This window comes from Odocoileus virginianus, unplaced genomic scaffold (assembly GCF_023699985.2).
Source record: "Odocoileus virginianus isolate 20LAN1187 ecotype Illinois unplaced genomic scaffold, Ovbor_1.2 Unplaced_Contig_40, whole genome shotgun sequence".
In the NCBI taxonomy this organism is placed as follows: Eukaryota; Metazoa; Chordata; class Mammalia; order Artiodactyla; family Cervidae; genus Odocoileus; species Odocoileus virginianus.
The window spans coordinates 339,491-411,579 of NW_027224357.1; the positions used below are offsets into that span (position 1 = coordinate 339,491).

The 72,089-nt window shown below is 40.1% G+C and overlaps 1 protein-coding gene and 1 pseudogene across 1 annotated transcript; both read right to left on the minus strand.

Moving 5' to 3' along the window:
• Positions 1 to 11,693: 11,693 nt before the first annotated feature.
• On the minus strand, positions 11,694 to 26,153 carry LOC110136530 (testis-specific Y-encoded protein 8-like; annotated as a pseudogene).
• A 1,226-nt stretch (positions 26,154 to 27,379) lies between these two features.
• Positions 27,380 to 50,481, minus strand: LOC110136526 (uncharacterized). Its single transcript, XM_020892299.2, has 13 exons — positions 50,346 to 50,481; positions 49,863 to 50,025; positions 49,276 to 49,523; positions 48,715 to 48,851; positions 34,876 to 46,390; positions 34,203 to 34,371; positions 33,403 to 33,662; positions 33,108 to 33,241; positions 32,698 to 32,998; positions 31,041 to 31,176; positions 30,418 to 30,665; positions 28,246 to 28,379; positions 27,380 to 27,742 (listed from the first exon to the last, which is right to left on the minus strand). Exons 1-13 carry the CDS (start codon positions 50,401 to 50,403, stop codon positions 27,470 to 27,472), a joined length of 13,776 nt encoding a protein of 4,591 aa, XP_020747958.2. The 5' UTR covers positions 50,404 to 50,481; the 3' UTR covers positions 27,380 to 27,469.
• Between the last annotated feature and the right edge of the window lie 21,608 nt (positions 50,482 to 72,089).

The window sequence follows — 72,089 nt, forward strand, 5'->3', positions numbered from 1 at the left end:
TCAGGAAAAAAGTTTTAACTTCATGCCTATCTGATGAAGCCACAAACCTATACTTAGCTTATCAGAAATTCATCCTGATTTACATTCCTCTGAAGATGAATGTTTACAAGGTGTCCTAAGTAGTCTCTGGCTCACATAGGCAACTGAAGTTGGGTTGCGACTGAATGAAGAGCCTATGTGCATTACCTGGAAGAAAAATAAGTCATTTACATCAGTAGCTGAGTCAATATACACTCGCTGGAGATGCAGAGTGATGAATTAACCTTATGATAGAACTCTCACAGCTGGCGTACTAGAGTGTACTTCCTCCCTTTGTAGCACTTCTAGCTTGCTAATAAAAAAAGAAGAAAAACTTGACTGATACAGAAATTGATCTATGAAACTGTGCAAGATAATAGAGCACAAACTGTTTTGTGAACCCTCTTCACTCTTTAGACCTTAACCCAGAAATATTATGAGTCTCCTTCAACATTTTCCCCAAGTTCTCGAGGCCACCATCCACTGTATGGTCTTCCACCTTGGCTCCATACTTACCTAGTGGATTTAGGCCCCTTTTCTTGCAACTGAACTAAGCAGGGAGCACTTATAGCCTACCTCATTCTCTTGAGAATACATGTATGAGGCCATGAACCCCCCAGATCTAAACTTCAAGATCTAAACAACTGTCACTTGCTTGAGATAGGACATGTCAAAGAATGTTCAAAGGGTCACCCAAACCATGCTGATCCATTGTATCCCTCCCCTCTGTCCAAAATTAAAGCAGACACAGACAGTTGTGTAAGGGCAGATGGAAGCTTCCACCAAAGTGTTCTACATTTGGAACCCATTGGTATACATCTCTTTGGACTCATCAATAGCATTGTCCCCACTCTCCATTTGCTGACCTTCCTCTGATGCCTACAAGTCCTCTCCACTCCTCCTAATCTTGATCTACCTCATTTTGTCAACCCCTTCACCATACTGCCAGGTTGAAAATGACTGAAGCAGATTGCCTGGAGAAGCCCTTTGACTTTTATATGTACCCTTGGTCCTATTTCTCATGTCAGGTAGACCCTCTGTCATCAGGAATTCACCCCTGCTTACACACCACAGCTTCCGTCTTTCTTGACAAAGTCATCTGACTAACTTAAACTCCACCATTTCTCAGTGTGTTTCTCATACTATATCTGCTATCTTACACATCCATAGACTGTGGTACCTCTCCACATGTTGAAAGGAGAGGCCATTTAAAACAGGCCATTTTAAACAAACCTTCTATTACCTTATATTGCTGTTATATTTCAAATCCAGCTTCTTCTTTATACCCTCCATAAGATGGAGGCCCCACTTCATTCCATACAATTGCCTTGCAACCAAGAAAATGGTCTCAGTCTCACAAGAGGATATCTCCAACATCCCTTTAGGCAACCCAGACTTACTTTTATTTTGTAAGGGCTCCTACAAACCAAGTTTCCAGGGAAACCTCATAACTGGCTATGCCATAGCTTTTCCACATAAGCATTCAACTTTCATTCATCACCCATTGTGAAATCAACCCTAGTTGCTATAATCATAACGCTTGCTAGAACTTGTACATTGGCAAGAGGGAAAATTGCCACTCTGACAGACTCCAGATATGGAATCTGCCATGATATAGCACAACTTGGAAATCCCAGGGGCTCTTAACATCTACTGCTAGTGGGCATACAGTTGCTGCCCTATGACACAGGAGTCACTTCCCTTCTAAGATTGTTATTACTCATTGTTCACCCTGTACTAATCAGACTTTAGGAAGTGGTAAGGCTGAAAATCTGTTAAACATGAAGCACAGTCGGAAATGTTCTTCCATCAAATTCTCACATCTTTTCTTATCCCTGACCAGTATTATTGACTATCAGGCAAACATACCACAATCTAAATAGACAAATGGATGCAAAAAAAATGTGAGTTACCATATGAATTAATGGAATTCAGCTGTGAATACTTATTAGAAGAACTGATCCTAAAGCTGAAGCTCCAATATTTTGGGCATTTGATGCAAAGAGCCAACTTATTGGAAAAAACCCTGAGGTTGGGATAGATGGAGAGTAGGAGGAGAAGAGGGCACCAGAGGATGAGATGGCTGATCTTGGGGAAAATTTGTCATCACCTAGGCAATGGACATGAACTTGGGTAAATTCCTAGAGATGGTGAGAAACAGGGAGGCCTGGATTGCTGCAACCCTTGTGGTGGCAAATAATCAGACACTACTGAGAGACTGAACAACAATCATGTGAAAATTATACCTATGACCAAATGGAAGTCCTGCTACTCCTCTTCTTTTGACTTTTTGCACTTGTCTCACATCTAGGGGAAAGAATGTGCAGTTTGGAGATAGTTGAGAAACTGAAAGATCGCTGGTTTTGGCCTAGCAACCACAAAGTTTCTGACCAAATCGCATCCCAGTGTGCTACTTGTAAGTCTCGTTAAATTTTCAGAAGAAATCAGTTTGCTACAGGAAATGCCCCCAAGCTCACACTGCCCTTAACAGAAATGAAAGTGGATTTTATACATTTTTTAGACAGCGATGGCAATCCATTCCAGTATTCTTGCCTAGAAAATGCCATGGACAGAGAAGCCTGGTAGGCTACAGTCCCTGGGACATAGAGAGTCGGTCATGACTGAGTGACTTCACTTTCACTTTATACATTTGTCATAGCTTTAGGTTGTTCTATTTAAATATTATTTCCACATTTAATGGATGGACTGAATGCTGTATGACTAGAGTGTCTATGTCATAAGAGTGGTGAAAAATTATCACTTATGAGTGGAATCTAAACAAAAAAGTAAAAGAAACAAATGCACATAACAAAACAGGAATAGATACACAAATAAAGAGCACAAACTGGGGGTTACTAGTGGGGAAAGACAGGGAAACAGGGTGACAATAGGGGTATGGGTTTCAAAGAAAGAAAACAAGACATCTTGTACAATGCAAAAAATTATAGCCAATGTTTGTAATAACTTTAAATTGAGTATAATCTATAAAGTTTTTGAATCAGTGTGTTGTACACCTGAAACAAATATTATATGTCAACAATTCATCAATTCAATTTTTTTAATATTTAATATTTTTTAATATTACTCTATCAAAAAGAGGAATTAGTTACCAAATTTACTCCTCATTTTGCCATTCCTTAAGGATTGAATCAGAACAAGAAACTGACATACAGCAGAGACAAAACTCCCACTTGCAAAAACCCTCAGGTATCCATTATAACTTCCTCTTCCATACAATGTTTAGTCACTATTTCAACTGGAATATTAAAATACAGACTTCAAAAGGGCTTCAGGGAATATCTGTCAAGAAACTGAACTTAATAAAGATCTTCTATACTCCAAATAGGAAACTGTCAGTGAACATATTTTGAAATACTATAGTGTTTGGATACCTAGTGTTTGGATACTGGCTTTGTAAATCTTCCATTCCTGAATTAACTTAACACAAACGGGAACTCAGTGGGCAATTTGGTGGTATAATTTGCTACATACAAGGGCTGACTACACACATAAAGTGTATCACTCCCAGATAAAATGACCATGGCCTCCACCAAAGGACAAGCTTGCCATTCATTTGGACTGAAGACCAACTATACATAAAGGTTGGTAGAAGAAAATGCTGTCACCTCACTAGGAAGGAATTCACTTCCACCCACCTACACACCCATAAAAAAAGCTGAGTCCTGAAGAATTAATGTGTTTGAACTGTGGTATTGGAGAAGTCTCTTGAGTTCCTTGGACTACAAAGAGATCCAATTAGTCCATCCTAAAGGAGATATGTCCTGGGTGTTTATACGAAGGACTGATGTTGAAGCTGAAACTCCAATCCTTTGGCCTCCTGATGTGAAGAGCCAACTCATTGGAAAAGACCCTGATGCTGGAAAAGATTGAGGGCAGGAGGAGGAGGGGGCGACAGAGGATGAGATGGTTTGATGGCATCACTAACTCAAAGGACATGAGTTTGGGTAAACTCCACGAGTTGGTGATGGACTGGGAGACCTGGAATGCTGCATAGTTCAAGGGGTCACAAAGAGCCAGACACAACTGAGAAACTACACTGACCTACGGAAAACCAAAGTTAAAGAAAAAAAGAGAGAAAAATGATGCTTAATGCATGCAAGCCACTCCAAATTAGGCTTATGCTTGTATTCTTAAAATAATCAAGAGACAATTCTTTCTGGTGATCTTAAAGATTTTCAGGGACATTTCCCTGGACCCCAGAAGCAGCCTGTCTACACAATAAGCAGCTTCTCCCAAGTCCACACATCAAGAAGCATCACTTCCATCTCTTCCCTTCCCAGTTTCCTTCACTGCAGGGAGATTCTTCACTGTCTGAGCCACCAGGAAATCCTTTGAAAAATTAGTGATCTCTCTATATATACACAGGTTGAAGCACAAGCTTAGCCATGGGCACCCACACATACACTTTCACAAGCTTTTCTCTTTTTAATGAATACTTTCCCCACATTTGTTAATCACCCACTACAAGTCTGATGAGAGAGTTAGCTGGTATCTATCTGTCATACTTCCCCTACTCAAATACTCACTAATGACCTTTTTATAACCTATTGTTACTCTGATCAACCTTGACTTTTTCAATACAAACAGTAACAACAAAACCATTACTTATGCCAGTTTACCACCCCTCCCCGGCCGAATTGATCTTACTGCTTGCCATACTAGCATCTAGATACTACTAAAGAACCTGAACTGTTCTTTGCTTCTACACATGAACATTTGATGGACTAAGTATGGAAGGTGGATATAGAAATTACAGCACCCAAAGCTAAGAAAATATTCCTATGTCCCTTCTTCTACTGAGTTAATGGATCTTGGATAACCTTTGTGGAAGATCAACAACAGTCCCTTGAAAATTGTCTCTTTTCCTTGAAAACATACTTGATACTTTGCCTATCCCTGGTGACACATCAGGACTGTAGTACACTTAAGAGTCTATGGTTTGAATCCGCAAGTTGCACTTCAAATCTTTGAAATGGATTGTCAGTGACTTCAGTGTTACACTTTGGGTGCAAACACCTATCAGATCAACAAATACTTTGGATGACTCATAAACCACCTTTCTACAATTTGGGGTATTATACCTGCTCCCCTGATTCAACTGCCAAATACCATAAACTGTATATGGATGAAAACATGTAAAAATCTATACTCATTTGGCCACAGAACCAAAATTTAGAGCTGACAAAGTCAGTGTACAGGCCTCCTGTACTCTTTTGAAACCTATTCTGCTCTCACACATTGACAGAAGCACATGGGAAATGGAGGCATAAGGATAATAGCATTACTAATGGCAAAGATTATGGAATATTCCAGACCCTGCAGATTACTGGTTCCTTTCTAACCTTGTCAACCAATCACCCTGGTTGTTTTAAGTTGGGTGGCAATGATGTATATAAACAGTGTGGATCTGAATGGTAAGGACAATGGGTACTTGGGTACCTGACTCCTTCTGCCACCCTAAAGGGCAGTCAAATGGAAAACCTGGTTCCTTTGTTCATTAATCTCTGCACCATAAACGTCTTAGTGCAAAAATGATAGACAATCTGCTGTATATCACAACTGTTAACTTTTTTTCAGTTTCCAGAAACTAATTGCCAGATTTTGGAGGTTGTAAATTAGAAGGACCATTTTATGTCTGTCCATGTTAGTGGAAAAAGAGTTCAGTTTTTCCCCCTATGCAAACTTTGAAAAAGCTGCAGTCACAAGTTGCAGCCTAGCCTCAGTTGTGCTCTAAAATTGACTTGTTTGAGCATTCTGACTACTCAATCAGAAAAAGCTTGTGCAATCATTTTCACAAAAAATGCTGCTTCTATATAAATCAAACAGGAAAAATTAATGTAAAACTTATGGAAAGTGAAGTTAACACTTTAGTCAGGTAAATGAAGCAAAGCTGTTTTATTGGACAAATCTATTCCCCGGAATGTGGAACTGTTTCAATAGAGTTTGGGGAAATGTACTTTCATTTGATTTGTTCTTTTCAGTTCCATCATCTTCATTGTAACCTACATTATTTTCTCTTCTTGCAGCTCTCTTAACACTTATCTACTGGCCCAATTTTGCTGTCCACAGCCACCAGCTTAGCTCTGAGTTCACAAAACTTCCAGGGAAGTTGCAGAGGCAGAAAATCTAGGGGATCAGAGTAGGTTTCTCAACACATAGCTTACTAACATGTTGACTCTTGAATTAAGTTGGCCTGGGAAGTGGTCAGTGTGGGGAAATGATCAAAAACAAAAGCACCACAGTCCTCTCCCATCCCCTTGAAAATGGGAAATAAGCTCATGTGACAGGTAGACAGCCCTGTGACAGGAGGCTAGAAAAGGTTCTTGTCCCTAGAGTTTGGGAATTCAAGGGTAAGAAAGGTACACAAACTAACAGTGACAGTTCTTCCTTAACATAATTTTCTAAGCTCAAACCTCTTTGTTGTGTTAAATCTGTTCAAAAGTCAAATATATTCAGCCTGCTTTGGTAATTTCAGGCATCCCATTTCTATGAGACTTCCTTATGCATGAATTAAATTACCTTATTTTTCCTGTCAATCTGTCTTAGGTGCACATAATTATTAGGTTAGCCAAAGGGACCTCAAACAGGGTAGGGAGGAACTTGCCCATCTACTTGTAGCTAGACAAGACCACTCATATTTACAGACTCAGAAAAGAGGTGAGAAGTGTCTAACTTTTCACCACAGGCTAATTTTCAGTCTCCAAGTGAACTGGATGGGAAAATGAAAATAACATACACAGTGAGGAAGGTATATATCCAAACCCCAGTGTATAATCTGCAAAGACTAGGACAGTTGTCTTCTTAAACTCATCTTTTATTGCTCTTCTCTATTCCCTAACCCTCCACTCCGAAGATTAAAAGAGAAGCATCTTGTGGCCACCCACATATCAGAACAGAGGCATCAGTGACTACATACTACATGAAAAAGAAAAATCTATACAAAAATAGTTCAGCAAAATAACCAAAAGAACTCAGTACAAACAGCACTCACAATTAAATATGAGGAGGAAAAACATCCTCTCCATTTACTGAATTCCAAAATTCAACCCCCAATTTTCAACAAAAAATTACAGGGCATGAAATGAATCAATTGTTTATCTGTCATTCACAGGTTAGATTAGCAAAATCAATAGAAACTGTGCATGAGAAAACCAAGTAGTTTAACTTCGCAGGCAAATGTTAAATCAAGGGTCACCCATATGCTCACATGACAAAGGAAATCATAGGCCAAGAATTAAAAGAACCAACATAGAAAGGTTTAACCAAACAGAGGCTCTCAAGAAAGAGACACAGATCTTTTAAATATAAACAAATACGATTTTTGGGACTGAAAAACTGGAGAATGCAGATTTAATACATCAACAGAGATATCAAAGGCACACAGAAGTACAGAGAAAAGTACATAGAAGAATCAGAAAATTTAAGTTAGTTTACTTGAAATCAGGGGTTTCCTCAATGATTCAGTGGGTAAAGAATCCACTCGGAATCAGGAGACACAGAAGATGCTGTTTCAACTTTTGGGTGAGGAAGATTCCTTGGAGGAGGAAATGACAGCTCACTCAAGTATTCCAGTCTGAGAAATCCCAAGGGCAGAGGAATCTGGCAGGCTACATTCCATGGGATAGCAAATAGTTGGATACAGCAGAGCAGCTAAGCACTAATTGAAATCATCCTTGGTAAGGAGCAAGAAGCAAACAACAACAATAATAATAATAAATGTAATGCAGACTACAAGATTAGCCAGACCTTGCTGAGCAGTCCAAGGCATACACAATGGCAGTCCCAAATGGAGAGGAGAGAGAGAATGGAGCAGAACAAGTGTTTCTAGAAAGCATGTCCCTCAGACTCTTCAAATATAGGAAAACATGTGAATCTACACATCAGTTTCTCCTTCAGTCACAATTCTCCCTTTCTGAAGTTCTCATGTTCTTTCAACAACACCTAATCTTCCCTGATGGCTTGGACAGTGAAGAATCTGCCTTTAATCAAGAAACTTGAGTTTGATCTCTAGTTCAGGAAGATCCCCTAGAGGAGAAAATGGCAACACATTCCAATATTATTACCTGGGAAATCCCATAGACTGAAGAACCTGGCAGGCTACAGTTGATGTGGTCACAAAGAGTCAAGCTAAAGCAGAATGACTAAAACTTAAACCTCTGGGTAAGATGTCTGACCCATAATTTGATATTCAATTCAGTTTGGTTCAGTTCACTCAGTCGTGTGACCCCATGAACCACAGCACGCCAGACCTCCCTGTCCATCACCAACTCCTGGAGTCCACCAAAATCCATGTTCGTTGAGTTGGTAATGCCACCCAAACATCTTATCCTCTGTTGCCCCCTTCTCCTCCTGCCCTCAATATTTCCCAACACCAGGGTCTTTTCCAATGAGTCAGCTCGTCGTATCAGGTGGCCGGAGTATTGGAGTTTCAACTTCAACATCAATCCTTCCAATGAACGAATTTGGTGTTCAGTATGATCTTAATGCTCAAAATTCTGCAAGCCAGATTCCAACAATACGTGAACCATGAAAATCCAGATGTTCAAGCTGGTTTTAGAAAAGGCAGAGGAATGTAAGATCAAATTGCCAACATTCACTGGATCATTAAAAAAGCATGAGAGTTCCAGACAAACTCTGCTTTATTTCTGCTTTATTTGACTATGCCATAACTTTGACTGTGTGGATCACAATAAACTGTGGAAAATCCTGAACGAGACCACCTGACCTGCCTCTTAAGAAATCTGTATGCAGGTCAAGAAGCAACAGTTAGAACTGGACATGAACAACAGACTGGTTCCAAATAGGGAAAAGAGTACATCAAGGCTATATATTGTTACCCTGCTTATTTAACTTATATTCAGAGTACATCATGAGAAATGTTGGGCTGGATGAAGCACTAACTGGAATCAAAATTACTGGGAGAAATATCAATAACCTCTGATATGCAGATAACACCCCCCTTATGGCAGAAAGTGAAGAAGAACTAAAGAGCCTCTTGATGAAAGTGAAAGAGGAAAGTGAAAATTTTGAGCTTAAAGCTCAACATTAAGAAATCTAAGATCATGGCATATGGTCCATCACTACATGGCAAATAGATGGGGAAACAGTGGAAACTGTGGCAGACTTTATTTTGGGGGCTCCAAAATCACTGCAGATGGTGACTGCAGCCATGAAATTAAAAGACACTTACTCCTTGGAAGAAAAGTTATGCTAGACTGCCGGAGCCTGCCGGCAAACGAACCGGTCACAGACGCAATCGCCGAAATACCTAAGAAATAAAGACTCGGAAAGATGGGGTTGAGAGGGACGGAGTCAGCTCTCGACTGAAACCGACAACTTTATTGAGGGGTAACATACATATATATGCTAACAGGACTCACTAAATTTAGATCAAGGACATGTATACGTGCAGAATCGCAGGCATTAGTCTTTGCTCAGGAATTTTATCTCAACTCTTTAAGACTAGCAGAGCAAGGGACTGGTGTCTTAGTATGATTACAATCAGTTAAAGATTACCTAAAGATTACCTAGACATAAACCATACACAGGAGCCTGACAATCTCATCAGGAAAATGGGTAAAAGGTCGCTACAGCAATTTCCTTGAGGGAGGTAAGAAAGGCCAACCTGAACTTTAACAAATCAGGGGTGGCGGGACAGAGAAGGACCTCTTGATCTCTCTCAGGGCCAAGAAGGAGCCTGAGCAGTCAGGCCCGCTCCCCGCACTAGACACCATATTAAAAATCAGAGACATTACTTTGCCAACAAAGGTCTGTCTAGTCAAGGCTGTGCTGGAAAACCAGTAGTCATGTATGGATGTGAGAGTTGGACTATAAAACTTTATAAGAATTGATGCTTTAAAAAAAAAAAAAGAATTGATGCTTTTGAACTGTGGTGTTGGAGAAGACTCTTGAGAATCTCTTGGACTGCAAGGAGATCCAACCAGTCCATCCTAAAGGAAATCAGTCCTGAATGTTCATTGGAAGGACTGATGTTGAAGCTGAAACTCCAATACTTTGGCCACCTGATGCGAAGAGCTGACTCATTTGAAAAGACCCTGATGCTGGGAAAGATTGAAGGTGGGAGGAGAAGGGGATGACAGAGGATGAGATGGTTGGATGGCATCACTGACTCAATGGACATGAGTTTGAGTAAACTCCAGGAGTTGGTAATGGACAGGGAGGTCTGGCATGCTGCGTTCCATGGGGTTGTAAAGAGTTGTTCATGACTGAACGACTGAACAGAACTGAACTTACTAATTGATCATACACCCCCTCTCACTGGACTACAGAAGGTCATTGACAAGAAACATTGTTTAACAAATTTCTCTTCATAGAAACACAAGCTCAAGTTCCTATCTGCTTGGCTGCTGCTTTATCTAAACTCATGAAGAATTGCTGCATGCATAATATCAGTTTAATAACCAATGCAAGAGTTAGGAAAGGGATAAGAATCAATTCCCTTCATTCCTGTACTAATATATATAGAACACTAAAAGTCAACCCCAAATTTTTCCTGACAGATGGAAAATTTCCTGATAGATACATTCTCCCAATTTGTTTGCCCTCTGTAGTCATAATTAATATTCTCATCTTAACCAGTGATATTATTCCTCCTTGGAGATTTCTGTAATGCATGAGTATTCTTGTTTCCAAATGTGTGTCACTGTTAACTATACCTGAAATAAAGCATTTCTTGTTGTTCACAAAGACAACGGAACTCATTAAAAAAAGGTCACAACTCCAGATTGGTAGAAGCATTCAATCCAAGAATGAAAAAGTGTCAAATTCACATGCAAATCAAAAAAGACACAAAAACTTAAAAAAATAATTAAGTGAATAAGACCAACAAAATTCATGCATATTGAACAGGTACATGAAAAGAATGAGATAGCTACAACAACAGAGCTGTGCATATAGGCACAGGCATGGATGCAACATCAAAGAGAGGAAGGCATAGACAGATCCACAGGAAGATAATCAATTCCTTTCAGAGAATGATAGTTTATGGGCAAACACAACATAGGCATGAAATCTTCATTATAAACAGGGGGAAGTATGAACATGCCCACAGACAAGGAAACAAATGAGGCTCAGAGTGATTGAGCCAGGATGTTTGTGAATCTAAGCAATCTGCCAAATCTCACATGCATTGATATCCAGTGGAAGAAAACCATTACCGAAGTCCAAATGTGCAGTCAAATCTACTAGCACCTACACTTTAGGGCCCAAGTAAAAGTTCTAATGATACTGGGATACAAATCATGCCAAATTTCCAGAGAATGGCAACCAAGTCAACCACCCACAATTACATTTTACTACCTGATCCATGAATATCTCTGCACGCTTCACTCTAGGACTGTTTAGAACTAAACCTACACTTTGTAGTGAAGCACTGGCAGGAGATATTAGGTGCTGGGGGATGCCATCTCAAACTTTTGTCTTTAAGTTCTTTGCAAGACCTTACTAAAAATTCTGAATGTACATAAATACTTTGGTGTGTCTAAAATGATCTCAATCTAACATCCCCAAAACCATGCACCGATATGCCATTTCACTCCCACTGCAGAGTTATTAGAGAATAGCTTGTGTTGTTGCTTTATATATATATTTTTATCACCCTGAGGGAGCCCCAAGGATTCTTTGAAGTTTACAGATTAAGAAACTGAGAAGACATGTTTCCATAGTGTTTCTGGGCTGGTTGTGAGGACAGTACCCAGAGACAGCCAAGTCTTGACTTCTGGAACTTCAGATGCTCCTCTGTAGAAGGGACAAAGGGGTGTAGACATTCAAATGCAAATGCTCACACTGAGCAGCAGATCTAATTCAGTGCACCTTGAATGCGACACCCATAAACCCATAAACTTTGGCATTCAACCCTTTGTCCTGGAAGAGGTACTGCTTTTGGGAGAAGCCTATTCCATGAAAGTAGGCTCCCAAAATAGGAGAGTGAGAACCCCATGTGGGACAGAAATATCACCCTCATGCATGCCCAGGTTGAAACCATTGTATCTGGGATGAGAGTAGAACACCATGGGACAAATGTTGAACTCTCCTGGTTTCATTTGTGATAGTCTGTCCATTTCCTGGTCCAGAGGTGGATGTGTTTCTGGGAAGTACTCATCTACTTGGCAAGGACCACTCTAGGCACTCACCAGTTCCTGAGAGAGCTCTGCACGTTCCTGGGAAGGCTCCAGATGTTCCCCTTGGCCCTTGGATCACAGAGTACTGACAAACCCCCAGTTAAATGACACTGCCCTTGAGGCTGAAAACAGTCTGTACCTAGCCATTGAGCAAGGAAGAGGGGCCCTCACGAGAGGGTTCATGAGAAAAATGTTGATAATTCTGGAACTGGGCCTGATAGAGGGTCATGGGGAAAGAGTTTAGGCCTTCCTGGAAATGGGGATATTAATCACTGAGCCATCGTGGGACCCAGAGCACATGGTTGGGTAGGCTGGCCCTTACCTGTTTAACATCCCCAATCTCCTCACTTCTGCCCCTGCACACTGTACCTTAGCTGAATTTCTGGAAAAAAAAAAAAAAAAAAGAGTTCACATAAGCTCAGACATATATAATGGGACCTCCTTTTGTTTGCTTGTTTGTTTTCTGACAATTTACTTTTTCCCCTGGTCACTTTTGCCAGAAACTAACGTTCTCACTTCCTTCCCACCCATCTCTCTCTCCATAGCCACAGCCCCTCCACATATATTATACCTCCATATCCTAAGCTAAGATGTTGCCTGGAATCCTAGCTCTGGGAAGCTAACTGTCTCAGCAAAAGACCACGTAATCATATATACAAGGAGGCTATCTGGTTCATAGGAAACTGAATGTTAAGGCTTTTTCTTTGTTCTATACTATTCAACTGTCTGATGACATCCAACAGAGAGGATACTTGGAGTACCACCATCCAACAAAGCTGAGCTCCATTTCCATTGCTGTTCCTTGTTCACCAGGTACTTTCCATGAACTTCCACATGGAAATGAACTTACACATGCCCTTGTAAAATTAATAGACCCACTGCAATGGTCCCTTTTCTTATTTCTTATTTCTCCTTCATCTCCAACCCCCACCCCACAGAAAGAACTGTGTCCTCTGTCACAATCCCAAAGTACGATTTAACCCCCCCTGTACAACTCTCCACGGACTGGTAATTGCCACACAGTAACCTGAGAAGCCAACATGGAGCTGAACAGGGACCTGAGTCCCTGCCCGAACAATACACAGATACACAATTGATGCTGTTTATTTATCTTTTGTTATTATTCCAGGTTTACTGGAGTCTCCCTTTCTATATGTCTCACCTCCAGACCACTCTTTGTTACTTTCCAGTGCATGAGAACTATGCTGACCATTGATTTTCATGTGGAACAACTTAGGTTTTCTTTTTTGTTTTTTGTGTGTTTTTGTTTGTTTGTTTGTTTTGTTTTTCCATTGATTTTTATTAGCTGGAGACTAATTACTTTACAATATTGTAGTGGGTTTTGCCATACATTGACATGAATCAGCCATGGATTTACATGTATTCCTCATCCCCATCCCCCCTCCTGCCTCCCTCCCCACTGCATCCCTCTGGGTCTTCCCAGTGCACCAGCCCGAAGCACTTATCTCATGCATCCAACCTGGGCTGGTGATCTGTTTCACCCTTGATAATATACATGTTTCAATATTGTTCTCTCAAAACATCCCACCCTCGCCTTCTCCCATAGAGTCCAAAAGTCTGTTCTATACATCTGTGTCTCTTTTCATTAGTATACTGTATTGGTCTTTATCTTTCTGGCTTATCTCACTCTGTATAATGGGCTCCAGTTTCATCCATCTCATTAGTATTGATTCAAATGAATTCTTTAAGGAAGCTGTGGTAGATATACACCATGGAATATTACTCAGCCATTAGGTTTTCTATTTTAAGTAAAGAGGGATATTTCTCAAAATCATGTTTCTCAAAATCAGGTGATTCCTTTGAACACAGAAACAGACATAAAAACCTATCCTCTCTGAACAACACTAAAAACTGCTTTAATTTTTCAAGTCAGTTACAGGGAGAGAGAGTCTGTGATCTCTTAAATTTCCTCTAAGCACATACTTAAGAAAAAACATTCACTGTAGCATAATTTACAATAGATGGGACACGGAAGCAACCTAGATGTCCATCAGCAGACAAATGGATACAGAAGTTGTGGTATATACACACAATGGTATCTTACTCAGCTATAAAAAGAAATGCATTTGAGTCAGTTCTAATGAGATGGATGAATATATAGGCTATTATACTGAGTGAGGTAAGTCAGAAAGAGAAAGAGAAACACTATATGCTAATGTATATATATGGAATTTAGAAAGATGGTACTGATGATCCTACATGCAGGGCAGTAGATAGAATATAGACGTGAAGAATAGACTTTTGGAATCAATGGGGGAAGGCAAGAGTGGGATGATTTGAGAGAATAGCACTGAAGCATATACATTACCATATGTAAAACAGATAACCAGTGTGAATTCAATGCATGAGGCAAGGCACCGAAAGTCAGTGCTCTGAGACAACCTAGGTGGGGAGGGAGGTGGGAGCAGGATTCAGGATGCAGGGGGACACTTTTATACCTATGGCTCACTCATGTTTGACAACATATGGCAGAAACCAACCACTATTATAAAGTACTTATCTTCCTACTAAAATCAATTAATTCACAAAACTACTATCTTACCATATGTAAAATAGATGCAAAATACCATATGTAAAATAGATCTTACCATATGTAAAATAGATGACCAGTGTAAGTTGGATGCTTGAGTTGAGGCATCAAAAGTTAGTATTTGTAACAACCTACATCTAGAGGAGGTGGGAGTGGGGTTCAGGATGGCAAGGGGTGGGGGACATGTGTATACCTATGGCTGATTCATACTGATGTATGGTAAAAACATCACAAGATTGTAAAGTAATTATCCTCCAATTAAAATAAATAAATTAACAGAAAGGATCTTCTTCATAATACCTCACAATGGCCCGTATTCTCAAAATTACTGTTATAGGTGAAAGAGATGCAAAATAGAAAAGCTAAGTGTGATAATAAAAAACGAAGCAGATGATGGACAGTGGGTTACAGTCTTGCACAAAGGAGACTTACAGACCTTTGTCATGAGAATAGCATACTATTTGGTATGATATGACTAAATATAAATTAGCATAACTAAATGCAACATAACTAAATATAAGCAACAGAGTTGGTGAGTCTTAAGAGTGTACAAACAAAAATACGTGCAACATTCTCTGCGTGCCTTAATATATTAGAAACCACCATCACCACATTTCATCAACATCACTTGCATGCCTTTCAATGAAAAACAAATCTTAGCTGTTTACCACTCTTTTCTTAGCTCAGAATAGGAAACATCTCACATAATTCACCTGATTCACTTGTTTAAGGAATACACTAGATATATATCTGAAAAGAAGCAGCTTTCCCCCAAATAAAGCAGTTCTATTCTGTGTGAGTCCCTCCCCCCCCTTTCCTGATTTCAATTAATAGAAACAAGTCTGATTTTTTTTTTAATAGTTTCTTTTTTCATTTATTTTTATTAGTTGGAGGCTAATTACTTTACAATATTGTAGTGGGTTTTGTCATACATTGACAAGAATCAGCCATGGAGGTACATGTGTTCCCCATCCCAATACCCACTCCGACCTCCCTCTCCATCTGATTCCTCTGGGTCTTACCAGTGCACCAGGCCCGATCACTTGTCTCATGCACCCAACCTGGGCTGGTGAACTGTTTCATCATAGATAATATACAAGTTTCGAGGCTGTTCTCTTGAAACATCCCCTCCTTAACCTTCTCCCACAGAGTCCAAAAGTCTGTTCTGTACATCTGTGTCTCTTTTTCTGTTTTGCATATAGGGTTATCATTACCATCTTTCCATATAAATATAAACACATATAAATTCATATAAATTCCATATAAACACATATAAATTCCATATATATGTGTTAGTATGCTGTAATGATATTTATCTTTCTGGCTTACTTCACTCTGTATAATGGGCTCCAACTTCATCCATCTCATGAGAACTGATTCAAATGAATTCTTTTAAAGTCTGAGTAATAATCCATGGTGTATATGTACCACAGCTTCCTTATCCATTCGTCTGCTGAAGGGCATCTAGATTGCTTCCATGTCCTGGTTATTATAAACAGTGCTGAGATGAATATTGGGGTGTACGTGTCCCTTTCAGATCTAGTTTCCTCGGTGTGTATGCCCAGAAGTGGGGTTGCTAGGTCATATGACAGTTCTATTTCCAGTTTTTTAAAGAAAACTCCACACTGTTCTCCATAGTGGCTGTACTAGTTTGCATTCCCACCAACAGTGGGAACTGATTGCTTGTAGACTTTTGGATAGCAGCCACCCTGACTGGCGTGTAATGGTACCTCATTGTGGGTTTAATTTGCATTTCTCTGATAATGAGTGATGTTGAGCATCTTTTCATGTGCTTTTTACCCATCTGTGTGACTTCTTTGGGGAAATGTCTGTTTAGTTCTTTGACCCATTTTCTGATTGGGTCATTTGTTTTTCAGGAATTGAGCTTCAGGAGTTGCTTATATATTTTTGAGATTAATCCTTTGTCTGTTGCTTTCTTTGCTATTATTTTCTCTGAATCTGAGGGCTGTATTTTCACCTTGCTTATAGTTTCCTTTGTTGTGCAAAAGCTTTTAAGTTTCATTAGGTCCCATTTGTTTATTTTTGCTTTTATTTCCAATATACTGGAAGGTCGGTCATAGAGGATCCTGCTGTGATACATGTTGCAGAGTGTTTTGCCTATGTTCTCCTCTAGGAGTTTTATAGTTTCTGGTCTTACATTTAGATCTTTAATCCATTTTGATTTTATTTGTGTGTATGGTGTTAGAAAGTGCTCTAGTTTCATTCTTTTACAAGTGGTTGACCAGTTTTCCCAGCACCATTTGTTAAAGAGGTTGTCTTTTTTTCATTGTATATCCTTGCCTCCATTGTTGAAGATAAGGTGACCATAGGTTCGTGGATTTATCTCTGGGCTTTCTATTCTGTTCCATTGATCTATATGTCTGTCTTTGTGCCAGTACCATACTGTCTTGATGACTGTGGCTTTGTAGTAGAGTCTGATGTCAGGCAGGTTGATTTCTCCAGTTCCATTCTTCTTTCTTAAGATTACATTGGCTATTTGAGGTTTTTTGTATTTCCATACAAATTGTGAAATTATTTGTTCTAGTTCTGTGGAAAACACCGTTGGTAGCTTGATGGGAATTACATTGAATCTATAGATTGTTTTGGGTAGTATAGCCATTTTGACAATATTGATTCTCCCTATCCATGAACACGGAATGTTTCTCCATCTGTTTGTGTCCTCTTTGATTTATTTCATCAGTGTTTTATAGTTTTATATGTATAGGTCTTTTGTTTCTTTAGGTAGATATACTCCTAAGTATTTTATTCTTTTTGTTGCAGTGGTGAATGGTATTGTTTCCTTAATTTCTCTTTCTGTTTTCTCATTGTTAGTGTATAGGAATGCGAGGGATTTCTGTGTGTTAATCTTATATCCTGCAACTTTACTATATTCGTTGATTAGCTCTAGTAATTTTCTGGTAGAGTCTTTAGGGTTTTCTGTGTAGAGGATCATGTCACTTGCAAACAGTGAGAGTTTCACTTCTTCTTTTACTATCTGGAATCCTTTTCCTTCTTTTTCTGCTCTGATTGCTGTGGAAAAAACTTCCAAAACTATGTTGAATGGTAGTGGTGAGAGTGGGCATCCTTGTATTGTTCCTGATTTCAGGGGAAATGTTTTCAAATTTTCACTATTGATGGTAATGCTTGCTGTGGGTTTGTCATATATAGCTTTTATTATGTTGAGGTATGTTCCTTCTATTCCTGCTTTCTGGAGAGTTTTAATCATAAATGGGTGTTGAATTTTGTCAAAGGCTTTCTCTGCATCTATTGAGATAATCATATGGTTTTTACCTTTCAATTTGTTAATGTAGTGTATTTACATTGATTGATTTGCAGATATTAAAGAATCCTTGCATTCCTGGGATAAAACCTATTTGGTCATGGTCTATGATTTTCTTAATATGTTGTGGGATTCTGTTTGATAGAATTTTGTGAAGGAGCTTTGCATCTATGTTGATCAGTGATATTGGCCTGTATTTTTCTTTATTTGTGCCATATTTGTATGGTTTTGGAATTAGGGTGATGGTGGCCTCATAGAATGAGTTTGGAAGTTTACCTTCTGCAATTTTCTGGAAGAGTTTGAGTAGATAGGTGTTAGCTTTTCTCTAAATTTTTGGTAGAATTCAGCTGTGAAGACGTCTTGTCCTGGGCTTTTGTTTGCTGTAAGATTTCTGATTACAGTTTTGATTTCCTTGCTTGTGATGGGTCTGCTAAAATCTCTTTCTTCCTGGTTCAGTTTTGGAAAGTTATACTTTTCTAAGAATTTGTCCATTTCTTCCAAGTTGTCCATTTGGTTGGCATAGAGCTGCTGGTAGTAGTCTCTTACGATCCTTTGTATTTCTGAGTTGTCAGTTGTGATCTCTCCATTTCCATTTCTAATTTTATTGATTTGGTTCTTCTCTGTTTGTTTCTTTATGAGTCTTGCTAATGGTTTGTCATTTTCTTTTTTATTTTTTCAAAAAACCAGCTTTTAGCTTTGTTTGTTTTAACTATGATCTCTTTAGTTTCTTTTGCATTTATTTGTGCCCTAATTTTTAAGATTTCTTTCCTTCTACTAACCATGTAGTTCTTCATTTCTTCCTTCTCTTGTGGCTTTAGGTGTAGAGTTCCGTTATTTATTTGATTTTATTCTTGTTTCTGAGGTAAGCCTGTAATGCTATGAACTTTCTCCTTAGCACTGCTTTTACAGTGTCCCACATGTTTTGGGTTGTTTTGTTTTCATTTTCATTCATTTCTATGCATATTTTGATTTATTTTTTTATTTCTTCTATGACTTGTTGGTTATTCAGGAGCGTGTAATTTAGCCTCCATATGTTTGAATATTTAACTTTTTTTTTTCTTGTAATTGAGATCAAGTCTTACCACACTGTGGTCAGAAAAGATGACTGGAATGATTTCAAATTTTTTGAATTTTCCAAGACTAGATTTATGGCCCAGGATGTGATCTATTCTGGAGAAGGTTCCGTGTGCACTTGAGAAAAAGGTGAAGTTGATTGTTTTGGGGTGAAATGTCCTATAGATGTTAATTAGATCTATCTAGTCCATTGTGTCATTTAAAGTTTGTGTTTCCTTGTTAGTTTTATGTTTAGTTGATCTATCCATAGTTGTGAGTGGGGTATTAAAGTCTCTCACTATTATTGTGTTACTATTGATTTCCTCTTTCATACTCATTAGTGTTTGCTTTACATATTGCAGTGCTCCTATGTTGGGTGCATATATATTTATAATTGTTATATTTTCTTCTTGGATTGATTCTTTGATCATTATGTAGTGTCCTTCTTTGTCTCTTTTCACATCCTTTATTTGAAAGCCTATTTTATCTGATATGAGTATTGTGATTCCTGCTTTCTTTTGTTCTCTGTTTGTGTGAAATATTTTTTTCCAGTCCTTCACTTTTAGTCTGTATGTATCTCTTGTTTTTAGGTGGGTATCTTGTAGACAGCATATATAAGGGTCTTGTTTTTGTATCCATTCAGCCAGTCTTTGTCTTTTGGTTGGGGCATTCAACCCATTTACATTTAAGGTTATTATTGATAGGTGTGGTCCCATTGCCATTTACTTTGTTGTTTTGGGTTCACGTTTCTAAAACCTTTCTGTGTTTCCTGTCTAGAGAAGATCCTTTAGCATTTGCTAAAGAGCTGGTTTAGTGGTGCTGAATTCTCTCAGCTTTTGCTTGTCTGTAAAGCTTTTGAATTCTCTTTCGTATCTGAATGAGATCCTTGCTGGGTACAGTAATGTAGGTTGTAGATTATTCTCTTTCATACTTTAAGTATGTCCTGTCATTCCCTTCTGGCCTGGAGGGTTTCTATTGATAGATCAGCTGTTACCCTTATGGGAATCCCTTTGTGTGTTATTTGTTGTTTCTCTCTTGCTGCTTTTAATATTTGTTCTTTGTGTTTAATCTTTATTAATTTGTCTAATATGTGTCTTGAGGTGTTTTGCCTTGGGTTTATCCTGTTTGGGACTCTCTGGGTTTCTTGGACTTGGTTGGCTATTTCTTTCCCCATTTTAGGGAAGTTTTCAGCTATTATCTCTTCGAGTATTTTCTCATTACCTTTCTTTTTGTCTTCTTCTTCTGGGACTCCTATGATTCGAATGTTGGGGTGTTTCACATTGTCCCAGAGGTCCCTGAGGTTGTCCTCATTTCTTTTGATTTTTTTTTTCTTTTTACCTCTCTGCTTCATTTATTTCCATCATTTTATCTTCTACCTCACTTATCCTATCTTCTGTCTCCATTATTTTACTCTTAATTCCCTCCAGAGTGTTTTTTACCTCATTTATTGCATTACTCATTTTTAATTGACTCTTTTTTATTTCTTCTAGGTCTTTATTAAACATATTCTCGCATCTTCTCAATCTTTATCTCCAGGCTATTTGTCTGTAACTCCATTTTGTTTTCAAGATTTTGTATCATTTTTATTATCATTATTCTCAATTCTTTTTCAGGTAGATTCCCTATCTCCTCTTCTTTTGTTTGGCTTGGTGGGCATTTCTCATGTTCCTTTACCTGTTGGGTATTTCTCTGCCTTGCATCTTGTTTAGATTGCTGTGTCTGGAGTGGGCTTTCTGTATTCTGGAGGTATACTAGTTCCTTTCTATTGTGGAGGTTTTACCCAGTGAGTACGGTTGGACGATTGGTTTGTAAAGATTTCCTAGTTAAGGAAGCTTCCGTTGGTGTTCTGGTGCATGGAACTGGATTTCTTCTCTCTGGAGTGCAGTGGAGTGCCCAGTAATGAGTTTTGAGATGGATCTCTGTGTTAGGTGTGACTTTGGGCAGCCTGTATGTTGACGTTCAGGGCTATGTTCCTGTGTTGCTGGAGAATTTGTGTGGTATGTCTTGCTTTGGAACTTACTGGCTCTTGGGTGGTGGTTGGTTTCAGTGTAGGTATGGAGGCTTTTGTATGATCTCTTATTACTTAATGTTCGGTGTAGTCAGGAGTTTTCTGGTGCTCTCAGATTTTGGGCTTAAGTCTCCTGCCTCTTTATTTCAGTTTTATTCTTCCAGTAGTCTCAAGACTTCTCCAACTATACACCACTGATAATAAAACTTCTAGATTAATGGTGAAAATATTATCCTCCATGAGGGACACCCAGAGAGGTTCACAGAGTTACATGAAGAAGAGAAGAGGGAGGAGGGAGATAGAGATGAGCAGGAGGAGAAAAAGTGTGACTCAAGAGGAGAGAGATCGATCTACACAGTTGTCTGTTCCCAGAGTGTTCTCCATAGCCCAGACACCCACAAAGATTCACAGAATTGTATTGGGAATAGAAGGGGAAAGGTGGAAATAGACGTGTTCTGAGGTAGAAAATGGAGAGTCAAAAGTGGGAGAGAGTAATCGACACATTCCCGAGTAAAAATGGGAACTTAATATTGGCTTCTTAAATGTCCAAAATTTATATCACATACTGAAAAACAAAGATTAGAAATCTAGAGTAGAGGTTAGGCTCTTAAAAATACAATATTAAAAACAGAAACATAAGCACAATAAATTTAGAAATATATACGAAATTCGGTTTAAAAATAGGGCTTCTTTTTTTTTTGCAAGGTTATTGTGAAATGAAAATGCAAATTAAGGAGTAGTAGAGGCATAATAGAGGACTTTAAAAGGAAACAAGAGAAAAAGAAAAATGAAAAAAAAAGAAAAAAATTCCTAATTAAAAAAAAATCATAAAAATCTATGAAAATGAACGTTAAGGAGTAATGAGGGAGTAATAGGGAATTTTCAAAGAAAATAAAGAAAAAATTGAAAAGAAAAAAATATTTTTTAATTTAAAAAAAAGTAAAAATATATCTAGGAATTTCTCTGGAGCTGTTGCGGTCAGTGTGGGTTCAGTTCAGTTTCAGATAGCTCCTCATTCCAGCTTACACTTCTCGATATCTATAGGCCCCTTCCGGTGTAGTCAGTGTTCTCTACAGGGATTTTAATCTGTTGCACCGGTCCCTTCTGAAGCAGTTCCCTTTGTTTATTTGGCTTCTGTTTGCCGGTCTCTTCAGTGCCTAATTTCTGCCCTGACACAGGCGGGCGGAGGTGGTCTCTTGTTCAGGTTGCTAGTTCTGTCACGCTGCGGGGAGGGAGGAGCACTGCTTTCCCCGTCTACACTGCTCAGGCTCCCGGCTGCTCTATATGGAGCGTGCCCTGTGCTGCGCGCGGTTCCAGCCCTCGGGTGTTCCACAAAAGCATGGACTCGACTGCACCTGTGTTTTATGCCTTCCCCGGCCCAAGCAGCTCAGGCAGCCAGGACCTTGACGGGTGCACTCTCCCTGGGTGTGGCACGCCTTCTCCCCTCCGCATCCCCAACCCCAGTCCCCGCCTGTGCTGGTCAGGTGTGTGCACCTGTGTCTAGCTGCGACCCTCCCAGCCGATGTCAGCCATCCAGAATCTCAGGAAGTCTTTGGTTAGAAACTGGAGGCCTGCTTGCAGTGTGGTAGGGGATGCTTGGGGCAGAGCCTGCCCCTTCCCCTTCCCCCCCTGCCTCTGCTGTGGCTGGGCCAGTCCGCAGCCATCTAGCTCCTCTGGACTTGCTCAGTCCCTTTGTTCTGCAAACGGCTGGAACTGTGTTTGGGCTGGTTAATTTTCTCTCTCTCTTTTGCTGTCCCACAGTTTAAGTTGGTAACTCACAAAAGCCTCCCTCTGATTGCCCTCAGGGCACTCAGGCCCGGTCCTTACCCTAAGCAATGCCGCCCGCTCCTCTCCGTTCCGCCCCCACTTGCTGGTGGCGGATGCAGGCGTCTGGGGTACTTTTCTTCTGGGAGTTGCTTTTGGGCTCATAATCTGTGGGCTTTATTTATTTTCCCCTCCCAGTTAGGTTGCCCTCCAAGATTCAAAAACTTCCCTCAGACCTGCCAGTGTGAGGTTTTCCTGGTGTTTGGAAACTTCCTCTATTAAGACTCCCTTCCCAGGATGTATCTCCGACCCTAGCTCTTTTCTCTCTTTTTATCTTTTATATTTTGTCCTACCTCCTTTTGAAGACAATGGGCTGCTTTTTTTTGGCACCTGATGTCCTCAGTTAACGATCAGAAGTTGTTTTGTGAAGTTTGCTCTCCATTAAATTGCTCTTTCGATGAATTTGTGGGGGAGAAAGTGGTCTCCCTGTCCTATTCTTCCACCATCTTGGCTCCTCCCCCTGTTTTTTTTTTTTTTTAACCTTCCTCACTTTACATAATTAAAATGATGGGAAACAGCCCAAGCAAGTCAACATCTGCCCAATGACATCTACTGCTTATAAGAAAGCAAGCATAGTGGCCAACAGCCATAAGCCCCCAAACGCTCAAAACAGAAACTTTTCCCCTGAAATGTGAATGATGGCTCTCAGACCACTCTGCAGAAGCACCACGTGTAAGACAGACACCACAGACACACAGAGTTCTGCCCTAGGAAGAACTCTCAAGGAGGGGAGGGAGAGATGAGGGGAGGGGGGAGGGAGGGAGGGAGGGGAGAAGGGGTGAGATGGGAGGGAGAGGGAGAGAAGAGGAGGGGAGGGGAATATGGGGAGGGGAGAAGGCGGAGAGGGAAGGGGAGAGGGAGGGAAACATCTCCAGTAAGACAGATATCCCCCTGAACTCACAGAGTTTCTGTCCCAGGAAGAGCTCTCCAGGTGGGGAAGAGGGTGGTAAGAGGGAAGAGAGGGAGAGAAGGGGGAAGGAGAGAGGGGGGAAGACGAGAAGTGAGGGAGAGAAGGGGGAGAGGGAGAAGGGAGGGAAGGGGGAGAAAGGAGAGAAATGGGAGAACTAATGGGAGGGGGAGAAGGGAGACGGGAAGGAGAGAGTGGGAGAAGGGAGAGGAATTTAAGAAGAGACTGAAGGTGGGGTTTTTGGCTTGGAATAACAATTCAGAGATGTGCAACTGAGACAGCTTTAAATCTGAGTGGCCTTGGAAACAGGCTGCTTCATCTACCTCAAGATTTCCTAGTTCAAATCTCTTTTTCAGTACAGTTTTCCATGGCAATGCTCTCATGTCACTCTGCATTTCATGGAGTCTTAATTTCTTTGCAAGTGAAATAAATGACTAAGGTTCCTGGAACCACTCATGTCAGTGCCCAGGTCCTGGTCTCCTCACCTGTCCTCCTCCCAGTTACCTCTTGAGCCTTTCTTCTCACATAGTACTGTAAAGGATTGCTCCTTAATGATGATCTGTTAGGAAAAGGAGCAAGATCAATATCATTCTTGCCAGACCCCAAACTTTTCCATGTGCCACCAAGAACTCAAACATCAATCATCAATGTTTCAGAGCCCCAGTGGGTCCCCACCTCAGCAATCCTGCTAGATCCTGCAAGTTGTTGTCAGAGAAGCAGTGGAAGATGTTAATGCTGCTGTTGTGCCTGTGGCTGTATGCCTCATGTTCAAATATCTGGTACCATTGAACTGAAGTGGAAAAAGATGTTCAGTAATCTGCAGTAAAAGGAGTTTTGGAGAAGAGCCTAAACACATTCCAAGTTAAACTTGCCCCTTTCTGCCCCTGCTCTGCAAATGAGATACTTCTTAACAATCACTTCCTTCTGGAAATATCTGTTATTCCAAAAGAAAGTGATCTTCCAGCAATCAGTGGGTTATCTGAATTCTTCCACCTGCCAGGACAAAGTGGAACAGACAGAAATTAAACCTCTTTACAGAAGAGCTGTCCTTTCCTGTTTTCAAGTGTAAATCATTTTCCCCTCACCTCCCCAGTCACCTCCCTTCACAATATCAGTGCCTGCAGCTTTACCTTCAAGTTGGTCATATAGTTAAGCATGTCTGCATCTAGGTCGCTCATCATGGCTGACATTTGGTGGTGGTTCACATACTGCTTTAAGCCAATGAGGCTCTAGATGCTTGAGGTGAAAGGGCTGGAACAGCAAAGCTGTCATAAATAGCAGCCCGGTATTGTCTAACTTCAACTTGTTATTAGTAACTAGTCACATCGCATCAATGCAGACTGTATGAAGGCCCAATAAGCCCCAAACCTGTGCATATTAATGCACTAACACAAGGGCATTCTATTCCTAACAGGTAGGCACTAAGATCTATCTCATCTTCCTAAAAATAGCTTATTTCCAGAAAACAAACACTCCTAGCTATAACTAGCATGAGCATTTAGAAATCCCAACCTCATCCCCAAATTCATTCAGTGTTTTGTAGACTTGTGTAGCTGACAACCATTTTCTCTGAAGAGTTCCTGGTGCTAATGAAAATTCTGATTCAGACCCCTGCAAGTAAAGCCAAAGTATCAATTTGTACTAATGAGACTAGCAAGGACATCACCCATAGTATCAGGAACATATTTGCAGGACTGTAGCCAATACCCATAATCCAACAAATCAGCTCTGTACCAAAACTTCCAGATCTGTTAAAATGCTTTTGTATTAGCCCAGAAAAAACAAATTTCACAAGCACTGCAGGAGGGATATAATTTTAACCCAGAAAACATGGCCTCCCAGATGATGCCACTTCTGTGTTCTAGATGGAGGGCCCACCTCTGACAGATCTTGTGTTTCAGTGGAGGGTAGGCCCATTGGACTTTCTTATTCACAGGATTCATATACACCTCCAGTGCTAACAGCACCTCCAGGAAGGGCCGGTCACTCAGGAATCAGAGCCTTGGATGTTCCTGGCCCTGCTTATCCAGCTTTTCTTCTTGCTCCTCTTAGGACATCTGCTCCTGCTCCTCGACCACCACCACCTCTACTTCCTCCATGATGTCTTCCACCAGCAGCTTGAACTCCTGCCCAATACCCATGCAACTTCTCTATCCTCCAGGACCCACCTTCCTCCCCTGCCTCCTTCCTGAAGAGGAGTCCTTCTCACCTGGCATGCCTCTTGGGGCCTGCATTGTTCCCACTGCCCCTACTGTGCTGGCAGGCCCCAGGGCCCCTGCCCCCTGAAAACCTCGGCTCACAACTAAGAAGATCCAGGGTCCCAGGTTGCTCCTGCCTTCCTCTGGCCTCATCTCACTCTCCACATTGCCCTGGCCATGAGCCCCAGCTATGAAGGGGTTGGACACAGAAGTACAGCAGGTGGCTCACAGGCTGCAGTTACTCTGCACCAACTACTGGTTACTTGTCTGTAGCAGGGAAGGTAAGACATGCAGGCACAGAGCCTTGTAACATCATGCATATCTAACAGATTGGTGGGAAGGGACTGACTTCTACAACCTGACCTCTAGACCCTGTCATTGAACCAATCAAATGGGCTCCAAAACCATTTCACAATGGGACACACCCCTAAGCTTCCAGTATTAGCTCAACACAAAGCATGTGACATGGAAGCTATTTGCATGACCAACAGTTCAAAAGTGCCTGACCCGCAACTAGGGAAGTCAAGCCATTTGCAAGGTGAAGGCAAAGAACCTGATGCTGTAAACCTCCTCAAGCTTGAAATTGCCTCTGGGGCAGCAGTCAACCTGGAGAAGGAAGTGTCAACCCCACTATAGTATTCTTGCCTAGAGAGTCCTATGGATGGAGGAGCCTGGTGGGCTGCTGTCTATAGGTCACACAGAGTATGACATGACTGAAGCAACTTAGTGTGCATGCATGCATTGGAGAAGGAAATGCTAAGCCACTCCAGTATTCTTGCCTGGAGAATCCCAGGGACAGAGGAGCCTGGTGGACTGCAGTCTACGTGGTCAGACAGAGTCAAACACGACTGAAGCGACTTAGCAGCAGCATCAGGCAACCACTTGTTCTCAGGAGTCCACACAGCAGACAGGGTTACTGGTAACATCAGGGATAAAGATGCTCAGATCCAACCTATAAGCCATGGAGAGGGTGTGGGGTCACACATTGACCTCACTGTGGCTCAGCTGCTGCAGAGTCCATTCCTAAACTTGTGCCATAGGCTACAGCAGTGTCAGGAATGCAGCCATCCTTGAGGAATAATGTGTGGCTTTTTAATGAAATTCATTATTTTACAAGCATTTACTTTCTTAATGTAGGTATCAAGAATTATTTTACATTTTTCAATTGAACTGCACTTAGTGGTTTGGAGAGCATGCTATTTTTTTCTTGTTTCATAGTTTTTATTTTCCAAATATTGTGCTTACCTTTTTGTTGATGGTATGTGCTTGAGTCCTCTTACAGTTTCAATATTTAGCAAAATAAAATTAATTTTTCAAAATAATGTGAAGGCAAGGGATTATCTTAAAACTTAGTTTATTCATGACATATATTCCTAGGTTATACAGGGTCTTAATTTTCTTTAATGTTGTTTAACATTTTTATTACTTATAGTTTGAATAGATTAGCCCTGCCTTATATTTGTAGTGAGTTATAAAATTCTTTGCAGTATAAAAATTATTATTGAAGAAAATGGCAGGGTGGTTGCCTGTTTTATGAGACTAGAGGACTTAGGCTTTTCCATCCAAGGCATGAGTGCATGGTTTAATGGATGCCCTGCCTTTGCTGAAGTGGATAATATCCATGAGAAGTGGGGGCTTACAATGGTAGCCAGTGCCTTCAAACTAGTGAGGCCTATCTGTCTCCAGCTTCCATTCCTAGACATTGGTCTGCACATGACAGCACTGCCTGGACTCACTGGTTCCTGTGAAGTTAAAGGTAGAGTTTAGATTCAAATCACCATCTCAGATTCTCCATTCTACATTTTTAAGCTGGTATTCAGAGAAATAGCAAGAATTTAAATAGGTACATAGGAAAATCAATTTTATCACCAACCACATTAATATTACAAGTGAAACTACAAGTAAAAATCATTGAATAATGGACCATAAAGATTTCAATTGTAAATGAAAAATTAAAAAAAAATGGTTTATTATATGATGGGCTCTTAGAAACAATGATTTTATAATTAAAAGTGCATAAAATAAATGAGATGCAAATTTGCTTGGAGAGCACCAAATCAGTTGTTAAGTTTGGGTACAGAAGAATGACAAATGTAAGATAAGTCAGAGGTTAGTCACTAGTCACATAGTCTTTGAACAATTTTCTTAGTTTCTTATTTTTATCATTTATGGATGATTTGGTTTACTTGATTATATGGGAAAGGTGTAGCTACTGAAGAATTTTAAAGGAAAAAACCCAGCTCACCACACTTGTGTCAGAGTCTTTGTCTTGTGTAATGAAGCACACAATAGAACTGCCTATATCAGGGTAAAGGTGGGCACAATTTGAAGCTTCTATCACCTGCATCTGTAACATTTCTGGATTTTCATCTGTTTCTCCTAGAACAGTTGGGAAAAAAAAAACTCAATGGAATTGTTTACCTTGAAACACCAGCTTTGGAGAGAAGACCACAATCTCTAGCATCACTTTATTTCTAAGATTTTATGCTAAGATGTTTTATCACTGTCATCATTAGCAATTTATTCTACAAATGTATATGTTCCAATCTTTTCACTCATTTTTCAAATGCCACTATTGTTAATTAACAAGTACCATTTTACTTGTAAGTTCAGAAACTTCAACTTAAGTCCAGTTTGATTTTCTTAAAAAGAACAATTTAAAGGTCACAAAAACATCTTATGTTCTAAAGATACAAAACTGTTTGATTGTATATTTTCTCTATTTATTTATAAAAATTGGCTATACATAGAAAGATCTCCCTTGTATTATCTTTCATCTTTAAAATTGTATGGATTCACAATAAAGCTATCATTTTATTAAATAAAAACTAATTTCATATAAAATGATAAAAATCTTAAAAGGAGGAATAATGGAGACAGTAGTGATTACAGTTCTTCCTTGAGGAGTGGTTTCTGTGCTCCCATGTTTACTGCAGCATTACTAACAATAACCAAGATAATGAAACAACTCAAATCTCTATATATAAATAAGTAAAAAAGCTGAGGTATGTCTATACAATGGCAAGTATTCAGTCTTTAAAAAAAAAAGAAAATTTTCTTAATTATAATGGATGAACCTGGAGGACATTATGCTAACTGTAATAACCCAGTTACAGGAAGATTGATACTTGGTGATTCCACTTATATCAGATATATCATATAAGTGACTGAACAACAACAACATCTCATGTATTCAAATTCGTAGACGTGGAAAGTAAAATGATGGTTTTCAGGGCCTGGGTGCACAGAGAAATGGGGTGCTGTTTGAAAGTCATAAAGTCTTCTAAGCAAGGTGATTAAGTGCTAGAAAACTGCAAAATCTCTTTCAGTACAAAAGTGCCCCTAAATTTAAGAATATTGTATTATGCACCTAAATTTTTTATTAAGAAAGTAGTTCTCACATCAAGTGTTCCTATCATATACACACACAATGGGGAACACAAGTCACCTTTTGGAAATGATGGGTAAGTCTATTAGCTTAACTAAGTGGTTTCACATTTGTATTGCTGTTGTTTAGTCACTCAGTCATGTATGACTCTTTGTGATCTCACAAACTGTAGACTGCCTGGTTTATCTGTCCCTGGGCTTCTTCAGGCAAGAATACTGGACTAGGTTGCATTTCCTCATTCAGGAGATCTTTCTGATCCAGGGATCAAACTATGCATTGTAGCTGGATTCCATACCAGTGTACACCTGGAAAGCTGCCTCATAGTTGTATGGATAGTTCCAAATTCTTGAAATTATACAGATTAAATATGCACAGTTTTTTATATGTTTGTTATATCTTAATAAAGTTATTAATTAACTCTAAAAAGACATACTTCTTCCTTAAATTTTAACCATCAAAATTATGAACCAGGAGTAGGATTGCTGGCTCATATAATAGCTCCATTTTTAGTTTTCTGAGGAACCTTCATACTGACCTTCACAGTGACTGTGGCAATTTACAATACCAACACAGTGTAGAGAGTTCTCTTTTCTTCACAACATCTTCAGCATTTATATGCTATTTTCTTGATGATAGTCATTATAACATAGATTATTTAACTTTGGTTTTGCTTTGCATGTCTCTGATGATTTTTGATGAAAAAATAAAAGCAAAGAGACACAACCATGTAGATACAGAGAACACAGTGTGGCTACCAGAGAAGAAGGAAAGGGGTAAATGGAGGTTTAAATATTTGGTGTTGGATGAAAACTAAATTTATGGTGTTGAGCAGTGGTTGTATACACAAAGTAGAAATTATAATGTTGTACAGTGGTCCAAAATTCTTCCCTGGATAATTCCATGGACAGAAGAGCCTGGTGGGATACAGTCCATGGGGTCACAAAGATTTAGATGCAACTTAATGACTAAATCACCACCACCACTGTCTTATTTAAAATCAGTGCCCTAACAAATAAAATAACTACTAACCTGGCTTAAGAATTCGTGGCCCAGAGAGCCAACATTCTGAGCTGTTCAGATTCTTCAGATGACCCAATGGTGCTAAAAGCTGAATGGGAGTCTGGACCTCTTGAAGGAGCAGCAATGCTAGATCATTTCTTGCTGCCCCACTCACTAATCGGAATCTCTCATGCAGAAGAATGGTAGAGACCTTAACAATTCTTAGAGGTGCCCCAGGGTGCCTCGGGCCTAATATTACAGCTGTGTCCTCTGGTTTCCTGTGTGAGTAGTTAGAGAATAATTAGTATAGAATAATAATTGGAATAGACTCCCTTGGAAATTTGAATCATTTAAATCAACTACATTAGATTTTCTTATGTATTACTTAGCCCTGATACACCAAGTTCATACTCCACATCAAGGGAAACAAAGCTGGGTTCACAGACAATATGATTACAGAAACATTAACTGGCGGAGATAACAATCAGACAAACACAGAGGCATGCTTTCCTAGCCTGTAGCAAAGATGCTATGAAGGATAAAAGAGATGATTCAGACATAACATTTAGTTACTTTGTTCAAAGAATGCTTCAACAAAGCAATTTAGAGATACTAGGCTATAGTATACTGGAAGATTCATGAGGCTAACTTACATATTCCTGACACAGTGGGCCGCAGTGAGTACCCAAGAGCTGCTAACAATGGAACCACTGCAAATTTGACTACTGCAACTGATGATCATGGCCTGCCAAGGCATGGCATATCTCAGAGAAATTTGATCTGCCAAAGCTGAGGAAAAACATTAAAAATGAATTCAGCAGAGTTCTCATCTATATCCCATCTAAAAATTATTCACCTCTCACATCTCTGTTATTAAAATTAACTTGCAAATGCAAACTTCGCATTTTTATGTACATGTTACCTCCCTGGAAATAATTCTCCCCTTATTATTGCCTTTTCAAATGTGTAACTTTTAATGGTCTAGGTTCAGGTTCCTCCAGCCCTCCCACTGACTTACAGCAATATAAGAAAACAAACTAGGAAACAATAAAAGACAATAATTTGATTTGAAAATGTTACAGAAATAAAAACTGTAGTTTATGTGAACTGGAGGGGTGAGCTGACTAAATTTAAAACGTAGTGACATGACAAATAGACACAGGAAATAGGAAATTTCAGCAAAATGCTCATATTTAAAAAGAAATAGGAACTCAAAAAGTGGGAGTTGAAGCTAAGTATGCATGTGTGTGTGTGAGTGTGTGTGAAATGGTATAGATAAACTATTTTAAAAAGTAGTAAAATTGAAGATAAAATTTAATAAAAATTTGAAGATAAAAATTTGATCCTTCACTGATGCATACTCTGAGATAGCTGTGTGAATAAACTTTGAAGAATTTGACCATAAAATAAGATTATCTCTCTCTGTTTTAAGATCATACTTCAGTGTGGATACGGCAATGTGAGCCAGGGCAAGTGACTTTAGGTAAAAATGCAAAATGTAGAAATATTACTGAATCAAAATAGATCTAACTTACTTTGATGAGTGTAACTTGTTTCATAAGCATCAAGGAAAGTAGAAATGATAATCATCAAAATATATCATTGTTGGGTATGTAGTAAAACAAAACAAAATAAAAAAGCAAATTGTTCAGTTGTTTCTGACTCTTTGTGACCCCATGGACAGTAGCCTACCAGACTTCTATGTCTGTGGGATTTTCTAGGCAAGGGGACTGGAATGGGTTGCCATTTCCTTCTCCAGGGGATCTTCCTGACCCAGGGATCGAACCCTGGGTCTCCCACATTGCAGGCAGACACTTTACCATCTGAGCCACCAGGGAAGCTGGATACATAGTACCCTCCAGAAATAATTACATATTGTCAACAAAACCAACATATTTAACTTAAACTTCTAAAATTACTTTTATAAAGCAATAAGTAATAGTAAAGAACTTTGTATTAGTCGAACAAGAAATTTGAGTTTCTGTGCTATTCCTATTCCCAGTTTGATCTTTAACAAATGATGAATCCAGTGTACTTCTCTAGGTTTCAGAATAATATATTAAGATTAATATAATGATTATGTCATGCATAGCACATGGGTAAACAAGAAAGTTAAATAATGTGTTAAGGATGAAATGTATTTGTAAACCATAGACAAATAATTCCTATGTTTTCATTAGCATAAAAATTCACGCATTACCACAAAAATAAAGAACACAACATTTTCTACATCCCCTTTTCTACTTTCATTATCCTCTTCTGTTCCTTTCCTTCTAACACATCACTCACTACAATTTTCTTGGGCCTTACTCTGAGGCTGTGGTAGAGAGATGAAATGTGGCCAGACAGAAGCAGGTGTGGAGGTAAAAGCTGAGGCATTCATAGAGGTAGAGACTGAAAGGGAGATGGAAGCAGAGGTGGTCATAGGCCCTTGCTTAGACCAGGGTGCATGGCTGGGTCGTGTAACTCCCTGGAGCCAGTAAAGGAAAGGGCTCACTTGGCTGAAGACGTAGGGCTTTGTGCAGTGTTCATCAAAGTGAGTCAAGATTCCCACCTGCACCCAAATGTCTTTTTGTTGAAGATGACACACAAGAGGTGCCCCCAGATCACCCTGAAAGAAACAAGGAAAAAGAATATTTTAAAGGAAGTTAGGAAATAACTTCTTATATTGAAAGATATTCCTCTCTTTCTCCCTGCCTTTTTTGCCCTCAACTCATTACCTTACAGCCAGCCTCCCCCATAGCTTTCTTGGCTTCCACACAGAAAGTAAATTCATTCAGTTTGGGCCAAAACTGGGCACATGTGATGACTTGCAGGATGCTCAGGTGCCTTTTTTGCAAAATTCCAGGACTTCCTAGTAGAAAACAGAGCATAGAGAGTTTAAACATTAGCCTAGATTAGAAGGAGAAATGTGGCTACAGAAGAAGATAACAAAAAAATCTATTACACATTATAAAATATTACTCTTTCCAAATATGTCATTGTCCTCCCATCTTAGTTTTCTGTATTACTCACCTCTCATGAGGGACCAGCTGGGTAGCCAGCAGTCATATAGTTGTATATTTTTCTCTTGCTCTATGTTCTCCTCCAGGCAGATAGGAAGAACCAGAGGTTGAAAATGTAATGGTTTCTTCAAGAAGACTAGACCAGGTCCCAGCGGTCCTCTAGGACCCAGGTAGGGCATGGCACGATGAATGCCTACAGTTTGAGCTTGAGCAGGATCTTGAAAATCAATAAACCCCACCTGAACATGGGCCACTGCTTCTGAGTTTTTTCTGGGAGGAAAATTTAACAGCCACTTTAATATGACATATTTCAATGTGAAAAAAAGTGTTTAGAGATCATATGAATCAAATGAAATCTAGGTGAACACTAAATTGCTAGTTTTATCCTCTTCTCTAATTGCTGCCAACATATATTATCTTATTAGGCACAATATGTTTGGATACTTTCAATATTTTACATCTACTATTTATAGTGTTTAACATTGATTGGTACAGACTTGGAAAGTACCAGCTGAGCCACGAGGGAAGCCCAAGAATGTTGGTATGGATAGACTATCCCTTCCTTCTCCAGCAGATCTTCCTGACCCAGGAGTTGAACCAGGATCTCCTGCCTTGCAGGCAGATTCTTTACCAACTGAGCTATTAGGGAAACCATGCAAAGTTAGGAGTTAAAATATCCCATATAATATATAACAGATCCACTCTCTAAGGAAGAATAGCTTCTTTGAAGGAATATTCCATTAATGAACTCAAAATCTTCATATTTTGTAATTATACTTTAACCTTTTGAAATGACTAATTCATACTCACATGAAATTTGCACATCTAGCTGTAGTGAGAATCCACTGTTCATTCAGGATAGAACCAGCACAGAAATGGGAGAAAGAGAGTTGCACAGAAACCATCCAAGGGAATTCACCCACTTCAGCCTCCCAGCAGTTGGGACAGTGTGGAACAAGGCCAGGGCGTAATCCACACTCTGTAGAAGGAATCCATAGGTGGGACAGGGTAAAGTTAATGTACCACCCTTCTTTCCCTAAACATGTTGACTTCCTAAATTTAGATTTTAGGAAAGTGCCTGTAACTCTTCCATTTTTCAGGAATGCTTGGAAATATATGTACATTTTAACCCTATAAAGTTAGGTATTTTAACAGTTTGTCTACACACTCCATGAAAAACCCTAAATAACCTCTATTCATTTCCCAAGTGGAATAGTAAACTATTTCTAAGCACTAAAGCTCTTATACTACTCTTCTTTGTATAAAATTTAAATCTTAAGCTATTTCTGGCAAAATAAGATATTTTCTTAATTATGTGGATATATCTTAAGATGATATTATTTATTACCTTTCTTGATGCAGGTTATAATTTTAATTTGGTCCTACCAAAATTTGGCATGATCTCTGGTCTATCCAAAAGCTGGTTTTATGTTCCAGCAAAGACATAGTCCCAAATAGAGTAACTCAAATAAACTGAACTTGCCTGTAACTTCATGAGAAATAACAGCTGTCTTGAAGAGTGAGAAAGCCTGGAGACTCTCTTTCCAGACCACACCCAGACGACACTCAGCAAGGGAAATATTGAGTTCAGAATACTTAAGAAGATCTTGTTCAGGCTGATTAGACTTGGTTCCAGATTGAGATCCAGGCATCAGAGATGGTTGCTTTGTTAAAAGATTGGCTGGAGCAGCATGCAAGGATGAAAAAGTATGGGAAAGAATGGTGTCTACAGTAAATTTTGAGGAAGATGGTTTCTGGAAAGAACTGTCAGAAGCAGGTAAGGGAAGAACAGGAGAGAAGGCCATAAGAGGACAAATTGAGCAAGAAAGAAAAGTACAGGGTGAAGAAAATGTGCAAGAAGAAAAGACTGAACAGGTAAGGGGCAAAGAACATGAAGGTGGGAAAAAACAAGGAACAGGAAAGGAAAAAGATGGATAAAGTGGGTTGAGAGAACTAGATGGGACATCAGGGCTTCCTTTTGTTTTGGTAATTTGTAATTCATTGCCAAAGTTCAGGTAACCAGCTCCTCCAGGAAGTCGTGTGCTTGAAAGTGTAAGATAGAGAATATTTGTGATTTCACTGGGTTGGACAGAATTTGTTTGACCTTGACTTTCTACTGCAGCTATTTCAGTTGACAAAGCTGCAAAATACTCATGTAGGGAAGGAACAGTTTCTATTGGTAAAAATGTTACATAGTTAGACCAGGAATCAAAGTGACTAATTGCTGCATCTTGTTCAACTTCAGGAGAAGCAAATGATGTGATTATATCAGCTTTATAAATGATGCCAGGCCTTACTTCTGTTTCAGGCTGGATCCATATTCTGACTGTTTCAGGTTTATGAATAGCCAGGGATGCAACATTACCAGTTTTAGGGTGAAACGCAGGATTGACTGCCTGGGTTGCTGGTTGGATCCAAGCATTAACTCTACTAATGTCAGGCTGCATCCAGAAACTCAATATTTGAGACTCAGAAGGAATCCCCAGTCTGACTTTTTTCACTTGGACATGAAACAATGATTTGATTGTATTGGCTTCCACCTTGATCCTGGGTCCGATTGCCTGTGTTTGAACATATGTCCAGGGTTGATTTACAGCAGCTTTTGGGTGAGACCAGAGGTTAATTATATCAAATCCAGACTGGGTCCAAGGATGGACTGACTGAAAGTCAGGTTGAATCCAGGGTCTACTTACATCAGTTTTAGTTTGTAACCAAGGTATGTCTATGCCAGCTTCAGAAAAGTTGGGAGGTTCAAGCACCTGATTTCCAATCTGGGTCCAAACTGGAATTATTTCTGTTGCAACTTGGGTCCAGAATCTGATTGTATCTACTTCAGGCTGATTCCAAGTATTAATTGGATCGATTTCGGGCTGGAACAAGTGCGCTATTGATGTATCAGTCTCAGGTTGGTTTGAAGGGTAGATCTCTAAAGTTTCATATTGGGTCCATGGTAAGATTGTAGAAGATTCAGTATGGAGCCAGGGTTGACATGTACCAGTTTCAGACTTGATCCAGGATCCAACAGAATTAGTTTCATATTGATTCCAAGGACTGATTGTGTTAAATTCATTTTGGACCCAGGAACATGTTATCTGAGATTCCAAGTTAAATGAAGTCATAACTGAATTTTGATTCAGTGACCAAAATGTGACTGCCTGAGATTCAGATGAGGTTAATGATTTTCTTATATCACTTTCATAATAGAGTCCGACTGTGTGGGTTTCAGCTTGAATCCAAGGCTGGATCCAAATTCTGATTGAATCACTTTTAGGTTGAATCCAGGGATGAACTATTTTCAACTGTGTTTGGATCCAAGTAGTAACTATTTGAGATTGAGTTTGGGGCCCTTCTCTTATTGCATTAATTTGAGTTTGGAACCAAGGTGTGAAAGTATCAGCCTGGGTCAATAGTGTAATTGCATTAGTTTTAGATTGTGTCCAAGGTCTGACTAGTTCAGATTCAACTTGGGTCCAAGCTCTGACTATACTACTTCTCGGCTGAGTCCAAGAGTTGACTATACTGGCTCCAGTTTGGATCCATTTTCTTACATCCTCAGTTTCAGAAAGTGGCCAGAACCTCACTGTATCTCCCTCAGGCTGGTTCCAAGGGCGGACTATACCAATTTCAACCTGAAGAAATGACATGACTCTAGAAGTTTCATGTTGGGCCAAGGGCTTCACTCTACCCACTCCAAAATGGGTTGAGGTACTCATTCTTTGAGACTCTGATTGGGCACAGGAATTTATTTTTTCAGAGGATACAAACCAAGTTTTGCTAATATCAGCTTCAGTTTGGGGCCAGAATCTAGCTGCTTGGGACAAAGGTACTACCTGTGATATGAGTGTTCCAGGTTCAAGAAAGGTCATTGTATTGACATTATCAATTTCAGGATGTGTCCACAGAGGAGAGTCTTGGTTTTCAATTTGGTTCAAGGATCCAAAAGTATCAATTTGAGGATTTAGTGAAAACATGAGTGTACCACTTTGAGGCAGATTCCACCTTTTCTTAGATTCAGTTTTAAGCACTGGCCAAAATTTGACTGTATCAACAATATTTTGTGTGAAAGAACTTAATGCTAGAGATTCAGCAGATGTCCAAGGTGTGATTATGCCTCCTATAGATTCTGTCAAAGTATTTATTGGAAACTGACACTGGGTCAATTGTGTGACTATGTAAATGACCTTTGTATCTGTCCAATATTTTGGTGTTGAATATTCAGCCTGAGTCCATAGTGTGACTGTGGAAACTATTGGCTCTGTCCAAATATTTAAAACTTGCTTTACACCATGAGTCCATGATGCGATTGTGAAACTTTCAGTTGATGTCCAAGGGTTTGCTGGTGCAGAGTCAGACTGAGTCCATGGTGGCCCTTTGTAATGCACATTCACTTTCCAGGTATTTGTAGCTGGATTTTCAGCCTGAATCCATGGAGGGGCTGTGAAAATCCAGGCCTCTGTCCAGGTATTTACAGCTGGACTTTCAGTGTGTGACCATGGTGGAGCTGTAAAAGGGGCATTCCATGTCCATGCATTTACAACTGGACTTTCAGCCTGAGTCCATGGTAGAGCTGAGAAAAGCACAGTTTCTCTCCAGGTGTTTACAGGTGGACTTTCATCCTGAGTCCATGGTAGAGCTGAGAAAGGCACAGTTTCTCTCCAGGTGTTTACAGCTGGACTTTCATCCTGAGTCCATGGTGCAGCTGTGAAAGGAGACATCTCTCTCCAGGTGTTTACAGCTGGACTTTCTGCCTGAGTCCATGGTGGGGATGTGAAAGGCACAGTATCTCTCCAGGTGTTTACAGCTGGCCTTTCAGCCTGAGTCCATGGTAAATCTGAGAAAGGCACAGTTTCTTTCCAGGTATTTATGGCTGGACTTTCATCCTGAGTCCATGGTGCAGCTGTGAAAGGGAACATCTCTCTCCAGGTGTTTACAGCTGGACTTTTATCCTGAGTCCATGGTGGGGCTGTGAAAGGAAACATCTCTCTCCAGTTCTTAACAGCTAGACTTTCAGACTGAATATATAGCTGAGCTGAGAAAGGCACAGTCTCTCCCCAGCTATTTGCAACAGAACGTTCAGCCTGAGTCCATGGTGGCTCTATGAATGGCACAGTCTCTCTCCATGTATTTACAGCTGGATTTTCATCCTGAGTCCAAGGTAAGCTTATTAAAGGTAAAATCTCCCTCCAATTATTTAAAGCTGAACCTTTAGCCTGGGCCCATGATGGTGCTGAGAATCTCAACATCTCACTGAAGCTATTTACATCTGGGTCTTCATCTTGAGTCCATGGTGAGGCTGTGAAAGGCACAGTATCTCTCCCAGTATGCACAGCTGCACTTTCAGCCTGAGCCCAAGGATGACCTGTAAAAGGCACAGTAACTCTCTGTGTATTTACATCTGGACCTTCTGCCTGTGTCCTTGGTGGGGCTCTCAAAGGGACAGTCTCTCCCCAGGTAATTAAACCTGGACTTTCATCCTGTGTGCACAGTGGGACTATAAAAGGCATAATCTTTCTCCAGGAATTTACAGCTGGACCTTCAGCCTGTGTCCATGGTAGGGCTGGGAAAGGCACAGTCTCTCTCCAGGTGTTTACATCTGGACTTTCAATGTCTGTTCTTGGTGGGGCTCTGAGTGTTACAGTCTCTCCCCAGGTAATTGCACCTGGACTTTCATCCTGAGTCCGTTGTGGGACTGTAAAAGGCACAGTTTCTCTCCAGGAATTTACAACTGGACCTTCAGACTGTTTACATGGTGGCGCTGTGGCAGTCAACACATCTTTCCAGTTATTTACAGCTGGGCCTTTATCTAGAGTCCATAGTGGGACTGGGAAAGGCACAGTCTCTCTCCAACTATTTATAGCTGCACTTTCAGCATGAGTCCAGGGTGGACCTGTGAAAGGCAGAGTTTCTCTCCAGGTATTTACATTTGGACCTTTACTCTGTGTCCATGGTGGGGTTGTGAATGGTACATTCTCTCTCCAGGATTTTACAACTGGTCTTTCAGCCAGAGTCCATGTTGGGACTGTGAAAGGGGCAGTCTCTCTCCAGGTGTTTACATCTGGACTTTCATCCTGAGTCCAAGATAGGACTGTAGAAGGCACAGTCTCTCTCCTGGAATTTACAGCTGGACGTTCTGTCCAAGTCCATGAAGGGGCTGTGAAAAGCACAGTCTCTCTCCAGGTGTTTACATCTGGGCTTTCAAACTGTGTCCTTGGTGGGGCATTGAATGGGACAGTCTCTCCCCAGGTAATTACACCTGGACTTTCATCCTGAGTCCATGGTGGGACTGTAAAAGGCACACTCTCTCTCCAGGAATTTACAGCTGGCCTTTCAGCCAGAGTCCATGTTGGGACTGTAAAAGGGACAGTCTCACTCCAGGTATTTACAGCTGGACCCTCAGCCTGTGTCCACAGTGGGACTGTGAAAGGCAACATCTCTCTCCAGTTGTTTATAGCTGAACCTTTGTCTGAAGTCCATGGTGGGGCTGTGAAAGGCACAGTCTCTCTCCAAATATGCATAGCTGTACTTTCAGCCTGAGTCCAAGGTGGACCTGTGAAAGGCACAGTCTCCCTCCAGTTATTTAAAGTTGGACCTTCAGCCTGTATCCACGGTGGGACTATGAAAGACACAGTCTCTCTTAAAGCATTTACAGCTGTACTTTCAGCCTGAGTCCAAGGTGGGCCTGTTAAAAGCACAGTTACCCTCCAGGTATTTACAGCTGGATCCTCATCCTGTGTCCACAGTGGGGCTGTGAAAGTCAACATCTCTCTATAGTTGTTTATAGCTGGACCTTTAACTTGAGTCCATGGGGGATCTGTGAAAGATACAGTCTCTCTCCAGATATTTACATCTGGACTTTCAGCCTGTGTCCATGGTGGGGCTGTAAAAGAAACAGCTTTTCTTGAGGTATTTACATCTGTATTTTCAGCCTGTGTCCATGTTGGGCCTATAAAAAGGCCTATAAAATCCTCTTTAAAGGATAGCTTTATAGCTTGAGTCAATGTTGGTGATGTTAAAGACTCAGTCTCTCTCCATGTATTTGCAGTTGAACTTTCAGCCTTTGTCCATGATCGGGTTGTGAAAGACACAGTCCCTGTCAAACGAATTATGGAAAACTGAGATTTAGTCCATTTTCTTCCTATATGTATAGGCTCTGGCCTGAGATTCACTTTACTTGGTTCAATTTGGGGCATTGTTATAACTCTATAATTTTCTATATGTATCCCATGTTTATTTGCTGAAGATTCTACTTGTGTTGATGGAAATGGCTCAAAATTAGAATGCATCCAAGGATTTATCCTTGATGTTCCATATTTGACCCCAAATGGGATTGTGTAAGCTAATCGTTGTGTCTGGTAATTTGACACTGGAGATGCACCCATAGCCCACTTTGTGGCTGTATCTACTGTAGACTTTGTCCAGGAATACAATGCAGGAGATTCACTTTGGGTCCACCATGTGACTGCATTCGCTGCTGACCACATCAATGGATGTACTGCTGAATATTCAGCCTGTGTCCATGGTATGACTGTGGAAGATACAGGTTTTATCCAGTGATTTACTGGTGGAGAGTCAACCTGACTCCATAACGTGACTGTAGTAGTTTCAGGTTGTATTGATAGATTTATGCCTAGAGTTTTGGATTTTGTAAAAATATTTATCGGTAGTGACTGGGACTGTGTCCAGGGATTTACTGCTGGGAACTGAGCCTGAGTCCACAGATTTACTAATGGGTATTTAGTCTGTATCTGCTTTGTATCTGAATCAGCTGCGGGTTGTGTCCAGGGAATTCCTGATAGAGATTCAGACTGAGTCCATGGTTCAATGATACCATCCTCGGGCATTATTCCAAGGTTTAATTTTGAAAATGTGTACTTGGTTCCTGGTGTGAATATATCAGACACAGTGTCTATCCAGACTTTAACTGTTGTAGAGAATCCTGTGGTCAATGGTGTGAGTGTTTCAGAACCTGCCACTTTCCAGGCCTTTTCCTTTGGAGATTTAACCTCGATCCATTGTTTGACAGTATCAGCTTTAGGCCTTGACCAGGGATTTACTTCTGGAGTAAAAACATGAGTAAACAATGTGGTTACATCAGTTATAGGTCGTGTGAAGTTATATACCAAGGAAAACTCACTTTGGATCCAGTGTGTGACTGTTTCTGTCACAGGCTGTGGCCAAGGCCTTGGTAATATAATTTTAGCCATGTCCCACAGGGTGATTGTATCAATTACAGAGACTGTTGAGGGAATTACTGCTGGAGTTATATCCTGGATCAACAGTGGAACTATGTCATATTTAGATTTTGTCCAGGGATTAACTGCAGGAGATATAGCCTTGATCCATGGTGTGATTTCACCAGCTATGGCTGTTGTTAAGGGACCTGTTGCAGGAGATTCAACCTGGATCCATGGCTTCACTGACCTAGATAAAGCTATATTTATTGCTGGAGACTCAGCCTGGGTCCATAATGTGAATATGTCAGCTTCAAATTGTGTCCAGGGGTTTAAGGTTGAATATCTAGCATAGGTCCATGCTATAATTGGGTTGATTTCAGATGGAGTCCAGGGGTTTACTGAAGCAAATTGAGCTTGGATCCATTGTGTGACTCTATCTGTTTCAAACTGTGACAAGGGATTTACTGCTACAGGCATAGTCTGGGTGGAGGGTGTGAGTGTATGAACTATGAACTGTGTCAAAAAATTGATGATGGAAGAATTTGCCTGGGTACAAAGTGTAAAAGTATCAGTTGCAAGCATTGCCCAGGGATTTACTGAAGGATATTCAGTCTGATTCAATGGTATTACTGTATCTGCAACAGCCTCTGTCCAGGAATTGACTGCTGGAGATTCAGCCTGAGTCCAGCGTATGATTGTGTCTGTTACAACTTGTATCCAAGGATTAATTCTTTCAGATTCAGTCTGAGTCCTCTGTGTGATTACATCAGTTTCATGTTGTGTCCTGGGACTTACTATAGGTGATTCTGTTTGGTTCAATGGTGTGGCTGTACCAGATATGGGCTGTCTCTGAGGCTTCATTACTGGGTATTTAGGCTGAGTCATCTGTGTGACTGTGGAAGCTATAGAATTTATCCAGGTATTTAGTTCTGGATATTCAACTTGAGTCCATGGTGTCATTGTAGAAACTACAGCTTCTGACCATGGATTTATTATTGGAGATTCAGTCTGATTCCACCTTGTTACTATATCTGCCAGAGGATCTGTCCAAGTCTCTACTGAAGGAAATTCAGCCTGAGTAATTGATGTTACTATATCAGACATATTCTGAATCCATTGATATTCTGTTGGAAGTTCAGTTTGAATCCACTGTATAACATCATCAGATGCAGGATATATCCAGGGATTTACTGCTAGAGAATCAGTCTGGGTCCATAGTGTATCTACATCAGCTGCAAATTGTATCCATGAATTTACTGCTAGAGATTCAGCCTTGGTCCATGGTATGACTGTGGAAGCTACACTCTCTGACCGAGGATTCATTAAAGGTTCAACCTGAGTCCATGGTGTGATTGTATCACTTTCAACCTCTGTCCAGGGATTTGCAGCTAAAAAATCAGCCTGAGTCCATGGTGGAGCTGCATAAGCAATAGCTGGTGTCCAAGTATTTATTCCTGGACTTTCTGGCTGGGTCCAAACTGTCATTGTATCAGTTTCATAATATAACCAACTGTTTATTTCTGGATTTGTTTTATTGGTCCATGTTGAGATACTGTCAGTTTCAGACTGTCTCCAGGAATTTATGGCTGAAGATTCTGTTGGGGTCCATGTTGTGACTATATTTATTTCAGACTTTGTCCAGAAATGTAACAATGGGGAATCAGCCTGAGTGTACAGTGTGACTACATTAACCACAGGATGAGCCCATAAATTTACTACTGGAGATTCTCCTTGGGTCCACTGTGTAGCTGTCCCAGTTGCACTTTCTCTCCAGGGATTTACTGCTGATGACTCTGCCTGAGACCAAGGTGTTGCATCAGTGACAGCTTTTTTCCAGGGAGCTATATCTAAAGGTTCACTGTGGGTCCATTGTATAATGGTATGAGGTATAGACTGTAACCAAGAATTTACTATGAATGAGTCAGTCTGTGTCCGTGGTATAACTGTATTAGTGTTAAATTGCATCCAGGGATTTGCCAGTAGAGATTCATCCTGGGTCCATGACTTGACTCTATCAATTGTAGTTTTTGTCCAGGGATTTGTCTCTGAAAACTCACCAGGAGTCCACTGTGTGACTGCATCAGTTATAGGCTGAGTCCAGAGATTTACTACTATAGATTCAGCCTGAGTCCATGGTGTTACTGTATTAGATGCCAGATGTGTCAAGGGCTTTACTCCTGGAAATTTAGCTTTTGCTTGTGGTATGATGGTATCAGCTATTTCTGTCCAGTGATTTACTGCTGGAATTTTACTCTGGGTTGATAATGAGACTGCATCAGTTTCAGATTGTGTCCAGAGATTTACTTCTGGATATTCAGCCTGAGGCCAAAGCATTAATGTACCAGCTTCATTTTCCGCTCCATGGTTGTTGATAGCAATATCTGACTGAATCCAGGGTCTCAATGTGTCAACTTCTGATTGAGTCCAAAATCTATCTTTATCACTTTCAATCTCATTCCAGGACTTGAGTGTTTTAGTGTCATGTTGTGTCCAGGTTTCTACCTCATAAAATTGGTCCCAGGGCTTGAGTATTTCCTTTTTGGACTGCATCCAGCGGTGGGATGTTTTGATTACTGGCTCTGTCCAAAAAGTGGCTATTTCCATTCGAGTCCAGAACCAGGGTTTGACATTTTCAGCTTCAATCTCTGTCCATGATCTGTCTATATTACCTTCAGACTGGGCCCAGTAATGGGGTGTTTCTATTTCTGTCTCAATCCAAGGTTTAAATGTATCAGTTTGAGTATTCAACAGAGGTCTGACTATAATAGCTTCTGGTTCAAACCAAGAAATTATTGTTTGAGTTTCAGTTTGGGTCCAGGTCCTGATTATATCAGTTTGTGTTTGCAACCAAAGCCCCATAGCATCAACTTCAGGCCTTGTCCATGGTGTAATTGTATTAACTTTAGACTCTGTTGTGAGTATTAAAGGAGATTTTTCTGGCTTTGTCCATTGTTGCATTCTGCCAGCTTCAGACTGAATCTGTGGCCTGACTGTGTCAACTTCAGGCTGAGTCCATATGTGGGGTGTTTTAAAGGCTGCCTGAGTGTTCAGTATTATTTGGTCAGATTTTGTCAAGAACAAAGATCTGGCAGTACCAGTTTCAGGTTGGTCCCAGGGTCTGAGTGTTTCCATTTCTGAGTGGGTCAAGGATCTGACAGCATCTGCTTCTGACTGGATCCAAGGTTTATATTCACCTTCTTCAGTCTGAGTTCTAGGTCTGAGAATTTGGAATTTAGGCTGAATCTGGTGTCTTCTTCTTCCCTTAGTCTGTAACCACAGTTTGGTGGTATCAGCTTTCAGCACAGTCAAAGGGCTTCCTGATTGAGTTTCTGACTGGGTCCAAGTTTGGACTATGTCAACTTCAGGTTGAGTCCGTGGTGCAGTTGTATCAACTTCAGTGTGGGTTAAAGGATCAATTATACTAGCAACTGTATGAATCAAAAGCCATGTTGTATCTTCCTTCTGCATCTGGGTTTTGACTGTAAAATCACTGTGCTTACTCACTGGATTCATTCTATCCATTTGACTTAAGGATGTGATTGCACTGGCCTTATACTGGGCCACAGGCCTATTAGTATTACTTGCAGATGAAGCCCAATTAAGGAGCATATTAAGAGTTGAGGAAGTCCAAAATTGAGTTGGCTTAGGTTCAGGGAAAATCATTTGTTCATATGTCTTTTCTATAGGTCCTTGGGATTTAACTATGTTTAGGACAGGCTGAAACCAGGGTTCTGAGGTAGGAGTTGCTGTAGGATATTGAGATCCCTCTTCATTTAGTATGGAATGAGTCCAGAATCCAATCTTATTAATAATCAAAGGTATCCATGGATTCATGTTATAAGTTACAGATTGAATAGCAGTATTGACTCTATCAGCAACATGATGTATTTGAGTTCTAAAACTCCCCTCAGCAGGTTGAATCTGTATCACTATTTCTGTTTTATCAGCCATATTATATGTCCAAGGTCTAAGACCAGATGCAATACGCAGCCAGGGTCTCCCTAGAAATTGACCTTGGAAAGGAACCCTGCCATATTGAACTTGAGACTGAGCATTTTTTATCTCAGAATGAAATTGGGATCCTTCTACATCACTTGAAAACAGAACATGTGATCCATCAGCATTATTTAATGGTGGAGAATAAAGCCCAATTATACCACCTAAATATTCAACCCAGTATCTTGATGAATCTGTCATATTTCTATATTTATATTTCACTACATCTCTCTGAGGAAGGTTCCAGGGTGTACTTATATCTGGTGTTGGAGTGCTTTGAGGTTGATAAAGAACTGAAGGATCAGAAATATCAGTTCCTGCAGTATTCCAGGACACAGCTGTATGAAAAGGATCCCATGATTTAACAAGAGGAGAGGTCCAAGATTTTACCATTAGGGAATTGCTAGTTGAGGAGATCTGACTGCTTTGAAGGTATAACTGTGAACTTCCAGGAAAAGAATCTCTGTCATTTGGACCAAAAAATACTGGAGGAGGATTCCGGCGCTGTCTGTTCAGTGGGGAACTGCCAAACTTTCCCCTCCATAACTGTATAGAGAATCCATGGGAGGACAGAAATGCAGAAGCATTTTTTGGGATAAGCCTATATTGATTATCATGTTCTACCCTAGAAGAAAAACTGCAGGGTAGAGAAAAAATAGGATCCAGTGACTTCTGGGATGCCTTGATAAGCTGTCTCATCCAAGGTAGGTAGGGGGCTGTCTTGATGACAAGAATTGGGTCATAACAGGCCATTGAGGACTCACTGACCAGGCCTACCAGTTCCCAGTGGTTGCCAAAGAGACAGAAAACAGGACTACCCTGCTGTACCTGAATAAGGAAACAAAGATAACCCATATATATATATATATATATGTATATACATATATTATGTATATACATATATATGTGTATATATATGACAGATATACACAGTACATATATATAATAGATATAAATACATAATATAGAAAATAATTATAAAAGTATAAAATTATAATTATAAAATATGATTATATATTATATATGCTTAACATAACTATGAAATGCATTAACACACATATATATATATAATTTAAAATTTTTTTTACAACACATAAATTCCAACATAACTTGATAAACAACAAATGATATATGGTGCCTACTTCAAAGAGTTCTATGAAATGACATAGGTACATATAACTATTCTTAAAGAGAAAAGTTACATAGTAGAGGAAAATTTAGAGCAAACTTCCAAATTCTTAAAAATACAAGCTATGTATTCAACTTCTTTGTTACACTGTCATTTGTTAAACCCTTAGCTGAGTATGTCTAGGCAGATTACCTCTACTTATATTAGTCTGGTTCAAGCTATCATTTCTGTTTTCTTCTTACCCATCTTTATCCCAGCATTTCTTTTCATCCCAACAAGCAAAATGAACTCAATGTAAAATCCAAAGGCTTTATGTTATTGGTCCATGATTTCAGCAGTATTTTCCCCTTTTGTTCATTTTTCTACAATCTGAGAGTCATAGTCTCCCATTCTTCCCATAGTTTCAAAGATTATTTCTAGTAAGTTCTATATTATTCAAATTTATCCATGAAAATATTCCACCCTCTTTGTCATCTTAAGGATAAAAGTCTCTTCATTTGTTACATGAACATGATTCATGTTTACATATACATGTATGATTATGTGATTCTCATAAACATTACATCTATGTAATGCAGTGGATGGGTGAAGCACAGGTTGAATCAAGATAGCCAGGAGAAGTATCAATAACCTCAGATATGCAGATGACATAACCATTATGGCAGAAAGTGAAGAAAGAACTAAAGAGCCTCTTGATGAACATGAAAGAGGAGACTGATAAAGTTGGCTTAAAACTCAACATTCAGAAAGCTAAGATCATGACATCCAGTCCCATCACTTCTTTGCAAATAGATGGAAAAACAATGGAAAAAACTGACAGGCTTTATTTGGGGGGGAGTCCAAAATCACTACATGTGTTGGCTGTAGCCATGAATTTAAAAGATCCTTGCTTCTTGGAAGACAAGCTATGACCACCTAGACAGCATATTTAAAAGCAGAGACATTACTTTAGACATTACTGGGTGGCCTTTTACTTCTCCAGGGGATTTTCCCAACCCAGGAACCAAACCCAGGTCTCCCACATTGCAGGTGGATTCTTTACCAGCTGAGCCTCAAGGGAAGCCCAAGAATACTGGAGTGGGTAGCCTATCCCTTCTCCAGTGGATCTTCCCAACACAGGAATTGAACCAGTGTCTCCTGAATTGCAGGCAGATTCTTTACCAACTGAGCTGTTAGGGAAGCCCCATGTAAACAGTGAAGATTTTATTTGGGGGTGCTCCAAATTCCTGCAGATGGTGACTGAAACCATGAGATTAAAAGACATTTGCTCCTTGGAAGGAAAGCTATGATCAACCTAGACACCGTATTAAAGGCAGAGACATTACTTTGCTGACAAAGTAGTCTAGTCAAAGCTATGGTTATTCCCGTAGTCATGTATGGATGTGAGAGTTGGACCACAAAGAAAGATAAGTGCTGAAGAATTGATGCTTTTAAGCTGTGGTGTTGGAGAAGACTCTTGAGAATCCCTTGTACTGCAAGGAAATCCCAGCAGTCAATCCTAAAGGAAATTATCCCCCAAAATACATCGCAAGGACACATGCTGAAGCTGAAACTCCAATACTTTGGCTACAGGATGCAGAGAACTGACTCATTGGAAAAGACCCTAATGCTGGGAAAGATTGAAGGCAGGAGGAGAAGGGGACAACAGAGGATGAGATGGTTTGAAGGTGTCACCAAGTCTATAGCCATGAGTTTGAGTAAGCTTTGGGAGTTGGAGATGGGCAGGGAGGCCTGGCATGCTGCAGTGCATGGGGTTGCAAAGAGTTGGACACGACTGAGCAGCTGAACTGAACTGATTGCAGTGGAAATAAGAAACCTTTTACTCTTTTCTTTTTTATTACTTAACATTATATCTACCCCATTAAAATTTATACTGTATATTTGTTTGTCCATATATAGTATATTATACAGCAGATCTGCAGAATTAACTTATCTTGCATAAAAGAAGTTTTATATCTATTTTATAGAATTTTAATACATTATATATCACCCCCAAAAGTAATTGCCTTTATACAGAAAGTACCCAGCAGTCTTCTTCTGACTGACTCCAGATGCATAAATTGTTACTTTTAGTCAGGTGAATGTGTTGATGGTGGCAAAATGAGAGGTCCAGCAGCTTAACTGACAATTTCTTGATATTGCTTTCAAAGTTACCATGATCTAAAGGAACAGATGTGGGAAGGATTGTGAGTAGAGGCTATTATGTCTGTTAAACACTTTATAGAATAGCTTCCTAGTATTTTTAGATACATATTTCAATTTTTAATTACACACAATTCCAGAAATACTCTGATTTCTTTTCTTCCGTGTATTTTCATAAACTTATACATGCTTGGATTTTTTTAACTGCTCCCAAATCCTTCCTAAATAAAATGCAAGATAATCATTCCCATGGATTTTGTTACTTCACTTCCTTAAGAACTCCATTTCCCGCCCAGCCCCCCACTCCATACAGTGCAATATGTGTATTTAATTATTAAGAGCTTTTTAACCTTTCCATTTGTTTTCTCATTTATTTGCTTTTTTAATTATCAATTTCTGAACTACATTTATGGTACAGCACAACATAACATTTATGGCTTACTCTGATATTGGTACACCCTGCAGTCTCTGTATTGGCAGTTATAACAGGTCTTCCAGAAGATGTTATAAGTGTGAGAAAGTGGTATTTCTTTCTTCCTGATAGGATATTGAAGGAGTACTATCCCTATATCTGCTTTGACTGGATCTTTTCCAGTTTCTGGATCAAAACTAGGGAGTAGGCATACTTTGTGGCCTTGTAAGACATCTTCTTGGTCAAAGACTCCTGAAATGTCAGAGTTTAACTGTTTCCTAAGGGAAGAGGAAAATAAACAACGTAATAAAATCAGAGTAAGGAGAAATATTTTATTAAACTTCCGTTTAAGCCAAGATGTCTGCCAGTACAAGATCTTTTACTTACAATTCAATAAATGTCTACTTTATATCACTGTAAACCGAATTTCTGCCTTACACATTGAATAGTATTTGAGTTTTAGAGCTTCAAGTTTCATCTTTAATATATTTTTTCAAAGAAGACGAAAGTTCTTTCAATGCACAAGATCCAAAACAAGTACAGCTAACTATAAATGAAGACAATATGCAAACTAAACATAACTATGATCATTTTCTCATGCACTTAAATATACTTACAGTTTACTCAGACAGCTGGCTGTGGAGAGGATCCACCACCGACTCAGAATAATGCCCTGGCAGGTCTCAGCCATGGACACTAGCCATGGGATATTGTTGGATGCTGACAATGGGGCAATCGTTGGGGTCAATGAGTTTAACCACTGCTTTTGAGAATTGGGTACTAAAAGGGTCAGATAGGGAAGGGAAGAGGTAAACATAATATGAAAAAAAAAATATCTTGTTAAATGATTAATGAGACTTCTCATCCTACAATTTTGTTTGATGAAGATGGAAAAGGAGAGAATACAGAAAACAATGAGAAGGGATAAAAGTGGGGGAAATGTACAATTAAGCTAAAAAGAAGCTTGAGTAAGAAAGAGTAAATGAGATAAAAGTAACAAGGAGAAAAACAGATATTTCAAGGGAATTTAAGGAAAAACAAAATATCTTACACACTACTAAGACAAATGAGGTGAGATATTCTATGTATCTATAACTTACCACCATAGCAGTGAAAAAACAACCCCCAAAACTGAAAGAGGCAAAGTGGACCTTTCATATTTGTTCACATAGATGTGAACACAAGAACAGGATTCTAATAGACTAGCTCTCAAGGCTGAGACTAAGATTATAGAGTACAGAATGTCTGACATCATAATAAGCACTTGTTACATAGATACATCCATTCTATCATGACTAACCAACTAGAAATGTTATATATAAATTACCTAACCAAGTTACATATCTAAAAATTACAAGTTTTATCTACTTCAATATTAACTTTCATTTTTGGACTGTTACAATCAATATCCTAGTTCCACACCTTGCAAAACATTATGATCTATTTGGCATTAGTAATTAAATTAGTGTTAGTCACTCAGTCATGTCTGACTCTTTGCAACCACATGAACTGTAGCCCACCAAGCTCTGCTGTTCATAAGGATTCTCCAAGCAAGAATACATGAGTAGCTGGCTATTCATTTCTCCAGGGGATGTTTTTCAGCTCATGAATTTAACCTGGGTCTCCTGAAATGCTGGAAGATTTTTTGCTGTCTGAGCCACTAGGGAAGCCCATTTGAAATTATCATATAGTTTTATTAACCTACTATATACTGCTTACTAATTAAAATAATTAGATCAACCTATATGATTTAGATAGAAAGAAGTTAAAGAAATAGTGATTTATTATACTTTAAAATAATTTGCATGTCAATATACAAAATATAGCATTATATACTAAACATGTAAATGCAAGGAAAGACACTTTTATCCTAATTGAATTTTCAGTTTACTGGAGGATTATTATTAGTTATGGTTGGATTCTGCTGGACAGAATAGAAAACATAAAATCAATTATAAAAGCTATATTTACATTTTGTGTAATATAGTCATAAGAAAGCAGCTAATTCAGTTTCATGATTTTATTGGAAATCTGAGCTCATTCTATCAACTAAACTTTTAGCACTTTTTTACATCTTCAAGATGATGGAAATATGCCACCTCTATTCCAAAGAAAGGAAAAATCTTATAACTTTCAGCTGAGTTAGCTATGTAAGAATCTCAATAAGTAGACTTTTCTAATATTTCCAAGATTCCCCATTGTATTTCTTTCTCTACTACATGAAAATCACTACTTTTATGAATTCAAGTTTACAAGATTGAAAGCATTTAAAAAATCACTAATTTACAACAACAAAAAAAAAGAACAGAGGGAAGAAGAGGGACATGGAATATATCTTTCTTCATAGATATATCAGGAATACTACCTGAAACACTTTAGAGCTCACAGAACACCAGCTGAGAGAGCGCAGAAGTCCTTGACCACTGGGAAAGAGTATATAAACCCACACAAAACTCAGTAGGATGAAAGAAGGTGTTGGGGGGAAGAGGAGAATGAACAGGACTGGACCCAGGGAGTGGGGGGAACTGAATTAGGGCTTATACCCCACATCAGGGCCAATGTTTGAGACAGAGGGGAATATTTTCACAATGTGGGGCAGTGAAGCAGCTGATTAGTCACAGTCTGAATGGAGTCAGAACCACAAAGACAATCCTTGCCACAGCCATACATATCCCAGACAGGGACTCAAATTCCCTAGGAAGCACAGTGGCTGGAAACTGAAGAGTAATCCCAAAGTAAGGTCTGCTGTTGACTGTAAGATAACATCCTGAGGTAATTTGAGGGAGGAGACTGTGGTGGGAAATGATGCAGAGGTAAACCAGACAGCCATGGAGACATGGCAATGCTGATGAGTCATGCTTGGGGGTGGGGCCTTCACCATTGTCTCTTTCTCTGCATATGCCGACACTGACAGCTGAACAATAAAGAAGAACCCCAGTGAGGGAAGCCCTTTAAGTGCCCAAATGGGCTGAGCAACAGAGAAGGAACCCAGGCAGAGGAGCCCTCTTATTGCCTCAAAGAGAGGACCAATGGAGAAGGACCAGAAAACAAGCATTCTGATCAACAGATGCCAAAGGCTAGAAAGATACTGATAGGGCCATAACTACTGTGGCTGAGGGAATCTGTGTCCCTACATACTTGGCATTGCCAGGCGAGTGTATTCTTCTTGGTTCTGTCTCATCACAACAAAGATTTGGAGTGACAGACATTAAAGCCCTCAGTGTCACAGCTATCGGGTCTTGGACAGACTGTGTTATAGCTCTTAGACAAACCAGTATTACAGCTCTATTTTATTTAGAAAATAGCAGGAAAATCCATCCTTGAGGCATGAGGGCATGCTGACCCAAAGACATGAAGAGAAAGAATGGGAGAACGCGCCAGTGGGAAGCAGAGACAGAGAGCCCTTTGGCTCCTCTTTTTATATGTTTTTTCTCCTCCCCCTGGGTCTGCCATATGTAAATTGGGCTAGCCAGGAGTGCTGTTTGTTCTACCTGAGGTCCTCACTCCGGTCCTTGGACCTTCCTTTGACCTTCCTTTGTTCTATTTTTGTGGGCTTTTCCCTTCCTTGTCTTTTAGCCACCACCATTCTGGACTCCTGTTTCCTATTCTAACTACCTAACATCCCCAGCTCCCCTCCCCTCAAAGACGGCAGGCCCAATTCTTTGGGAATAGGGGCATCAAGGTCTTTCTGGCTACTTCCTGCTGAACTGGGATGGTGAGGGGTATTGGGCCTCCCCCTCTTGCTAGTTTCAGACCTGAGTCCCTACAGCATGGTCCATCTAAAGGTGAATGATATTTTCTGTGGTCGGTTGTAGTTTTATATATCCTTGTTGAACTGGCACTGCACGTTGTAGCTTGTTGACCTGAGCAGAGATAGTTGATAACACATGGAGCAACCATAAGCAGCATCAATATGACATAATAAGTACTATGGGGTATTAAAAAGAAAGCAAACAAAGTCACTAAGTCGTGTCCAACTCTTTGTGATGCCAGGGACTGTAGCCTACAAAGCTTCTCCATCCATGGGATTCTCCAGGCAAAAATACTGGAGAGGGTTGCCATTTCCATTTCCTTCTCCAGGGGATCTTCCCAACCCAGGGGTTGAACCCTGGTCTCCCACATTGCAGGCAGAAACTTTAACCTCTAAGCCACCAGGGAAGCCCACAGGGGCATTCCAATTTCAAATTCACATCGCCAGGATGGATCAAGTCCCTCCCTGTTCAGGGATAAAAGTACCTATACCTTGGCTGTTTTGGAGTACAATCTCTGCCAAGTTGTGTTGGATCTTTAATGCTATCCTGAGAAATCTTATCCCCAGAAACCAGATTTTGGGATGTTCATTAGAATGGCACTCATTTGTAGTTCTGAATAGGTATCTGAGATCTCCCAGGGGCTCACAGGTGTATTGAGTGTCCTCTTCTGTTTTCTTCCATGGCTTGACTTGTGAGTAGTGAATCCAGGAGTCATGTTCTGGTACCTTGACTGCTGTGGGGGTAGAAAGTATTACAGGGTAGGGGCCCTTCCATGTGGGCTGGAGTTGAGCCTTTGGGGACCCATCTTTCCAGACTTTAATTAGAACTTGAGTCCCTGGAGCATATAGTGGTGACTCCTTAGAGTCTTTTGGGTCCTGGTTCATACCCCACAAGCATATATCCTGTTGGAATTGCCCAATGGCCATGGTGAAGACTGGAGGTTCTGAATCTCTGGATCTAGGGAGAGGTCATTGACATAAACAAAAGGTCTTCCATACAGCATCTCATAGGACTAAGACCAACGTGTTCCTTAGGGGCAATGTGGGTGTGGAGGAGAGCCTTTGGTAAAGCCTCCTTCCATCCCAAGGAGGTATCCTGGGGTATCTTTTTTATCACTGATGTTAGACCAAGGCCTCCAGGCACAATGGAGATAATAAGTAATGCTCAATATTTTAGAGACCCCTTGGGTGACCTTAGAAGTAAATGATGTTCTATTGTCACTTTGTAATGACATGGACAGATCAAATCTTGAAATGATTTCATGGAGAAGTTTTTTTGTTTGTTTGTTTGTTCATTTTTTACCACCTCCTCAGCCTTCTCAGTCTGGGTGGGAAATACTTCAATCCATCCTGTGAATGTATCTATCATGACTAATAGGCATTTATACCCTTGATAAATTGGCATCTGGTTGAAGTCCATCTGCCAGTCCTCTCCTGGGTAGGCCCCACGTCATTGGACAGGCTGGGCCAGCTGGGGTCTTCAAGCTCCTTGGGGGTTGTTTAATTGGCAAGTGGGACAAGAGGAGACCACTTGCCTTATAGTTGTTTGGAGGCCTGTTCCTCTGAAGGACCTTTCTAGTAATCTTTGGAGGGCCTTTCCCCCTAAATGAGTGGTGGCATGTAAGGAGTTAACCAACTTCCATTGGAGGTTCCCAGGCAGAAAAAAGGAGTCCCTCCTTTTGGAACCACCCCATATGATCTTCTTGAAAGCCCTCACTCTTAGCTTTAAGAGTCTCACCTTCAGTATATGAAGGAGTTTTTGGCAAATAACCATGTGGGGCTAGGGTGACAACCCCTATTTTGTCATTGTTCTGTAATGGTGCTCTCTTAGCTGTCTGATCCCTCATTCCACTTCTGTGCTCCCTTTTTGGTGTCCTTTACAGTGGGAGATTGACCTCAGTGGGCAGATGGACTGCCTCCAAGAGTCTAAGAATTTGATCACCATATTTGATTGGGGACCCTGGGTGGTCAAGTGACCTCTTTCTTTCCAAATAGCAGCATGTGCATGTAGCACCAGAAAGGCATACTTGGAGTCAGTGTAAATGGCTACTCTTTTTCCTTTTCCCAGCTCTAAAGCTCGAGCTGGGGCTATGAGCTCAGCTAATTAGGTTGAAGTACCTGGTGGAAGAGGCTTAGCCTATATGATCTCAAGATTTGAGACTACTGCATATCCAGCTCTTTCTTTTCCATCCAAGACAAAGCTGCTTCCATCAGTGTACCAGATTTCCTCAGGATTGGTCAGAGGATCTTCTGACAATCCCTCTTGGGGTTTTGTCCAGTGGTCCAAGGTTTCTAGACAAGAGTGAAAGGGGAGAGAGCCCTTGGGGGTAGGCAGGAGGGTGGCTGGGTTAAGAACCTCACAAGGGGATACAATACAGCCTGAATTTTCCATCAGCATTACTTGATATCTGAGGATTCTTTGATCAGACATCCATAAATGGCCTTTCCCATTTAGGAGTTGTTTTACTTGGTGGCTGGTAAAAATAGTTTGCCCCCAAAGGAGAGTTTTAAAGCATCTTCTATCATGATTGCAATAGCTGCAAGATTTCAAAGGCAGGGAGGCCAGCCTCAGGAGTTGGGTCGAGCCTCTTGGATAAGTAAGCTACAGGCTGGGGCTCAGATCCCAACCTTTGAGTTAACACTCCCAAGGCTATTCCCTCTCTTTCATGGACATAAAGTTGGAATGCTTTTTCTGGGTCTGGCAACCTCAAGGCAGGTGCTTGAGTTAAGGCTTGTTTTAGTGTAGCCTCTGCCTTCTTTTGAGGAGTTCCCCACATCAATGGGATTGAATCATCCTGTCCCTTCAAGCTTTCATATAAGGGCTGGGCAATTAGACCATAGTTGGTTATCCAGATTCTACAATATTGAGTTAGCCCCAGGAAAGTTCGCAATTGCTTTTGAGTCATGGGAGAAGGTAACTGGAGGATTCCTTGTACCCTATCAGAGGACAGCCTTCTGGACCTGTGTGAAATCTGAATTCCCAGGTAAGTGACCTTGTCTCAGCAGTCTGTGCCTTAGCATGGGAGACTTTATATCCCCTTTCTGCCAAAAAGTTTAGAACCTGAATTGCATGTTGTTGGGCATTTTTCTCATCTGGAGAGCAGATTAGTAGGTCATCTACATATTGTAATATTTTCCCATTAGGTCCCAGGTCCAGATCTAGGAGATCCTGGCTAAGGGCCTGTCCAAACAGGTGGGGGCTATCTCTGAACCCCTAGTACTGTCCAAGTCATCTGTTGGTTCTTTTCTCCTGGGGCGTCCCACTCAAAGGAAAAAAAAAAAAAAAATGATATTGGGATTATTTAGCCTGTGGTATGCAAAAAAAAAAAAAGCATCTTTGAGATCCAAGACTATAAACCACTTGGCACTGGGTGGGATTTCTCCCAAGATTATATAGGGATTGGGTACTGTGGGATGGAGGGGACTACAGCTTCATTTATGATCTGGAGATCTTGAACCATTCACCAGGTTCCATCCTTTTTCTTTAGAGAGGATTGGGGTGTTACATGGTGAATTGGTGGGGACCAATAGCCCACAAGCAAGGAATGTATTTATTAAAGGCTGTAGTCCCTCCTGAGCCTCTCTTTTGAGGGGATATTGTTTCCAGTTAGGAAACCGAGTGGGATCTTGGAGGACAATGATGACTGGTTCAGCTTGGTGGGCTCATCCAGGAGTCCCCTGGTCCCACACCTGGGGGTTAATTTTGTCCTCCCATAGTTTTTGGTCCCTCTCTATTGGAGAGGGTGTAATGGGTTCTTCAGTAGTAACCAGAAGCTGTAGGGCTCTAGGGGCTGAAAAGCTTCCCATCACAAGGGTTGTCCCATTTAGTAAATATGCCTCTTCCCATTAAGGGAGTAGGGCACTCAGGGTTCACTGAAACTGGTAGGAAAATATTTTTACCAGCAACAAAGAAGTGCTTGGGTGAATTATGTAGTAGTTGTTTTTCCTGTGACACTCAAAATGGTACACGTTAGGGAGGCGAAGTCTCTGGAGTATGAGATCAAAACAGAATAGGTAGCCCCTGTGTCAACCAAGAAATTCTCAGACCTACCTGCCACATCCAGTTGCACCCTTGGCTCCAGCCCCATGATGGTTATCTGTGACAGGTGGGCTGGCTGGAGTGGGCCACTTCAGTCCTGTTGAACCATCATGAGGGAAGGCTTGGCACTTGACCTTGAGGCTCTTGGGTCCCCAGGGCAGAGTGCTGCCCAATGTCCCAGTTGATGGCATTTGTAGCAAGCCATTTTAGGAGACTTTTGGACACCCTTTGGCCCAGCGCCCCGCCTGTTTACAGATTAGGCATTTGCCTCGTGCTTTTTCCTTCAAGGAGTCGGGGTTTGCCTTAGGGCTTCCCTGGAGGGCGGCCAACATCTGGACATGCCTTGTCTCTTTTCTTCTGTCCCCTTCCTGGCCCTTGGCCTCCTTCTCCTGTTCACTGTTATAAAAGGTATTAGTGGCAATCTGGGCCATTTCATCTAAAATGGAAACAGGATCCTGCTGCTGTAGCTGTTGTAACATAATTCTGATACCTGATGCACATTGGGACAAGTATTTGTCCTTTAAAATCACCTGTCCCTCGTAAGAGTCTAAGTCCAGATTGGTAAACTTTTGGAGGGCCTCTTTTAGCCTTTCCAGAAAGGCAACAGGGTTTTCATTGGGCTCCTGAGTTATTGCTGAGACTGGGCACAGTCCCACAAGTAATAAGCTTAATTATATTTCCATGGGTGGACTTCCTTAGGGGTGAGTCTTTCTGAAGACTTATCCTACCCACTACTGTTGCAACCTGAGAGCCAGGCATCCCTCAGGGTGCAGATCCCCAGGCAAGCTGAGGTGTGACAGCCTCCTGGAGATCGAATCCCCAGGCAGGTCAAGGCATGATGGCCTCCTGAGAATTTGGTCCCTGGGCAGGTTGAGGCATGATGACCTTCTAGGACCCCTGAGCTGGAAGATCCCCAAGCAGATTGAGGAGTGACAAACTTTTGAGGACCAGATCCTTAGGCAAGTCAATGCAGGTTGACTTCATGGGACCCCTGGACTGTAGTTGGATGTCCCGAAGGTCTCCAGCATGACTAGTGCTGGGTAGGATAAAGGGGTTGTAATCTAGGGAGAAAACAATAGCAAACGAAGCAACATACAAAGGATTAATCTCAAAAATATACAAGCAACTCCTGCAGCTCAATTCCAGAAAATAAATGCCCCAATCAAAAAATGGGCCAAAAAACTAGACACACATTTCTCCAAAGAAGATATACAGATGGCTAACAAACACATGAAAAGATGCTCAACATCACTCACTATCAGAGAAATGCAAATCAAAACCACAATGAGATACCATTACACGCCAGTCAGGATGGCTGCTATCCAAAAGTCTACAAGCAATAAATGCTGGAGAGGGTGTGGAGAAAAGGGAACCCTCTTACACTGTTGGTGGGAATGCAAACTAGTACAGCTGCTGTGGAGAACAGTGTGGAGATTTCTTAAAAAACTGGAATTAGAACTGCCATACGACCCAGCAATCCCACTTCTGGGCATACACACCGAGGAAACCAGATCTGAAAGAGACACGTGCACCTCAATGTTCATCGCAGCACTGTTTTTAGTAGTCAGGACATGGAAACAACCTAAGTGCCCATCAGCAGACGAATGGATAAGGAAGCTGTGGTACATACACACCATGGAATATTACTCAGCCATTTAAAAGAATTTATTTGAATCAGTTCTAATGAAATGGATGAAACTGGAACCCATCATACAGAGTGAAGTAAGCCAGAAAGACAAAGACCAATACAGTATACTAATGCATATATATGAAATTTAGAAAGATGGTAACGATAACCCTATATGCAAGACAAAAAGAGACACAGATGTATAGAACAGAATTTTGGACTCGGTGGGAGATGGTGAGGGTGGGATGTTTTGAGTGAACAGCATGGAAACATGTATGTTATCCAGGGTGAAATAGATCACCAGCCCAGGTTGGATGCATGAGACAAGTGTTCGGGCCTGGTGCACTGAGAAGACCCAGAAGAACTGGGTGGAGAGGGAGGTAGGAGGGGGGATCGGGATGGGGAATACATGTAAATACATGGCTGATTCATGTCAATGTATGACAGAAACCACTACAATATTGTAAAGTAATTAGCCTCCAACTAATAAAAATAAATGGAAAAAGAAAAAAAAAACAAAAAAAATGGTGTTGTAATCTTAACTCATTGCTGGTTTATCCACTGTGGATGGAAGTAGACATGATGTAAAGCAATCCAAGCCTATGCCCTGAGACTGGGAAACAGTGTAACAGTCATAAGCCTTATCCTCTTACTGTTCTAAGGGATTGTAAGTCACTGATTTTTTTTCCCTAGTCCTCCATAAGAGCAGGTTAAGGTGTCTCTAATGGTAAACATTTCATTGTCATAGACCCACTTTAGGTAATAACAGAAGTAGAGACAAAGGAGTGGGTTATCTGTCCCTGTTAGGGACATTAAGGTATTTTAATGATAGGCTGGGGGGGCAGTGTTGTTCACAAGGGGACAGTGTCCTGATTGTAGGAGTTAGTAACTGGCTCAAGAACAAATTGGTAAGAGGCAACAGACTAGATGTTCCATAAAAGTGGAGTGGAGATTTGATCCAAGGGTATGTTTGTAACTTTAGGAGAAATGTGGTAAGGGTTTGGGCCCAAACAGCCTGCAGGGCTAACTCCCAAAGTGGCAAACATTATCCCTGGAAGCCCAATTGCCTTTGAAGGGATGCCAACAGATGGACTTCTAGCAGGCATTGTGTGCCTGTCTCCCACCCTAGTGGGTTCACTGGGAGATGCTGGTGTTGCATTTGTTGTAGGAAACATGGAGGATGAGGGCTGAATATCTAGAGGGGTTGGATATTATACAGTATTTCCCTCCCAAGGGCCAGCTATTTTCTGGTTGTCCCTCCAGAAGATTGTAGAGGCAACACTGTGGGCCCAGAAAAGAGCATAAAACAGGAGGGAAGGGGGCAGGGCACAAACTTTGAAAGAATGACATAGCACAAGGGCATAACATAAACCGATTAAAATCAACTGGGTCCAAGATGACAAGTCAAATTCAAGTAAACCTTAATCCCCAATCTGTAAGCCAAAAGACACACCCAGAAGTGGCAGGACAGCTCCAAGGCACTGTCAAAAGCTGGAGAAGTGGGTGGTTCCCCAATGGTTGGAATGATCCTCCCACACATTAGATATGAATTCACCCCCTAGCAAAACCTAGCCAAGCCAAATTCCATGGCCCCAGCCCTTGCCCTCAGCAATGGCCCACACCCTGAAGAGTGGGCTTCTCTCTGAATCCTAACAAATCCACCTCTTACTTATCACTTTGTCTCACTGAATTTTGCAATGAGACATCAGAGCCTGAACTTCATTAGGTCCTGAAGCCAGGCATCCTGGGTTTTGTTTTAGTCCCAGGAAAGAGCTGAAGGACAGGAGAAAAAAGCAGTGGGAAAAAACGTACCAAGGGATCCTCTTCATAGCCTCCCGGATAATCTGCTAAATACTTGACCCGTGCTCACAGTTCTCATTGGCCTGGTCCTTGGCACAGAGAACTTTAAGGACAGAGGAACTCCCACTGGCTTGGGTAATAGCTACTGGGGCCTAGCAGCTAGTGCCTCTGGGACATACAAAAGAGTAGCCTCGCCAGAGTCCCTCAATTGCACCCACTGCCACTCATCTTTTCAAAGGGTGGGGGTTGAGGAAACAAGAAACAAGAGACTGTAAAGGAATGAAGATTTCTTTAGGCATATGTCTCTCCAGCCTTAGGAGCGAGGATCTCCTACCTTAACCGGAGGTCTTCTGGAATCTGAGACTGAGCCACGTGAGCTTTCTGCTGAGTTCGTTTTTCATTGTTCTGCTTCCCAGCACGATGGGCCTCCTGGCACTTCCCTTGTGCTGAGTTTTCTTTGCTATCTGCTTCTACTGTGGGAGCTTTTGCTGAGTTGGGCTCCTGCTGTGTTTTGTCTCCTCCTTGTAGGATCTGTGCCAAGGTTGTTTCAGCCAGATTAAATCTGAGTTATGGCACCATTGACATCAGGAGAATGTGTTCTCCTCAGTTCTGTCTTGTCACAACTATTTGGAGTGGCAGACATTAAAGCCCTTGGTGTGTCTGGTCTTGGACAGACTGTGTTATAGCTCTTAGACAAATCAGTTGCAGCTCTATTTTATTTTTAAAAAATAGCATGAAAATCCATCTTATAGGCATGGAGGCATGGTGACCCAAAGACACAAAGAGAAGAGAGTAGGGGAACATGCCAGCTTGCAGAAAAGAGAGAGAGAGCACTTTGGCTCCTCTTTTTATATGTTTTTTTCCTCCCCCTGGGCCTGCCCTATGTAAATTGGGCTAGCCAGGAGTGCTGTTTGTTCTACCTGAGGTCTTCACATTTGTCCTCACACCTTTCTTTGACCTTTATTTGTTCTATTTTTGCAGGCTTTTCCCTTCCTTATCTTTTAGCCACCACCATTCTGGACTCCTGTTTCCTATTCTAACTACCTAACAGCACTACCAGGTTCCCTGTGACCAAGGAGCTGTGCCATCTTCATGCTCAATCACTGGGGAAGTGTTGCCTTAGATTAGAAAAAGCCCTGATAGAGCCAATCCCCACTAGTACAGAGCTGTCATAATCTAGAAAAAGTCCTTCATCTGTTCATGTGGGGTCACTTTGGTTGTGTTCAACTCTGTAATACAGCACGCTGTGGCCTGCCAGGTTTCTCTGTGAGGGCATCCTCCAGGAAAGAATGCTGGAATGGGTGCCATACTCTTTTGGAAAACCATATTTCCTGTTGTCCTAGTTGCCAGATCTTCTAGGTACCTAGTGCTGCTAGGGCCCCTGTGACCCAACGTCACCCCAACATCTAACCTTCACTGGATGCAGAAATGGTCCGCCAGGGCAACCTCAGGGGCAAAACCCTGTGGATGACTGACATACAGAGATGTAGATAAAATCACAATTGAAACCCAGGGTCAGTGTGACTAAGGAATAGGACACAAAACTTTCCCACCACCTGTACAAGATGCATATTAAATCTACACAATCAATTAAGCCGACTCTGCCTACATAATATAGAAATGTACAATGAGAATTTCCAAAAAAGAAAAGGCATTAGTGCTGAAAGCTATGGATATTGTAGGAAAGAATGCACAGGAATAGGAGTAGACTAGAGCCTGATCTGCATCCGCAGCAGGTCTAGATACCAGGTCAGTGTTGTAGGGCATAATAGGGAGGTGGGGTGGAGTATGACTCCCAGTAAGGAAAAGGATACAGACAGAAGATACTCAAGAAAAAACACATTATTATTTTATTTAGACTTGTTCCGTAGTTGCTTCAGGATTTCTTTCTTCCCACTCCCCCCGCCCATTGCTGCAATTTTATTCAGTTCAGTTCAGCTCAATTACTCTTTGTGTGTGACTCTTTGTGTGTGTCCAACTGTTTGTGACCCCATGCCCTGCAGCGTGTTAGGCCTTGCTTTCCATCACTAACTCCCGGAGTCTACTCAAACTCATGTCCATTGAGTTGGTGATGACACCAAACCTCTGTCGTCCCCTTCTCCTCCTGTCTTCCATCTTTCTAGCATCATGGTCTTTTCCAGTGAATCAGTTATTTGGTTCAGGTGGCCAAAGTATTGGAGTTTCAGCTTCAGCATTAGTCCTTCCAATTCATATTCAGGACTGATTTTCTTTAGGATGGACTGTCTGGAATTCGTTGCTGTCCAAGGGATTCTTAAGAGTCTTCTCCAAAACCACATTCAAGAGCATCAGTTTTTCAGAGCTTGGCTTTCTTTATATTACATACAACACTCACATTCATACATGACTACTGGAATAACCATAGTGGTTTTTTTGTTTGTTTGTTTTAGTAGACGGACATTTGCTGGCAGAGTAATGTCTCTACTTTTTAAAATGCTGTCTAAGTTGGTAATAATTTTCTTCCAAGGAGCAAGAGTCTTTTAATTTCATTTCTGCAGTTACCATCTGCAGTGATTTGGGAGGCCCCAGAAAGAAAGTCAGACATTATTTCCACTGTTTCCCCATCAATATGCCATGAAGTGATGGGATCAGATGTCATGATGTTAGTTTTCTGAATGTTAAGTTTTAAGCCAACTTTTTCACTTTCCTCTTTCACTTTCATCAAGAGGCTCTTTAGTTCTTCTTTGTTTTCTTCCATAAGGGTGGTGTCTTCTGTATATCTGAGGTTATTGATGTTTTTCCCAGCAATCTTGATTCCAGCTTGTGCTTCATCCTGTCCAACATTTCTCAAGATGTACTATGCACATAAGCTAAATAAGCAGGGTAGCAATATATAGTCTTGATGTAACCCTTTCTCAATCTGAAACCAGTCTGTTGTCCCATGTGCAGTACTAACTGTTGCTTCTTGACCTACATATACATTTCTCACAATGTAGGTCAGGTGGTCTGGTATTCCTACCTCAAAAATTTTTTCACAGTTTGTTGTGATCCACACAGTCAAAGGATTTAGCATAGTCAATAAATCAAAAATAGGTTTCCCCCCCCCTGGAACTCTCTTGCTTTTTAAATGATCCAATGAATGTTGGCCTTTTGATCTTTTCTTCCTCTGCCTTTTCTAAATCCAGCTTGAACATCTGGATGTTCATGGTTCACATACTGTGGAAACCTGGCTTGGAGAAGTTTGAGAATTACTTTGCTAGCATGTGCAATGACTCCAATTGTTCAGTAGCTAATGCATTCTTTGGTATCCTTTCTTTGAGATTAGAATGAAAGCTGACATTTTCCAGTCGTGTGGCCACTGCTGAGTTTTCCAAATTTGCTAACATCTTAAAGGTAGCACTTTCACAGCCTCATCTTTTAGGATTTGAAATAGCTCAACTGGAATTCCATCACATCCACTAGCTTTTCTCATAGTGATGCTTCCTAAGGTCCATTTGACTTCATATTCTAGGATGTGAAGGTGAGTGATAATCACCATGGTGATTATCTGTGTCCTGAAGGCAATTTTTGTACAGTTCTTCTGTGTATTCTTGATACCTAATATCTTAATATCTTCTGTCTCTGTTAGGTTCATACTATTTCTGTCCTTTATTGTGCCTATTTTTTCATGAAAAATTCCCTCGGTATCTCTAATTTTCTTGAAGAGATCTTTAGGTTTTCACATTCTAGTGTTTTCCTCTATTTCTTTGCACTGATGACTAACAAAGCCTTTCTTATCCCTCCCTGATACTCTTTGGAACTCTGCATTCAAATGGGAATATTTTTCCTTCTTTCTTTTGCCTTTCATCTCTCTTGTTTCCAAAGGTATCGGTAAGGCTTCCTCAGTCATTTGGGCTTTTTGCACTTATTTTTCTTGGGGATTGTCTTGATCTCTGCCTCCTTCACAATGTCACAAACCTCTGTCCATAGTTCTTTAGGCACTCTATCAGATAATACCCCTTGAATTTATTTGCCTCTATATAGTGGGCTGTATAGTCATAAGGGATTTGATTTAGGTCATACCTGAATGGTCTAGTGGTTTCCATACTTTCTTTATTTAAGTCTGAATTTGGCAATAAGGAGTTCATGATCTGAGCCACGGTAAGCTCCCTGTCTTGTTTTTGCTGACTGCATAAAGATTATCCATCTTTGCCTGCAAACAATATAATCAGCCTGGTTTCAAGATTGGCCATCTGGTGAATCCATGTGTAGCATCTCCTCTTATGTTGTTGGAAAAGGGTGTTTGCTATGACCAATGCAAACTGGAGAAGGGAATGGCAAGCCATTTCACTATTCTTGCCTTGAGAGCTTCATGAACTGTAATTTTATTAGTACTATTAAATCATTTTAAAGTTTTGAACATTTTATTTTTTATTTTCTCTTAATTTTCTAATATAAATTTACTTATTTTAATTGGAGGCTGATTAGTTTACAATATTGTAGTGGATTTGCCATATATTGACATGAATCCACCACAAGAGTATATCTGTTCCACATCCTGAACCTGCATGCCACCTCCCTCCACATCCCATCCCTCTGGGTCATCCTAGTGTACCAGCCACGAGCACCCTGCTTCATGCATTGAATCTGGACTGGTGACCCATTTCAAATATGAAAATATAAATGTTTAAATACCATTCTCCCATATCATCCCACCCTTGCCCTCTTGCACAGAGTCCAAAAGACTGTTGTACACATCTATGTCTCTTTTGCTGTCTTGCGTACAGGGTTATCGTTACCATCTTTCTAAATTCCGTATGTATGAGTTAATATACTGTATTGGTGTTTTTCTTTCTGGCTTACCTCACTTTGTATAATAGGCTTCAGTTTCATCCACCTCATTAGAACTGATTCAAATGCAATCTTTTTAATGGCTGAGTAATATTCCATTGTGTACATATACCACAGCTTTCTTATCCATTCATCTGCTGATGGACATCTAGGCTGCTTCTATGTCCTGGCTGTTATAAACAGTTCTGAGATGAACACTGGGGTACATGTGTCTCTTTGAATTCTGATTTCCTTGGTGTGTATACCCAGCGGTGGGATTACTGTGTCATATAGCAGTTCTATTTCCAGTTTTTAAAGGAATCTCCCCACTGTTCTCCACAGTGGCTGTACTAGTTTCCATTCCCACCTAGAATATAAGAGGGTCCCCTTATCACCACACCCTGTCCAGCATTTATTGTTTGTAGACTTTTGGATAGTAGCCATTCTGACTGGTGTGAAGTGGTACATCATTGTGGTTTTGATTTGCATTTCTCTGATAATGAGTGATGTTGAGCATCTTTTCATGTGTTTGTTAGCCATCTATATGTCTTCTTTGGAGAAATGTATGTTTAGTTCTTTGGCCCATTTTTTGATTGGGTCATTTATTTTTCTGGAATTGAGCTTCAGGTGTTGCTTGTATATTTTTGAGATTAATTCTTTGTCAGTTGTTTCATTTGCTATCATTTTCTCCCACTCTGAAGGCTGTCTTTTCACCTTGCTTATAGTTTCCTTCGTTGTGCAAAAGCTTTTAAATTTAATTAGGTTCCATTTGTTTATTTTTGTTTTTATTTCCACTCTTCTTGGAGGTGGTTCATAGAGGATCCTGCTGTAATTTATGTCGGAGAGTGTTTTGCCTATGCTTTCCTCTGGAAGTTTTATAGTTTCTGGTCTTGCCTTTAGATCTTTCACCCATTTTGAGTTTATTTTTGTGTATGGTGGTACACAGTGTTCGGGTTTCATTCTTTTACAAGTGGTTGACCAGTTTTCCTAGCACCACTTGTTAAAGAGATTGTCTTTTCTCCATTGTATATTTTTGCCTCCTTTGTCAAAGATAAGGTGTCCATAGGTATGTGGATTTATCTCTGGGCTTTCTATTTTGTTCCATTGATCTATATTTCTGTTTTTGTGCCAGTACCATACTGTTTTGATGACTGTAGCTTTGTAGTAGAGCCTGAAGTCAGGCAGTTTGATTCCTCCAGTTCCATTCTTCTTTCTCAAGATTACTTTGGCTATTTGAGGTTTTTCTTGTTTTCATGCAAATTGTGAAGTTATTCATTCTAGTTCTATGAAAAATACCGTTGGTAGCTTGATAGCGATTGCATTGGATCTATAAATTACTTTAGGTAGTATACTCATTTTCACTATATTGTTTCTTCTAATCCATGAACATGGTATATTTCTCCATCTGTTTGTGTCCTCTTTGATTTCTTACATCAGTGTTTTATAGTTTTCTATATATAGGGCTTTTTTCTTTCTTTAAGTAGATACACTCCTAAGTATTCTATTCTTTTTGTTGCAATGGTGAATAGTATTGTTTCCTTAATTTCTCTTTCTGTTTTCTCATTGTTAATGTATAGGGATGCAAGGGAATTATGTGTGTTAATTTTATATACTTCAACTTTGCTATATTCATTGATTAGCTCTAGTAATTTTCTGGTGGAGTCTTTAGAGTTTTCTATGTAGAGGATCATGTCGTCTGCAAATGGTGAGAGTTTCACTTCTTCTTTTCCATGTTGGGTTCTTTTTATTGCTTTTTCTGCTGTGATTTTTGTGGAAAAAACTTCCAAAACTATGTTGAATAGTAGTGGTGAGAGTGGGCACCCTTGTCTTTTTCCTAACTTTAGCAGAAATACTCTCAATTTTTTACTATTGATGATGTTTGCTGTGGCTTTATATACATAATAATATAATATATATATTATTATGTTGAAGTATGTTCCTTCTATTCCTGCTTTCTGGAGGGTTTTTATCATAAATGGATGTTGAATTTTGTCTAAGGCTTTCTCCACATTTACTGAGATAATCATATGGTTTTTATGTTATAATTTATTAATGTGATGTATTATGTTGATTGATTTGTGGATATTGAAGAATCCTTGCATACCTGGGATAAAGACCACTTGGTCATGGTGTACAATCTTTTTAATATGTTGTTGGGTTCTGTTTGCTACAATTTTGTTAAGGATTTTTGCATCTATGTTCATCATTACATTGGCCTGTAATTTTCTTTTTTGTGGCATATTTTCCTGGATGTGGTAAGTTTTTTTATTTTTTATTTATTTATTTTCTAAATGACACATTTCATTTCCTTTGTACATTTCTTCCTCTACCTTGGATTTTTGTGATTCAGTGGGGGTGTTTTTTGTTTTAATTTTATTATTAATTATTTATTTATTATTTTGTTTGCTTTTCTAATTATCCTTTCATTACTATAGTTATTGTTTAGTATATATAAATCTTTTCCAGTTCAGTTTAGTTGCTAAGTCCTGTCTGATTCTTTCCAACCTTATGGACTGCAGCACATCAGGGTCTCTGTCCATCACAAACTCCTGGAGTTTGTTTAAAGTCATTTCCATCAAGTCTGTGATGTTATCCATCTGTTTCATCCACTGTCATCCTCATCTCCTGCCTTCAATCTTTCCCAGCACTAGGGTCTTTTCCAATGAGTCAGTTCTTTGCATCAGGTGGCCAAAGTATTGGAGCTTCAGTTTCAGCATCAGTCCTTCCAATGAATATTCAGGACTTATTTCCTTTAGGATTGACTGATTGGATCTCCTTGCAGTCCAAGAAACTCTAGAGAGTCTTCTCCAACACCACAGTTCAAAGGAATCAATTCTTTGGTGCTTAAATTTCCTTGTGGGCCACCTCTCATCCACACATGACTACTGGGAAAACCATAGCTATGACTAGTTGGACCTTTGTTGTCAAAGTAATGTCTCTGATTTTTAATATGCTGTCTAGGTTTTTCATAGGTTTTCTTCCAAGGAGCAAGTGTCTTGAATTTCATGGTCACAGTCACCATCTGCAATGATTTTGAAGCCCCAAAAATAAAGTCTATCACTGTTTCAATTGTCTCCCATTTATTTGAAATGAAGTGATGAGACCAGATGCCATGTTCTTAAGTTTTCTGAATGTTGAATTTTAAGCCAATGCTTTCACTCTCTTCTTTCACTTTCATCAAGAGACTCTTCAGTTCCTCTTCGCTTTCTGCCATAAGGTAGCTTCATCTGCATATCTGAAGTTATAGATGTTTCTCCTGACAATGTTTGTTTCAGACTGTACTTCATCATGCCCAGCATTTCACATGATGTACTCTGCATATAATTTAAATAAGCAGTGTGACAATATACAGCCTTGACATACTCCTTTCCCAATTTGGAGCCAGTCCATTGTTCCATGTCCAGTTCTTACTGTTGCTTCTTAACTTTCATACAGGCTTCTCAGGAGGAAGATACTGTGGTCTGGTATTGCTGTCTCTTGAATGTTTCCATAGTTTGTTTTGATCCATAGAGTCAAAGGCTTTGATATAGTCAATGAAGCAGAAATATATGTTTTTCTGGAATTCTCTTGCTTTTCCTATGATCCAGTGAATGTTGGCAATTTCATTTTTTTTTTCCCCTCTGCCTTTCTAAATCTAGTTTGAACATCTGAAGGTTCTCGGTTCATGTACTATTGAACCAGCATTTGGAGAATTTGAGCATTATTTTGCTAGTGTATGAGATGAGTGAAATTGTGTGGTACATAGAACGTACTTTGGTATTGCCTTTCTTTGGGACTGGAATGAAAACTGACCTTTTCTATCTACCTGCATTTAACTTTGCCTTTCTATTATTTATTTTCTTCTCTTTCCTTCTTTTTGACTAAAGTTTGTTTGTTTGTCTTGCTTACTTTGATTTTTTCCCCCATTTAGCATGTTGGTTTTGTTGTTTTCAATTTGTACTTTAGTTTTTTTTATCCCCCTAATTTATTGGTGTCAGTTTTGGTTTCCTTTACTCACTGGGTCACTGTCCTGTATTCTCTCTACCTCTCTCCTTTTTCTTTCTTTTTCTTTCTTTTTTGGACTCTTGGATTTGTTTATATGTGTATATGTATATGTTCTAAATTTTTTTGTTTTTATTTGCCTGATTTTGTATTCACACAATCTGCAGTCCATCTTTTATTTCTTGCTGTTTTGTTTTGTTTCTAATCCACTTTAATAGCATAACAAACGATCTGTGGAATCTTAATGCTGCTGCAAGAGATTGGGCCCTGAGACTATGGAGTCAGAGCACTGAGTACAGAATTCTATTCTCCTAGATATCTCCTAAATCCTAGGAGTATTAATTAGGGAGAACTACAACATAATATGGTAAAAATAAAAGAAGAGGCAAATAAATATTGAATAGATGACAGAACAAGCTCAAAACACAAGACCAAATAAATGAAGAGTAAATAGGCAAAGTACCTGATGATAGTACTTTGATGTAATAAAGATGATTCAAAACCTCAAAAATAAAATGGAGAAACTACCAGAATCAATTGACACATTTAATGAATACCTAAAATAATTAACAAGATGAGACAAACAACATAAATGCTGAAATTAAAAATATCTAAAAGGAATCAGTAGCAGGAAATCTGCAGCAGAAGAATGCGTAAGTGAACTGGAAGATAAAATGGCAGCAATAACTGCTGAAAAGCAGAATAAAGGGAAAAGAATGAAAACAACTGAGGGTAATCTCAGAAACAACTAAGACAATGTTAAATATAGCAATATTTTAATTTTAGAGGTCCCAGAAGAAGAGGAAATGAAACGTTCTGAGAAATTTTTTGAAGATACTATAGTCAAAAACTTCCCCAGTATGGGCAAATAAATTCAAGCAAATTCAAGAAGCACAGAGAATCCCATACAGTATAAGCCCAAGGAGAAACATGCCAAGATACATACTAATCAAACTAACAAATATTAAACACAAAGAACATCAAAAGAAGCAAGGGAAAACAGCATACAATGTAAAACCCACAGGTTTAACAGCTAACCTTTCAGCAGAAACTCTACTGGTCAGAAGTTAAAGGCAAATTATATTTAAATTCAGTTCAGCTTAGTCATTCAGTCATGTCCAACTCTTTGTGACCCCATGAACCAACAGCATGCCAGGCCTCCCTGTCCATCACCAACTCCCAGAGTTTACCCAAACTCATGTCCATTGAGTCAGTGATGCCACCTAACCATCTCATCCTCTGTCATCTCCTTCTCCTCCTGCCTTCAATCTTTCTCAGTATCACGTCATTCCAAATGAGTCAGCTCTTCACATCAGGTGGCCAAAATTTAAATTAATGTAAGGGAAATCTACAATCAGGATTACTCTACCCAGCAAGGTTCTCATTCAAAATTGGTGGAGAAATCAAAAAATTTGCTGACAAGTAAAAGTTAAGAGAATTTAGTACCACTAAACCAGTTTTACAACAAATATTATAGGGACTTATATGACAGGAAACAGAGAAGGGGGGAGCTACAAAACCAAATCCCAATCAAGAAAATGACAGTAGGAACAAATATATCAATAATTACTTTAAATATAAGTAGATTAAATGCTCCAAACAAAAGACACAGACTGACTGAATGGATACAAAAACAGAACTCATATATAAGCTGTCCAAAAGAAACTCACTACAGACCTAAAGACACATACTGACTGAAAGTGAAAGGATGGAAAAATATATTCCATGCAAATGAAAATCAAAAGAAAGTTGAAGTAGCCATCCTCATATGGGACAAAATTAACCTTAAAGAATATTACAAGAGATAAAGAAGAACACTACATAAAGATCAGGGATGAATCCAAGAGGAAGATGTAACAGTTGTAAATTGTTTGAGCTACCAGGGAAGCCCATATTCCATGTAAATGAAAACCGAAAGAAAGTTGAAGTAGCCATCCTCATATCGGACAAAATGAACCTTAAAATAAAGAATATTACAAGAGATAAAGAAGAGCACTACGTAAATATCAGTGATGAATCCCAGAGGAAGATGTAACACTTGTAAATCTTTATACACCCAACATAGGGTCACCTCAGTACTTAATGCAAACACTAAGAGACCAAAATGAGAAATTGACAGTAACACAATAATATTAGGAAACTTCACCATGCCACTTAACTAGTGCACAGATCATCAACCAGAAAATCAATAAAGAAGCACAAACCTTAAATGATACTTTAGGCAAAATGGACCTAATTGATATCTTCATGACATTCCATTCAATGGCAGGTGAATACAATTTCTGGTCAAGTGCACATGAAACATTCTTCAAGATAGACCACATCTTGGGCCACAAATTGAGCCTCAGCAAATTTAGGAAAATTGAAATCATATCAAACTTCTCTTCTGATCACAATGCTGTAGTACTAGATATCAATTGCATTAAAAATATGTAACAATCCAAAAGTCTACAAGCAATAAATGCTGGAGAGGGTGTGGAGAAAAGGGAACCCTCTTACACTGTTAGTGGGAATGCAAATTAGTACAGCCACTATGGAAAACAGTGTGGAGATTTCTTAAAAAGCTGGAGATAGAACTGCCATATGACCCAGCAATCCCACTTCTGGGCATACACACCAAGGAAACCAGATCTGAAAGAGACACGTGCACCCCAATGTTCATCGCAGCACTGTTTATAATAGCCAGGACATGGAAGCAACCCAGATGCCCATCAGCAGACGAATGGATGAGGAAGCTGTGGTACATATACACCATGGAATATTACTCAGCCATTAAAAAGAATTCATTTGAATCAGTTCTAATGAGATGGATGAAACTGGAGCCCATTATACAGAGTGAAGTAAGCCAGAAAGATAAAGACCATTACAGTATACTAACA

What these genes read in the sequence shown, in the direction of transcription:
- LOC110136526 (XM_020892299.2), bottom strand. Translation starts at nt 50,403, where the DNA reads ATGAAAGGTCCACTTTGCCTCTTTCAGTTTTGGGGGTTGTTTTTTCAC. An exon ending in CAGCTGGTCCCTCATGAGAG is followed by an intron (nt 33,242 to 33,402) that starts GTGAGTAATACA and finishes GTTTTCTACTAG; the next exon opens with GAAGTCCTGGAATTTTGCAA. An exon ending in CTCTCTACCACAGCCTCAGA is followed by an intron (nt 31,177 to 32,697) that starts GTAAGGCCCAAG and finishes GTTTTTCCTCAG; the next exon opens with CTTTGGCAGATCAAATTTCT.